The 67703-nt window shown below is 33.1% G+C and overlaps 9 protein-coding genes across 17 annotated transcripts; 5 read left to right on the forward strand and 4 right to left on the reverse strand.

Annotated features, from left to right (window-relative positions):
• Positions 1 to 4745: 4745 nt before the first annotated feature.
• LOC101263656 (fatty acid elongase 3-like) lies at positions 4746 to 6105 on the reverse strand. Its single transcript, XM_004232047.5, has one exon. It carries the CDS (start codon positions 5759 to 5761, stop codon positions 4928 to 4930), a length of 834 nt encoding a protein of 277 aa, XP_004232095.1. The 5' UTR covers positions 5762 to 6105; the 3' UTR covers positions 4746 to 4927.
• A 1667-nt stretch (positions 6106 to 7772) lies between these two features.
• On the forward strand, positions 7773 to 9910 carry LOC101263175 (uncharacterized). Its single transcript, XM_004232046.5, has 2 exons — positions 7773 to 8009; positions 8986 to 9910. The coding sequence occupies exon 2, from the start codon at positions 9040 to 9042 to the stop codon at positions 9700 to 9702; it is 663 nt and encodes a 220-aa protein (XP_004232094.1). The 5' UTR covers positions 7773 to 8009; positions 8986 to 9039; the 3' UTR covers positions 9703 to 9910.
• Positions 9911 to 10434: 524 nt separating this feature from the next.
• On the forward strand, positions 10435 to 15400 carry LOC101262578 (probable galacturonosyltransferase-like 1). The gene is made up of 2 exons (XM_004232043.5): positions 10435 to 15099; positions 15180 to 15400. The coding sequence occupies exon 1, from the start codon at positions 14028 to 14030 to the stop codon at positions 15096 to 15098; it is 1071 nt and encodes a 356-aa protein (XP_004232091.3). The 5' UTR covers positions 10435 to 14027; the 3' UTR covers position 15099; positions 15180 to 15400.
• A 1732-nt stretch (positions 15401 to 17132) lies between these two features.
• On the reverse strand, positions 17133 to 20930 carry LOC101258619 (vacuolar lysine transporter YPQ1). The gene is made up of 12 exons (XM_004233600.5): positions 20319 to 20930; positions 20189 to 20231; positions 20079 to 20105; positions 19893 to 19994; positions 19702 to 19805; positions 19356 to 19527; positions 18527 to 18619; positions 18354 to 18449; positions 18225 to 18245; positions 18069 to 18127; positions 17815 to 17905; positions 17133 to 17683 (listed from the first exon to the last, which is right to left on the reverse strand). The coding sequence occupies exons 1-12, from the start codon at positions 20576 to 20578 to the stop codon at positions 17582 to 17584; spliced, it is 1170 nt and encodes a 389-aa protein (XP_004233648.1). The 5' UTR covers positions 20579 to 20930; the 3' UTR covers positions 17133 to 17581.
• Positions 20931 to 22705: 1775 nt separating this feature from the next.
• On the reverse strand, positions 22706 to 26187 carry LOC101262271 (uncharacterized). Of its 2 annotated transcripts, none has more exons than XM_004232042.5 (8): positions 25794 to 26187; positions 25608 to 25700; positions 24724 to 24802; positions 24169 to 24247; positions 23974 to 24013; positions 23757 to 23891; positions 23478 to 23615; positions 22706 to 23176 (listed from the first exon to the last, which is right to left on the reverse strand). In XM_004232042.5, exons 1-8 carry the CDS (start codon positions 26015 to 26017, stop codon positions 22897 to 22899), a joined length of 1068 nt encoding a protein of 355 aa, XP_004232090.1. In that variant the 5' UTR covers positions 26018 to 26187; the 3' UTR covers positions 22706 to 22896. The 2 variants fall into 2 exon arrangements, with proteins under 2 accessions (XP_004232090.1, XP_010316185.1); XM_010317883.4 differs by having other exon boundaries at positions 25608 to 25695; positions 25794 to 26034.
• Positions 26188 to 26660: 473 nt separating this feature from the next.
• LYK4 (lysM domain receptor-like kinase 4) lies at positions 26661 to 29408 on the forward strand. Its single transcript, XM_004232041.3, has one exon. The coding sequence runs from the start codon at positions 27282 to 27284 to the stop codon at positions 29244 to 29246; it is 1965 nt and encodes a 654-aa protein (XP_004232089.1). The 5' UTR covers positions 26661 to 27281; the 3' UTR covers positions 29247 to 29408.
• A 1319-nt stretch (positions 29409 to 30727) lies between these two features.
• Positions 30728 to 33139, forward strand: LYK7 (LysM domain receptor-like kinase 7). Its single transcript, XM_004233599.5, has one exon. It carries the CDS (start codon positions 30910 to 30912, stop codon positions 32758 to 32760), a length of 1851 nt encoding a protein of 616 aa, XP_004233647.1. The 5' UTR covers positions 30728 to 30909; the 3' UTR covers positions 32761 to 33139.
• A 406-nt stretch (positions 33140 to 33545) lies between these two features.
• LOC138341879 (uncharacterized) lies at positions 33546 to 38171 on the forward strand. The gene is made up of 3 exons (XM_069293930.1): positions 33546 to 33938; positions 36668 to 36744; positions 37347 to 38171. Exon 3 carries the CDS (start codon positions 37350 to 37352, stop codon positions 38007 to 38009), a length of 660 nt encoding a protein of 219 aa, XP_069150031.1. The 5' UTR covers positions 33546 to 33938; positions 36668 to 36744; positions 37347 to 37349; the 3' UTR covers positions 38010 to 38171.
• A 7655-nt stretch (positions 38172 to 45826) lies between these two features.
• LOC101261676 (protein DA1-related 1) lies at positions 45827 to 50425 on the reverse strand. Of its 8 annotated transcripts, none has more exons than XM_069293929.1 (12): positions 50115 to 50425; positions 48924 to 49212; positions 48653 to 48743; positions 48021 to 48171; positions 47773 to 47893; positions 47582 to 47665; positions 47336 to 47455; positions 46954 to 47166; positions 46786 to 46848; positions 46582 to 46697; positions 46411 to 46469; positions 45827 to 46320 (listed from the first exon to the last, which is right to left on the reverse strand). In XM_069293929.1, the coding sequence occupies exons 2-12, from the start codon at positions 49113 to 49115 to the stop codon at positions 45983 to 45985; spliced, it is 1548 nt and encodes a 515-aa protein (XP_069150030.1). In that variant the 5' UTR covers positions 49116 to 49212; positions 50115 to 50425; the 3' UTR covers positions 45827 to 45982. The 8 variants fall into 8 exon arrangements, with proteins under 8 accessions (XP_069150030.1, XP_010316182.1, XP_010316183.1 ...); XM_010317880.4 differs by having other exon boundaries at positions 50063 to 50425; XM_010317881.4 differs by having other exon boundaries at positions 50160 to 50418.
• Between the last annotated feature and the right edge of the window lie 17278 nt (positions 50426 to 67703).

Here is a 67703-nt window from a genome sequence, read left to right on the forward strand (position 1 = left end):
GACTAATTATCATACATCTAGTACTATCCTGATTATGACTTACATTAATTAAAAAAAATTATTTATGCAATTTAATTAATGAAATCTCTAGGCTTAATTAATTGTTAGAGAAAGCTCAATGGAAATTTTTAAGTGAGGAATATTACACGAAGGACTCACGATCAATTTTGTAGTGTATGTGGTAAAAATTGATTCCACTAAAAGACTATTCAATATTAATTTCCTTTTTGTTGATTTACTTAAAATTGAAGACTCTAGTAGGTTATTCTCCTACTGATATACCGAGGGTGAGCAAAGATCTAATACTTTCTTGGGAAATTTCTGTTAAATAGCTATAAAATTAATTTAATTACGTCTCATAGCTATAATTTTGAATCAAATTGAACTAAATTAGTTTGGTTTGAAATATGACGTATACTTTTCTAAAAATGAAAATCGAAGAATTAAAAAGTTTGATAAAATTGAATCAAAGAATCGAGTGACCATCCAAATAAGTGATTTTCGAATAAGAAACCTTATATATAATATATGATACAAATTTAGTATCAATTAATCGAAAATTATCAGCTTTAATAAATGAGGGTGTTATGGGTTGTATTTTTTTTTTTTTTTGAGAGAGAATGATTCTTTCTTGAATTACTTTGAATTGAGATATGAGCATGTAACTATTTTGAGTTTTATGCCCCATTTATGTAGTTTTTTCTAGAATTATGATTTAGGATTCATTTAAGATTGAAAACTTACATAATATACTATATTAAGAAAATATTTACCATTTATATCAATAATATTTTCTTTTCACTTGATCACTTTTAATACATATCACAGAAAATAATTTATAAACACATATAATACAAGTTTTATTGACTGATAATACATTTTTCACATATTTAAAATACTAGTAATACAATGTGTCAATTTCTTACCAAACAAGCATAATATATTTTAAAACAATTATAATACATATATATTGCATACATAATTTGCTTTTTATACATATTACGGATATATCATAATATTATTATATATGATAATAAATTTAAAAATATTGCTACAGTTAATAATTATTTATCAAAATATAGCCATTGAAGTAATTTTTTAAGATTGAAATGGTACTAGTAATGTGAAGAACAGATAGAGCAGAGGCCCAGACAGAAAACTGTGAACTTGAGTACAAAGCCCACTGGACTCGGTGAGACAAATTCTTGATCCATATCTAACAACAAATTTGACACCTAAATATATAGGAAAATTTAGTTAACTAGTCAAAAAAATCAACTTATTTAGTGATAATATCCATACTTTAATAATATTAGTAAACATGTCAAAAATGTCATTATTTTGAAAATAAATAATTATTATGATATTATTAATATTTTTTCTCTCATTATTTACAGTTTTTCTTTCTCTCTCATAGATTACACATTTTCATATGTAATTGGATAAATATTAATGTCATTTTAATTTTTTTTCTTTCTTTTCTTAAGTTTATCAATTTCTCTTTCTTACTTTCTTCCAAATCAAATTTCCAGATTTTTCTATCTTTTCTTATTCTTCTTTTAATTTTTCTCTCTAACATTCTTCCAAATCAATTCCACAGATTTTCTATTCAATATATTAATATTTTAATTTCGTTGCAAGATTTAATTTGAAGATTAACAATGATTTGGGTATTATGTTTTTCAGATTCCTTATTTATTTACTTACTGATTTTAGTTTTTTTTTAATTTTGTTGTTGTCCTTAAAATATTTTTTAGGGTTTGAGACTACATAATTTTCTTTTAAATTGACGTTTTCAAGAGAGTTACTAGAGTTTTTAGACAAAATAATCAAAGTTTTTTCGATTTTCCATCTTTTTTTTTCACTCAAGAATTAAACAACAATGTAAATGCTAAAATATTAACATTTTGAAAAATTATTTCCTAATATATTTTCCTTTTCAATGAAAGGATAGAACTGGGGAATGAATAGTGAAAGAAATATCTTATGTAAAAGAGGAGAGAGACTAGACATATTTCCCATCGACATATTTGGAGAACATTTCTTATAGCAAATTAAGTTTATTAATAATAAGGAAAATAACTATTTAACGTAAGAAAAAAAAGTTACTTTTAAGTGACATTTTATATTGATTTGTATTCTCCACAGTTCTAATGTTCATCTTATATTTACTCCAGAGATTACCCGGACACCAGGGGCGGAGCTGCCTTCATACAAGGGGCTCATCCAAACCCCCTTCGACAAAAAATATATTATTTATAAATTTATATGTATATATAACAGATATCGAATCCTTTCTTGTATCATTTATCAAGATTAAATATAAACTACTTTTAGCATAATAAATTTAACTTTCTTCACGAACGCAAAGAAAAAAAAGTAAAAACTCATTTATTTAATTTCTTTAAAAACTTTTTTCTTTCCCAAAATATCTTAGTAGATCAATCTGATAATTACTTAAAGTTGCAAGGTGCATCTTTACCCTAAAATGTGCCATACTTTTGAGCAATTTAATCACTGATATTATTGTATCTAAATCTCCATAATATTCCTGCTAAGTACTAAGTAGAAACCAAATAATTATAGATTTGACTGCCCTTTTTTTTTTCAACAGCTAATGGCAGCACGCTAAAAACTTACCTAGCACGTTAAAGTACAACTCCAATAATTATGCTGCCAGTGCCATGTCAAACTTTTCCATCTCCACCGAATCTTTTCCACTCTACTTATTACCATTTACAAGTTTAATAACTATATTTACTTTAATTTTAATTACATTAAAACTATATTCTTAACTCGGAGCATACACTTTATAGGAATAAATATTTATCTTACATATGCATGCATATAACACAATATTCTTAGTTTGATGTAAACAAATATTTGTCTTACATTAACTGGAGTGCCATTGATATTATAAGCTCATTGGAAAACTCTCCACAAAAAATGATCACTGCACAGCATCTAGGAACATTGGGGAACTGACAAGAAATAATTCCACTCTTATTGAGAGCTGTGTCGACACATACTTTGCCCCATAAGATTGGGATAAGACTCCAATTCAATGACTTTTACACAATGATTGGTATATGGAAATAATAGCAAGAGATGGACAGAGTTGTTCAAATAATGACATTAAGAAACGTAACCCCTTAATACTTATTGGATGTTTTCGTGTCATATATGATTTGAAGCTCCTTCTAATTTGATTTTAGAGTGGCATAAAATATATTAAAAGATTTTACTAAAATTTTTTTTAATTATAATTAAATTTAAATTTAAGATCTCTAATTAAGTACTAAAGAATTTGACATGAGTCCCACCAAAACTCTGGTGGTCCTCCAATGTCAATACGAATTTTACATAGCACACAAAATTCAAATAAAAGATAAAGATCAGTTGTGTCAAGATAAACTAATAATTTTATTCATGTTTCATCCTTAGCATTAAATACATATTTTTCATTTTTTTAAGATATCTTTTAATAGGGGATAGATTGTTAAATATCTATTCATTAATTATTTTTTCTTAATGATTAAAACTATAGCAAGTGAAAGTGAACGAAGAGAGTAATTATAAATTACTTAAAGTGATAATTATTTGTCTTTTAAAAATTATAACAAGAATTGATTTGAAATTATGAGATACTCCTTTTCTCCCTTTTAATTTGTTTTATTTTGACTTTTTAATTCTGCCTTTTTATTTGTCATTTTCCTAGAAATCAAGCTAAAAATAAACTTTTTACCTATTATTATATTTTCAATTTATTTAGAAAATTAATATCTTAAAAAAAAAACTTCTTTAATGAATAATTAATTTTAACATTTATAAATCAATAAGAATAAAAATAATAAATTCATAGTATTAATTTTTATTATTAGGAGTTAATGTCAAAGTAAAAATGAGCCCGTCAGACGGATGGAGTAATAGGTTATACCATTGGAGAATGCAGTGCACTGAAACTTTCAAATAATTTATTGCTACCTCCGTCCAATATTATAAGTTATCCTTTTTTAAAAATAGATGAATCATAATTATATGTTATTTTATAAAATTTATATTTTATCTATTAGATTCTTATTAATGAATTTTAAAAACATATTTACTTTAATTATTTTTGAAAACTTATAACTAATTAAATAAAAATATAAAAATAAAACCATCTTATTTTTTAATATAAATATAAATAAAAAAATATTTATAATATGAAACAAAGATAGTAACATTTCAAATGAAAAGATAAATGGATAAACTTCGGTACTCGCTACCAACAGAAGCGTAATATTATATTCCAATATTAAATCTTTTTAAAGTATATTGCATTATTGAGGGCCACTTGGCCTTAAAGTAGATATGTAATCTAACTGCTTTCCTCTTTTTTCCAGAATTTTATAATTAGTATTATCTATCTTAATTAACCTGGATGAGAATTTTAACTAGCTCCCTATATAGCGCCACGTTCACGATACTCTCAGTTCTCACATATATATTTATAATTTATTAATAATAATAACCTTATCATCGAAACTCCTAAGTATGTGTGCATGTTCGATGGGCGCACAACTAAGAATCTCGACATTTTAACTTTTACCCATACAAAATAGACCCTCATGAGTTACCCCTTTTAAAATAATAGTACTAATATATATTATCACAACAATTATATAACAAGTTAATGAGTAACACAGCGAGCAAAGTTTTCTTTCTTTTTGTGTCTCCGAAAAACTTAAAGCGAAGCAATTGACCATGCGTGAAATAACTTTGCCATGATTCCGGCTGAATTTCACTACTTCATCATTGGCTATAGATTCTGATAGATGTATCAATTAGTAATACTAAAGATCGAACTCTCCTTTTAAAACAATTTACAAAGCCAACTGACATAACATCAATGCAAAAATTTATATATATAAAAAAAGAAGTAACTTCAAGTTTCTTTTACTCCATTTCTATTCTTCAAGTGCACCTTCACATAAAAATTGAGGAATAAAAATAGGATAGCAGCATTGAGCACTGAATTGAAAAGCCATGCCCCAATTCCGTTACACCCACCTTTCATGAAATGGAGCAAAAGCACCCCAACATGGCACACAACGTGACATCCCAGTAACAGAATCTGACAGCTTACAACAAAGGGGAAACACGCGCTTGGCAATCCAATCGCCGTCCAAAATCTGTAACCGTAAACCGCAGAATATAAAAGCGTTGTAAATAGTATTGCAAGTACTTGAAACGATTGCGAGAATTCTAGCCACAGGAAGGACATAAATATGAGTATGGAGTGGTTGAAGAGTTGAAAGAAGGAGAGTCTTCGACGACGGAGAATGGAGAAGAAAGTACGTAGCGTGTGGAGGAAGCGAGATAGGTAGAAAATGTAGGACCAAAAGAAGACACGTCCGGAAGGGCGCGTGCCGAGAGGGAAACAGAGGAGCCATTGGAAAGCGGTGGTTTTGTTACGGCGCCAGAACCATCGAGTTTCGCGGATTTCAGCGGCGGCGGAGAGGAGTATGCCGGTGAAGATGGTGAGGGAGATTAGGACCATAGAGAGGGAGTGAACGGCAGGGATAGGGCCGAGAGGGAGAGGACGGCGGTTGCGGAAGAGGAGGCAGAGAAAAAGGTGGAGGAAGAGGGAGAAGATAACATAGGCAGCAATGGAGGTGAAGAGGAAGAACCACGTGTTACCCCATGATTGGCTATGACTCCAACGAAAATTTACAACAGAAGGGTGCTGGGAGAGATAATAACGCACGATGTGAATCATCGAACAAATTGCAATGAGATGGAGAAATGATTTGAAATTAAAAAGGCCAGAAAGTTGATAATGAATTAACGTGTTTTGCACAAAAGACTGCGTAGTTCCACTGCTAGACTTTTTGGTACACCAGTAGTAGCTCCGATTCTTTTACGAGGCTTTGAGTGAAATGTTCGGTGGAAAAATGACGGCTTCTTATAAATTTTTCTGCTATTATACTCATATTAATAGGCCTAGGACTCATCTATAAATGTTGAATATCAAAGTCCCTTTTTGCCACTTTTTCTGTTATGACTTATTTTAATTAATTTACTGTAGGAATAAGTATATGAGAATATTTATTAATTTGATGTAAATTATTAGTTTTATTTTAGAATGGTTGATAGTTTTAGTGATTATTTTATTTAATTAATTTAATTTTCAATACACTTTAATCTGTTACATGATATAATAAATAGTTTCAAATTTATGAGAAAAAGTCTAGAAAAGTGTTGAAAACCCTTCTAAACTAGGCGAAATTTCAGAGTTATGTTTTACTCATGCTACAAAATTGAGGTTATATTTAAGTTAAGTTAATCAAGTAAAAGAGTTTTTTAAAAACCATTAATAGCTCAAGATGAAACAAATAATTTATGTTGAATATCATAATCATAAGTACTTTAGTCTTTTCAAAGACTTTATTTTTTCAGCGAATCTATGTTATAGAAAATTTCAGTAATAACAAATATAATATCATCCCAAGTTAGGTTATCATACCATACAGAGTTATTACATACTAGTATATTACCTTATAAGTGACTCCACTATGTAACTATTTTTTCTTCAAACACATTATATTTGAACTTTTTAATGAAGCAGGGGGTCATTAGGTCACGTTTTAAACCTTTGATGCCCCACAATTTCTTTTCCTCAGTGATCCACAACTCAAAAGGTTTACTTTTTACAATTTCTACAAAATTTTCTTGTTCTTATGCTCCATTATACTAGAATTATTTACAATAATATAGGAGAATCAGATTCTAAGCTTACTTTTAGTCTTTAGGTCTATTTATTTGTAAGCGGTTATATCCCATCGAATTTACAATATTAATGGATTTACTTTCTCTCCATTTTTGATTGTTTCCATTTCTCAAGTTATCACTTAGACAAATGACACAAGGATTGGAGTCTTAGATCAATTTTCCATCAAGTTAAGATGTGTGAATGAATTTTTTGTAGAATTTCTATAGCGTTTATTAATAGAAAATATTTTTAGTACTAACATATATATGAAAACTATTTTTGTTCGAGCACATATATATATGGAATCACAAAATAATATGATATATATAAATTGATTTATTTATTTATTTTCTATAACCACATTATATTATATAAATATATATATATGTATAAAATAATGATATACAAATTGAATTACGTAACTTTTTAAAGCAAAATTTATACAAACATATTTTAGTATACGATTTGTGTAGAAAATATGCTAAATACAAATTGATTTACTTAATGGAGTGAATTCAATTATGTAATGGAATTTTAGAAAATAAACTAGAGAATAAAGGTATGTATAATAAGATTTACTATGAATTTTAAAAAGGAGAGATAACGAGGAAGCAAAAATGTAGGAGACATTTATAAAAAAAGAATACTAATTACTAATTAATTAAGAGAAAAACAGGAGATTGATATTCTATCAGTTTTAAAACTCTTTAATTATGAAAAACAATATTGATTTATTATTGAGTTTATAAAATATTAGTTACATATTTTTTTTCTCATTTTATAGTTTAATTTATTAGATTTTGATAGAAATCACTGTTACTTATTAAAACTACTACTAGATAATTTGAATAAGACTAATAAAAACTTTTTAATACATTATTTGGTAATTTTTTTTATTCAAATTACATTAATTTTGGCTAAACATTTAAGATGTACCAAAATGAAATCAACCCAAAATCCACAGAATATGAAGGTTTGGGCTTCGGCCTATTAATCCAACATCCTCTTCATAAAACATAAAAGGGCCCAATAGAAAAGCAACGACGGGTATCCATTTGACCGTCTCCCGGGTATAACTGAAATTAGAGATGAATTTAGGTAAGAACTCTGGGAGATAGACAGGGTGAAAAGCCCTAGATTCTTTCTTCTATGGAGTCAATACTTGTTCAATACTAATAATTGAAGGGCTCAATTACCGCATTTTAGCTTCGATCCATTCATTGCCTTTGAATCCCCTTGCTTTTCTTCTGAATCGGTACGTTCATACATCCTAGAAGGCTTCTTCGTTTTAATTTTTTTTTTCAATTTGCATGTAAAATTTGATTTTTTTCTGATCTATTCTGTTTTTATGTAAATCGAAAATCTTTTCTCGATTGAAATCTTGATTTCTCAGAATCAAGATTACGGAGATTTTAGTTTTTACCTTTTTGTTGTTTGTGTAATAATTGAGGCGTTAAAGGCAAATAATTTTCCATGATTTGGGCCCGAATAATGAAATCTGAAATGAACATAAGATTGATATAGACGGTTTCAAGAAGTTTGGCATTGGAAATTATTTATTGCTTGTGCTGTCGTGACATAGGGTTTGATCAGATTTGAGGTTTCCGTTTAGTGCTGGTTTTTATCGTATATTATAACGTATGCGTAATTTTCCTTTTGGAAAAATGTTCGGCTTATGCAAAATCAGTTAGATCTACCATATGAGCAAGAGGTTATTACATTTAACTTTTTGTCATGTGGTCTTGAGATATCATTTTCTTGTCTTTTGTTTGTATATATCCTTCATATGAGCAAGAGGTTATAGCATCTAACTTTTTGTCCTGTGGTCTTGAGATATCATTTTCTTGTCTTTTGTTTTTATATATCCTTGTGAAATATAGCAATACAAGGCGGAATGTAGCTTATTAGGAGAGTGTCTTGTTGATTTTTTTAATCCAAGGGTTTTAGAATGAAAATTTAGCTTGTTTTAGTTGAAAGAAAAGATACTATGTAAGAATTAAGGGAAAAATATATTCGTAGAGGAAAATGTCGTGATGGAAGTCATTCTGTCCTTGTAGTCGAAATAATGTATACTTGGTATGAACCTTTTCGGTTATTTGACATATTCATGGTGAATCATTTTTCTGCCATACCAAACACACTGTTTGAGGTGTATTTAAATGGAGAGTTGGTATTCCTTTTGCATCTGCTTTCATTCTTTTTGACCAACCCTTAATACTTTTATTTGTCAGGTTTTGGGTGTTTGCAAACTTCTGATATTTCCAATTCAAATAAAACTGAGTGAGATGCAGGACTCAACTACCAGGGCATTTGAAAGCTCTTCTTCTTCCTCTGGAGATGGGAACAATGATGCTGGTGATTTTGAATGCAACATATGTTTTGAATTGGCCCAAGATCCCATTGTGACACTCTGTGGTCACCTTTTCTGTTGGCCATGTCTGTATAGATGGTTACGTCTTCACTCACAGTGCCATGAATGCCCTGTCTGTAAGGCACTTATTCAAGAGGAGAAGTTAGTTCCACTTTATGGAAGAGGAAGAACTTCTACTGATCCCCGATCAAAACCAATTCCTGGCCTTGAAATTCCTAGTAGACCTGCTGGACAACGACCTGAAACTGCTCCTCAACCTGAACCAAATCATTTTCCTAATCATGGATTTGGGCACATGGGAGGATTGTTTCCAACAGCAACTGCAAGATTTGGTAATTTTACTATGTCTGCTGGTTTTGGTGGATTGCTCCCTTCATTGCTCAGCTTCCAGTTTCATGGATTTCCTGGTCCGACAGCATATCCTACCGCATCAAATCACCATTTTGGATATACTCCTGCATATCACGGGCCACATGTTCGTAACGCTCAAGACACTGCTCAAGGACAAGCAGATAGCAATCTCAAGTTAATGTTTTTACTTGTTGGTTTTCTTGTGCTAATTTATTTGTTAGGCTAAAGAATGGATTCAGTCTATCCCTGATGCTAATGTTGGCTATCAGATTTTGTGCATGTGGATATGTCAATTCTGCACTCACCTTGAAGTTACTACTAACTTTGGTGATTTTATAGATGCGAGCACTCTGTTACTTTAATGTAACAAGTTTATATCTGTGTAATGTGTATATTTTGTATACTTAAAGTGGTTCTAGCTCGTTATTTTTGCACCTTCTGTTGGGTAAGGATACCAAAGTAACACATGCTCTTGATGGCTTGTAATGATTTTTGGTCATCTGCTTAGTTGGGTGGTTATAACCTCATTTGTTTGTGATGTTGGACAGTACGGTGAAGGCATATTTGTGATTTTTAGTTCTATTAATCATAGTTCATTCTCTAACCCCTGCTTTACCCTAAAGAAAATAGAGGATTTACGATAGTGGAATAGCAGTGTGGCTACTTGTGTTTTGATTTGAATTTGATTGATAATACTTTGCCCTTGAATAACGAAAAATTTTGCAGGGCTTCACGTTTGGTTGGTGTCTGTACAAAATAGGTTAGGGTGAACGTATGACAAATGTAATGATAAAAGCATTCCATGAGAAGTTTAGAAAATATAGTTGGATTAATGTGATAAGGTGGCAAGTCCTTGTCCAGTTTCCAGATAGTTCAGTTTCATCTTTAATGAGTTCTGTATGACAGTTTGGAGGAACTATTCTATTACCTCTTTGAAATGTTCTTTGCTCGTTTGCAGTGCCTGTTTTTGCCTACCTTGTGAACAGTGTCTACAGTAGATCAGATCAGTGATGAGGAGAATTTCCATTGTTGACAGGTATCGTCTTGACCGTCTCATAGTTGTATTCCTTTTTTATTGAACTGCTTACTGTTAGGTAGTAGTTATAATGGTGAATATTGTTAGGTTATCAGGTTGTGGTTTTGGGATCATAGATTAGTTACTTCTCAAATATTGCACTGATGTCAGAGAAAAAGTAAATAAGACAAGGAAAGATTTTTGAAAGGGAAATGGGATCAGATCACAAGTAGGTCCATCTGCATTAAAGTGAAACAGGGAATTCACATATATATTTGACTAATGCTTTTAATATTTTGTTGACTAATGCTTCACTACGAGGAGGTTTCAAATTAAATGAGTCCTTCTCCGTTTACAAGCTAAAGTTTCAATGATGTTTGGTACGAAGTAATTCTCCACTTTTACTTTACCAACCAACTAAAAAAGCTCTACAACAAAGAAATCATGACATTTTTATCTGCCAAAGATGCTCCCTTCGGACCATAATGGTTTACCTTAGAAAATCAACATATTCTTGAAAGTGATAAACATTACTACCAATTAATTAGCTTACAAAATATACCTATATATATTTCACTATTGTGATTGATTAGATTAACTTAACGCTCTTTTTAGTTACTAAAGAAAAATTTAAGATAAAATGTTAATCGAAGAAAGTTAACATTTAATATGTTTAAGGATAATAGCTACGAGCATGATTTTAAGGAACACTCAAATTAAAAATATGACAAGCAAAGTGATCAGCAGCAGTTTCTAAACAATTTACCCATCATTTACCTCTATGATTTTCTTGCGTTAACATTATTGGATTCATAGCTGAATTAAAGAGCAAGAACAGCTGTGTGCCAAAGTGAAAACACAAAAAGGTTCGAAAATATATCGTAACATTTAGAATCACAGTGCCTATTTCCTACTCACTATATATAGGTAATCAAATTGACCTTCTATTTTGACTAAAATTGATGTCAATTTGTTTCAACATTTTCTAAATTAAATATGTTTCTAATAATTATAAAGCAGAGCAAAGACAGTCGATGTGATATATTAGTTAGTTATATTAAAGAGACAAGATTTTAATTCCTGATAATGAGTAACTACACACTAATCAGTGTCAGTCTCCTTCAGTTCTGTTGGAACATCTTAAAACAATGAACATGTGAAATTAATATATACATTTATTCATCATTAGGGCAATTAAATGACAATTTCTAAACCATACTGGTCACTGCATTATTTATTCCTTCAATTAACCCTATAATATTTGTTCTTGTAAGCTTTCGTTTAATGCTCTCTTGATATTCATATATTGATTTTTTCATATCGACGATACTAATACTCTAATCTAGTCGCCCTTCCAAGACATGTGTGACAGTTGGTATCAACTAAATACTAATGAATGAGGAAGGTGAACATATGCCAAAATGTAATCTAGATATAAAAAAAAATTGCATTGTGTTTAAGCTTAGGTTAGGGCAATTAAGTCGTTTAGGGATAATAATAAATAAAGAGCATAGTATATATCTCAGTAGTGGATCACATGGGGCATGCATGCAGCAAGCTATATAAAGACGATAAGTCCCTATTACTTGTTACTTTGTTGCAACTATTAGATTCCACTTCCATTTCGATTTATGATAGATCTTATCGACCCTCTCTTCAATTCGTCCATGTGTAAATATCCATAAGGCAAATTTCAGTATAGATATAAAGTATAAACTATAAACTACTTCCTTTGTTCGATTTTCGTTGTCCACTTTCTTCTTTACATATTCTTTAAGATATCACAGATAAAAATTATTTTACTTATTCACCCCTTATGATTTCTTTCTTTTGAAATTTTACATACTTGTTTATACTTCAAAAACTTAATTAATTATAAAAATAATTAATATTAGTTTAATTTTATAAATTAACATAATTTGAGATAGTTGTTTGTAATATGATATACAACTATCATGGAGAGAAAGTACTTGACTAATGCTTTAATAGCTAAAGTTAGAAGTAGGTTTACAATTAAATGGGGAATGCCGATATTTATAGAAATTGCAGAATAGTACTAGTCCAATGGAAACTTTTCCAAATTTAATATCTTCTCCCAATTTTAATTGTCATGATCATTTTCCTTTTAGAGTTAAATCATAAAAATATTAATTAATATTTTTGATAAATTTTTTTATTTTTATTAATATACAAAATTACGATCTATAATATTTTCATATAATTTTTAAATATCTAATTTTTAAAAAAACTCATCGAATTTATCTTGGAGTAGAGCCAACGTTGAAATTCATTTCATTGGAGTTATTCTCCTTATGGACTTCAATACTACCGACCCGCTAAAGAGCACTAAAATAATAACTAAGAAATTGGGGACACTTCCATATTCAACTTCCACAGCATATCTTTTACCTCTTAGTTTCTATTTATTTTCCACTAAACATGTATAAAAATTATTCATAACTCAATTATTAAAAAGGGAAAATCCTATTGGCCAGAAAATATGGTAAATTTGGCTTGAATAGTATTTTATCTATGTTATTTTATCTTTTTAAATATTTACACTCTTTTCATTTTTAAAACCTTTTAATTAAAAAAATAAATTTATTTTAAAATAAAAAATTATAAACTTTCAAATTTTATGCCGCATTTTTAATATTGCCGTTCGATAATTAGAATTTATAATGATTTTGTCGCCATCCTAAAAATTTAGAATACATAGACTTTAAATTAAGTGAATTTCTAGTAGTTAATTATTAGTAGGTTCAAAATAAATGATTTTCTCTAAGTCAAAGAGATTATTAATCAACTTTTTCAAAAATTATTCTTCTCTCTAATGAGTTTTTCAAATCTCAAATGTTTACTTTTCACAAAAGTTTGGAAAAAGTAAATGGGCAATAATTTCAAATAACTCTTTACTTAATATATTTAATAAACTTTTATAAATGATGTCTCACACTCCAAATTCACTTATTTTGGTTTGAAGAATATTGCATCGTAACGCTATATTGGCAAAATCATGATTTTTGTTCTAAAAATGTTAAACCTAGTTTTGACATCTATTTTAAACTAACCCAAAAATTAAGGAAGAAAGCCCCCAATAAAATAAAGAGACCCGCATGAACTACGTGCCAACTGGCTTAGACCTTCTTATTGTCACGTGAGTCTATTTAGATTGATTTATTTTAATTATTTTTTCAATTAAAATAATTTAATAATATTTAAATAAATTTCAAAAAATCATTATGAGCATTTAATTTAGATCTAGAATAATAAAAATAAATTATGAATCATGATATTTGACTCATAAATTAAAACAAAAAAGTCAATTTACTTATTCCCAAATGAAAAATAGAATCCAGTAATAAATAAGTTGGTCTAAAACCCATTAGATTACTTTTTTTCTTTGACTAATTGAATTTATACAGTTTAAACACTGTACTTATAACTAAATAAATTCTTACTTATACCATTAATAAAGCGGGGCAAACGGAAGTTATTATAGGAGTAGTATATATATCTAAGGATGTTTGTGTGGCATGTTTTATAATTTGTCTCCCTGCTCCATTATGCCTAAACTTAGGGGCACCCCCCTCTGGTTCTTCATTTTCTCTTTATTATCCACACTAAATGGTACTGATTCTGCAATCACTGACACTGATTCCAATTCCAGTCTCCATTTTAAAGAAGCGCCGCAGTTCTATAATTCCCCGAGTTGTTCTTCAATTAATTCTTCAGTAAATGTAGCTATGACTCTTGATATAGCTTATCTCAGGGGATCTATGGCTGCTATTCTTTCAGTGCTACAACACTCTTCTTGCCCAGAAAACATTGTATTCCATTTTGTCTCTTCTTCATCTGCTGAATCCACACATTTGAACTTGACTATTACGAAATCATTTCCGTATCTTCAATTCACAATTTATCCAATTCAACATGTTGCAGCCGTAGCAGGACTAATTTCAACCTCAATTCGCTCTGCTTTAGATTGTCCTTTAAATTATGCTCGCAATTATCTTGCTGATCTACTTCCTCAACAACTTCAAAAGGTGGTTTATCTTGATTCGGACCTTGTTTTAGTAGACGACATTGCTGAATTAGCAGCAACGCCTCTAACAGGGGACTCTGTTTTAGCAGCACCTGAATACTGCAATGCTAATTTTACTACTTACTTCACGCCGACTTTTTGGTCGAATCCTTCTCTTTCCTTGACTTTTGCGAATCGAAATCGGAGGCCTTGTTATTTTAATACTGGGGTGATGGTTATTGATCTAGAGAGATGGAGAGCAGGGGATTATACTACTAAGATTGTGGAGTGGATGGAGTTGCAAAAGAGAATGAGGATTTATGAATTGGGATCTTTACCCCCTTTTCTGCTTGTTTTTGCTGGAAATATAGCTCCGGTGGATCATAGCTGGAACCAACATGGTCTTGGTGGAGATAATTTTCATGGACTCTGTCGGGATTTGCACCCTGGTCCAGTTAGTCTATTGCATTGGAGTGGAAAGGGAAAACCATGGGCTCGACTTGACGCCAATCGACCTTGTCCGTTAGATGGTCTATGGTCACCTTATGACCTGCTGCAAACACCTTATACAATTGAATCTTAAGGTACTTGAATTACTTTCAAATATTCTTTATTTTTTTCATGTAAGTTCTCAAATTTGCCTAATACTATTGTATGATTTCAGGTGTATTAGAGTTGACATCGAGAGTAGAGATCTGTGTCTTGTGATCCTCTTCGATTGTGTTATGGCGTAGCTAGTCACCCCAGAAGGGCTAGGTGAGGTCTACTATTTTTATAGATAATAGTATACAGTAGCTAGCCATGAATTCTTACATTGATAGAGTATTATTTTCGAACTTATGACATGAAATCATTTATGATATGAAATCTTTTAGTTGCGATCAATTAAGTTTATTAAAGAAAGGAAATAAGACGTAGCCTTGTCTGCTATATATAGTTCATGATATTCTTGAGACATACCATGAAATATAACGCACTTACTATTCTCACTCCCACCATTTTAGGCTTTTCTAAACAACAATTGAAAAAAAAGGACTACTGTTTGTTCATTTCATCTAAATATAGTATCCATTTCTTCACTTGTAAGCTCTTGTTCAATTCACCAAAGCATACTTTCCTTTTTTCTCTTTTTCTTTTTGCAATTAAAGTGAACCTCGTTCTATGATTTCCTTGTCATCATCTTTTATATAACTCACATTGGTGGAACCGTGGAAGTAAAAAAAAAAGAAAAGTGACATACGTGTATGTTTAGTTGGTGGCAGAAAAATAATTAGTATCATACCAAAAAATACTTATGCGTCGACCACACACATAATTTGATGAGGAAAAGAGAGAGGAGAAGAGTGTCGGCAGTGAGAGGGATTTGTGTGTGTTGGCGGGACAAGTCAGGTAGATTTTAAAACAAAACCACATGGATGAAACATGTACAGATTCTACAAAAGTCATTCCGCATTTTAAGCATTTCATATTAAATCTTGTCAGCGGCTGATTAAATAAAAAATAAAGTTAAGGAGCTGAGTGAGCTTAAGCCACTGCACATAAAGAATCATATAAGTGCAAATTCTGTCTTTTTCAACAGTTGGTTTGTAACATGTAAAGACAAGAATGTAGAAAGCAAAGTTTAAGAGGTAGTCAAATGCTCTAATTATGTGCCCTTTTACAAGTCAAATGAATTTATGTTATTTTCAAGAGCATGCTTTTATTGAGAAACTGTAATCAAGATTTTGTCGGTAAACATAACTTGTTAAGCCATAAGTTATGCCTCTGAATACGCAAATGGATTGCTATGAAGCCCAATACAAAGAGTCATGTCTTTATTGATAGTGACTCGTTATTTCAATAACTCATCTTATTCAATCATGAAGATGCTTCTTGAGATTGATGTCATTATATAATTAAATGGATAAAACTTTGCAAGTTAACATCAAGAAGTTTAAATGAAATTCCTTCTCCCTTAATAATTGAATTTGAACCCCCATGCCCTGCTATGGATCACTTCATGATGGTGCGAACGTATAAATAGATGATTAGTGATCAAACAGTCATATCGGATACCAAATGGTTATTGACAAAAAAAAAAAGTGTGCACTTTTAACTTTTTAGATTATAAGATAAAAGAGCATACACATGATATATTATTCAAAGACAAAAATTCAGAAATTGTGAAAATAAATCAAACCCACATGTGAAGTGATGTGCTGAAAATATATCCAAGTTACTAAAAGATTTTGAATGATCAAACAGCCACACATTGTTAATTGAAACGTCAATAATTTGTTCATGGTCACTGCTATCACAGCACCACGGTCCACATTCACACAATCATGTGGCTTTGAGTAAATAGAGTACATTGTTAAATGCAGATACGAACAAGTCATGCTGCTTCCTACGTTGATTTTTAATTGCACTCCCACCTTTAAGCGTGTACATTCTTGATATAACTTTGTCACAAGGAGCTAATTGACAAACATTAATTCATTGTCCTTGTTGTTTGCAAGGAGTCAAGGATAAAGATTAAAGTCTGCGAATTTTCACCTTGTCATTCAAAATTACGTACGCAGCTTTTCTGGACCAACAAAGAGGCCCATAAGCTTCACGTATCATTTGCAGGCCATATTCTTTAGGGAAATTCTTATATATTAAATTGAAAAAGTTGAACATCCATGACGATAAAAAAAAAAGTTACAAAATATAGCCCCTTATAGATTAAGACACAGCTCTATGATGTGAAAATGTAAAAAAACATGTAACCTTTCAAACTAAAGAAGATACGTAACAAGGTATGTGCTGGCTATATTAAACTAGAGGCATACGAGTTAAAAGAACCTTTCCAAAATTCTTCTACAGTTCAGAATAAGATTCTGATCACAAGATAGTAAGTTCATCACTAGTTACGAAACACAGGTTAATAAATTAGATAATTTTAGAAGGGAGGTAAGAGTCGATTACTAGGAGATTAGCTGCAACAGTCTCCCGAATTGGTTGCAGATCAGTGAGATCCCAAGGCTTTACAGGAGTATAGAGTAAAGTAGCCAACATCTAGCCATATGCTGTAACAATTTGTCCTCAATTTTTATTTGCTTTCTTGTAGGCTCCTTCGTCTTCTCTTCCATTGGAACTGGAAGGATTCTTTCGCAAGTATTTGTAGTAGACATATTGTAATATGATCTATACATGTGTTAAGGCCCGACAGTTTGGAAAAATGAATAAACTACTAGTAAGTGGTATAAGAAAAGAACAGATAAATGTGTTGTTTGAGAAATTGCCAAGACAAAACTGAAGGAGAAATGTGAGGATACAAATAAGTCGAGCACAACGCAGACAACAGCATCCAACAACCAAGGCATATTGGCTTTAATCTTACTCCATTCAGTAGATCTAAGTAGTATACTGCATCACGTGAACAGAACAAGCAAATTATTAAAAGGTTATTGAATGTATTTTAATGACAAATTAATTTTCATATATTCAGTACGATTTAACATATATATGTAAACAGAGCAAATATATTTAGAAATGTCAACTATACTGAGTTAAATAAAGGGGAAACTACCTCCCTACGTAAGTGATATTGGCGATGAGTGCAAATACGAACATGAAAGGATTTAAGCCCTGTTAATGGTGTAAAAAGAATGCACATTAGCCTTTTGCTTGATGCCCAAAATGCAAGTTTAAAAAAGTCCAGAGGAGGATTCTGTGCAATATTTACCTCGACACTCCCTCGTTTAATCTGTCAAACAAAGAAATATATTCAATGGCTTTACATTAGACAAAATAGGACTGCAACATTAACTGTTAGCATGTTCTTGGAACTATAAAGTGAAGAATCATGACTTACGTTTAACCATATTTGAGGTATCCGACCGCCCATGTAGACAGCAGCCATCATCCACCCCAAGCATTGGCCAAGTGCACTGTGCTCCGTCCCATGCTCCTGCCAGAAAAGAAATATGTCCGGAATCAGCCCTGAAACTTTCACATTATTAAGATGCAATTACTGAAGAAACATACTTGCAATAGTTTTCTTCCACCAAATCCAACAATTAAAGCCTTCGTCTGGTGAGGCATTCCAGACGCTGTTGCTAAGAACGCTCCATAACCTGCCTGAAAATCGTCTACCATCAAAATTTTTACCATCCCAAACCAAGAAAAATATATAAAATTACTTTTAGGTTTAAAATGAAACTACATCTCCAAAGTGGATTCAATTAAATTTTAAATTTCTTTAATTCATCGAAAAAATTATGGAAAAATGATTCTTTATTATGGAGTATATAAATTGTCAAATCCCTTTGAAATAAGGAAATTCTGATGTAGAGGACAGCGGTAAATTTAACTCAAAATCATTGAGCTCATATATTCGAATTTTAGGTGGGCCATACTTGCATTTTTTTCAGATCCCTTGAGGCTCCGCCGAGGAGAGGAGAAACCCTCTCAACTAGCCTTTGGGCACAATGACTGTGGGAATATATATATGATGCTTTTGGCATATACTCGGACCATCAATATTTCACATTACAATATTACATATATATACAGGAAGTGGACAAAGTAGAGAAACCCTCTCGACTTGGCTTTTGGGCATTATGCCTATGGGAATATTGGTTACTTGTCTCATATATTGGGACCAGCAATACTTCACAGTACATACAGTATGTGCACGATATTATAAGCAAGTAGAGACAGCAGAAATTTTCAACTTGCACTAAACTAAACACCAACACTAACAAATCAATAATATTATAAGCAAGCAGCGACATCAGCAAATTTTCAACTTGCACTAAACTAAACACCAACACTAACAAATCAATATAAGAATTAATAGAACTAATTCACTTACAGATCGCGGGATGGGCTTAGGTTGGCTAACAGAAATACTTAATGGTGCATCAACCGTATCATCATCTGAAGAGTAATTGTGGTTAAGCCCCACTGCAGACGGCTCACTTGCTATAGGCCTCAAATTCGACCTAAATGGCGGGGTTGAGCTGCCAGCCAATGATCTTGCAGACCTGTTCCCAGATATTTAAATACTTAGCAATAAATTAATCTAATTAACCCACCCGAAAAACTGACAACTTCCTCAGTTCATATTAACTTACCATATTTGAGAAATAAATTAACTACTTCTATATAAAAAGACATGTATCATGTGACACGGGAAAAATTGAGAAAAAAACACTCACATGAAATAGAAGTCCATGGGGCGTGATGCAGATCTGCAGGGTATTGGAATCCCAGAATCTGTTGTTTTTTGTGGTCTCAATGGCTTCTTCAGTACTTCTTCCACCTAATTAAAGTTAATCAAATCATCTTTCTTTCGTCGATTATCATGTCATTAAATTAATTAATCAGCTTGAGAATGTTTAATCTGTACCTCTAATTGTCGAGTTTCATTTTCACTGCGTTTCCAGCACTTGTAGAAATAATCATAGTACAAGATTTGCAGCACTAGTATGATAGTAGTCGCTGTGTAAAGCTGTTCCATATTTTACAGATGAGTAAAAATGAAAAACAAAACACCACTCGTATGATTAATTAGTAAATAAAAAGATTGCATTACCACAGCTGTGTACAATTGGGTTGGCAACTGCATGAAGAGAAAAGAACACCAAAAGATGAGAAAAACATTAATTAAACCAAATTAATTTAATGATATTTTAAGCTACTCACCGTTGCAGACTCGAGAAGGCAACCTGTTAGATTGAATACGTCACTGCATCGAACAAAATGGTGAGATTTATGGTTCTTAGATATTGTGAAACTGAAGAAAAATGGAATAATGACAGATAAAATTAATTACCCAACAACCCAACCAAGAAGAAAAAGAAGTGAAACACCACTGCTGGATTTGGTTCGAAAGTTGGTGACAATTTGTGGGATTTCGGCAACAGCCCAACAGATTAGGCTTACAAAACCAAAACCGAAAGAGAATTCATCACGGACATTGCAAAGGCAATCTTTGAAATACAAATTCACCCAACCAACAACGCATGGTTTGTTCTCTTTTACACAATACGCTATTGAATTCTGCTGCTGTCGTAACAACATAAGTACCTTCATTTTTTAATTTCTTTCTACAAATGATGAATCGAACAGTACTAAACTGAGGGACACATACATATATATATATATAGCATTAACCCCTCCGAGGTCGAATAGTAAGTACTCAAAACTAAGAAGACAAATAGGAGTAAAACAAAAACATGCTCGGAGTTTGTAACCTTGCTGCGTTGCTTTTACGTTTCTGCCCCTCAAAACTACGGGGCAAGTTACTACCTATTCTTGTGGCCCGTAACTGCTGGGAGCACTCGGAAAAGAAATCTATAGTACTCGATTGAGTTTTTTTCTTTTTTTTTTTTCATGCGAATGCAATAGATAAATTTATTATTTAGTTGAACAATTCTTTTAACCCTTTATTATGAAATTTTTATCATTTATATAGACACAGTATTTATTTTATCATCAATTATTGTTTTTAAATGATTTTATTCATTGACACGTTTAACAAAAAAGAAAAAGATGCTCATGCTTTGTAATTAAACAATGCTGTATGAATATTTAATACGTAGTTTGTTTAAAAAAAAAAAAAAAGAAAGCGTAATTTGTTTGTATATTATCGAATCAAAACTTTATTTTCAACAAATGTTCGGTATTAATCGTTGACAAATTACCTGTAAGATGACAAACATATTGCTAATTAAACGTTTAATGTATTAATTTCATTAAATTCAATTATTATTAGTATTATATATGCTACTCTTCTTAGTTTTTTATTTTATATATTAGTCTTACCTTTCGATTAATGACATATAATTGAAATATAGAAGTATGTTTTATGTCAATATGATATACGCGGCAGAAACTGTGGCTCTAATGCAGCACGCAGTAAAAGACAAGATAGCTTAAATAGCTTTTGGCATTTTTTTTGTTTTAGCAACATTTGACATTAATGTCAGTAACTCTTCAGTAATGCAAAGGGGACCTGAACTAATATATGGACTGCACCCTTCTGATTATACGAACCATTCTTGTAAAAGGAGGCATCATGTTGAATTAGACACGCTATATTGGCCGGGTTCAACTACTCCTAATTTTCACTATCAATCCTGGAGTTGTACAGTATTTGCTATATCATCAAACATTAAGTACAAATCAAGCCAGGGTATGTACGCCTAGTTAAGTTGTGACCTATTATTTTATTGAAGAAAAAGCCTGATAAGTATACTATCTTCGTTCAAAAAAGAAAATTAATCTTTATCGAATTAAAATAGAAGTGATTTTCAAATTTAATCATTTCTTAGATTATGGTAAATTGTATCGAAATCATTTTAGTGAATGGTTGCCTTGTAAACCTATTTTTTTCATAAATGTATTTTGGACATTTTTTTAATGTATTCAGAATCTAATGAAATACGTAAAATTTCAAAATAAAGTATATTTAAATTATTAGCTTCTGAAATTTATACAAGTTATTCCCGTTTTGATTTACTTAATTTGTTGAATGCACGCAAGCAGACAGAAATAGTACGTCGAATTTTTTGATTTATTACTCTCAACTTGCCATTGCTTTTGAACAGACGACCTGTATTCCACTTGATGAGCAGGGCAGTATGGGACAGAAGAGTCGATGGAATGGGGCAATTCATCATTATCCTTCAAAACATATTAACTCTTCACCTGCTAAATCAAAAGGAACATTTCAGGATTGTATAGTAGCTAACGACAAAAGACGTTTCCACTTTCATATATGCGGCGAACATGCGCTGCGTCAATTAGATAACTTCGACACGTATCCACCCGCATTTTACACTTGTTCCCAATCCCTATATGCATACCTTTTCTAGTAACAATTCAATGATGTTTATCCTCAACTATCTTAAATCTCTGACATGGAAGGGATTGAATACGATTAGGAAAATGGAATGAAATACTTTACATCTAATTTAATTTCAATAACTAGAGAAAAAATTGTTACATTTGCTCAGGAAATATATCTCGTCACTACGTAATGGATTTGGGAATTCTCTTTGTCCTCTTGTTTAATGTTTTAATGTAGCTGTATTCGTTGCATATGGAATACAAGTTCATTTTAAATTTTTCCAACTCCAAAATCAAATCTGTCCAAATTTAGAAAGAAAAGACTATGTCACATGGTCTTACTAAATGCGTACTATTATGCGGATGAGATTCTCCAACAATGCATTATCACTATCTTATTATCTGTGAAAAAAAATAAAAAGGATAACAAGTTGTCATATCAGCCAGCATTCTGAGCTACATCACGTCGATAAAATTACTTCATCCTAATAGCTCAATCTTTTCATCCTAAACACCACATACATTGGAAACCTTCCATTCCCGGTCTGATGATAGAGCAATCAACTTACGCCAAATGGAACTTCTATGCGTTCAATAATGCTCCGCAATCCAGATTCATAGGTAGGGTAAAGCAGATTCACTCCCAGTTCCGTTTTAATGCGTTTATTGGAGACTCGCTTCTCTCCCCTTGAACCTCCCTGCGGGATTAGAGACTTTACCTCTTCAGCAGAGTTGTTGAAGATTAGGTGGCCTGGCCATTTCTCCTCAACCAAGTTCCTAGCAAACTTAAATACCTGCTCTCTAGGAGCAGGATCGTCATCAACTACATTGTATATCTGCCTGAAATGCCAAACCAGACAATTAACTGATTAAGATGAAACTTACAAGATAATTAAATAGAAAGCTGAAAAGTACCCCCCATCAAAATGACCTAAAAGTTATTGCACATAGAAACCCCTGAGCAGAAGCAAATACAAAAGTGTGCTAAAGCTTCTTCTAATCCAGTTTTATGCGGACAAGGTATTACCAACTTCAGAGGCATGGTTTATTATTATCTTGGTAGTAAAGGAAGAAACATAAATCGTACATTTAAGACAATCTAATTGGATGAACAAAGAGTAGTGTTATTGAAAATGGGTACCCAGGAGATGGCCTCTGTATGCTGGCCTTAAGAGCCTGACAGATGTCAGCAACGTGAATACGTGAGGTATAATGCCTGGAGAATCTCATCTTCTGACCTTTAGACAGAGGCTCTTGCTTGAGAATAGTGTCAACAGCACTGCAATAAAACATTAGTAAAAGTAAGCCAGATTGCAACTAAATCAAAGAGTGCTTCATTAGATTAAAACTGCTGGATGCAGCATATCCGGAGAAAAACAATTGCAATGTCCAATTAGAGTAAACATGTCCTCATAGCAACCTTCTACCAGGACCATATATGCCACCCAATCTAAATATTTGGGCAGAGACCCTTCCATCACAAGCCAGATGTAACCATCCTTCCTCTGCAGCTATCCTTGCTTTGGCCAATTCAGTCGTCGAGCTAGGTGGAAACCTGAAATACGGTAACATATAAATCTAGGATGACTACTTCGAATGCACCAAAGAAATTGAGTGCTTGATTAACGTAGACTTACTCTTCATCAACCAATGCACCACCAGAGTCTCCATAAACACCTAATAATCCAAAAGGGAAACAAATTTCTTAGGATCAGTAGTCAATAACAGACTTTGTGAATACAGTCTGTCCAAAGAAGTAGTTTTACCATGTAGCAATGTGATTAACAATACAAACGCAAAATTTCTTCCTGCAATAGTTAAAAAAGACATACCTGTTGATGACAAGTAACCAAGCCACTGGAGGTTACCATCCTTTAGTCTTTCTTTTAGCAATTCTTTATGCCGAAGCATCTGCAGTACACACAACTATTACTAGATATTCAAGCTAGTGGAAAGGTAAACTAAAAACTTCTCCTACAGTTTTTCATGATACCATATAGCTCCATTCCATTCCAGATTCTACAGTTACATAGAAAGTTTTATGGCTTCGGTGCATGAGTTTACCTTATTTTTTAGATTCAAAAGTAAAGAATCTTCAAATAAATGATATTGCTAACTATTGAGCATAATAGCAAAACGTAGCTAAGAAGAAGAATTCCACACCTAAAGAAACACAATAAAATTAAGATAAACGATAAGAAGAAACAAAATTAACTTCTATTCTTTTTTATCATAGTTCATTTGAATATCGTGACCAAGAAAAAGTCGTTAGGAATATCTAGTATGAACATCATCAATAAACACGTCAACATGGAAGGTCTCTACAATTAGCACGACCTATGTCATATTGCTTACTATAACAGCAGCATAATACTGAGTAAATTTACCGGATCACCAACACCCAAAACTGGAGGGATGGAGATAAGAAGATGTGAATGGAATTTCAAGATATCGAGGACTTCCTGTCTGAAAAAGAGCATAAACACTTATCAGAACAGGGGGGAGATAGAAAGAGTGTTTCTTCTATAAAACCGCCTACAAGTATGGAGGTTGAGATATGTGACCCTACATTACACCCTAAATCAGAAATCAATGAACACATTAGTCTGGATATAAGAAACACAACCTAACTTTGATCTTATTTGGATGAAGTAACTATTACAACAACAGTGTGAGAAAAAACTGAATCAAAGAGACTTAATTGCTACTTAACAAAGAAATTTATCATTCACTTCATTCATGAAAGTATTGTGTACTGTATATTTTGTTTGAAAAAGGAGTAAACACAAAAGGGAAAACCAACAACAGCTTAGGAGTTCTTGCCATTAAAGTCTTTGCTTCACATTCTAATTCTCCACCGATTCGAAGTCTACACATTATGCATTTATCATTTGAAGTCACTTCCCTAGTTAAATAAAAACATGGTTTGCCTCTATTCCTTTAGATTTTGAGAATTCAATTATTCTCTAGTTGTTTTCATTATACTATGTCTTTTTATCGTATCATTTTCTGGCCATTTTAGCCATTGATTAATGTCCAGTAGCAGTTACGTCATATACAGCAAAATCCTAGTGTGTTATTTTAAGAGGCGACTAGTTGCATCCGAAAGGATTGATCCATATTCAACTTTAGACAAAATTTGCAGCAACGACGTACTTAATTTGTTATGTTAAAAGAGTTGAGGACGAAGCTTCCAATAACAGTAGAGTTATGTTCTGAGTTCTGACCAAAGAACATTTATATGAATAAGAGAGATGACATGAAAACTCACTGTGGTTCATTGGCGTCAAATATGTGCGCATGCAACCCCATTTCCTCTAATTTCTTCTTCCGTGCAGTACTGGTACAAGTTCCTGTAACTTCCCTACGCAATACACAAATGTTAACAGCTTGCTTCTTTTCACAACTTCAACTACACAAAAAGAGGAAAAGGAGATCAAGGATAAGTCTTATTCACCATCCATTGCTTTTCAAATCTGCAGCCAAGAATTTTCCTACGAAACCCATCCCCAGAATGAACATTCGATTTTTCAAATCCGGATTTTTAGTGCTGGATTCTTCACCTACACTGCATTTAATATTGGATGAAAACTGTGGCGTTTTAATAGAATATATTCCGGCAGTTTGACCCTGCCGGAGATGAATAACAGCCGGTTGATTTGGCAGCCGGCAAATCTCCATTCCAGATAGCTCTATGCTCTGAAACTTGCAGGTATTGGTAAACTTAAACAGAAAGCTCGTAAGCCCGTCCCAAAGCGCTTTGGGCTAATAATATATGGGCCGTATTGGTGACTTGGTGCTAATCGGCCTCAATAAAAAGCCCAAGTATAAAGGCTTCAGTTTTTCTCTTCTTCAAACCACCAACCAAATAGGTTTAATGTAAAAAAATAATTTTCCTCCTTGCTAATTGACGTGACATTATATATTTCTATATTTAATAATAATTTATTTATATATTTTATTTTATTTTAATAAAATAATTTATAATTATACAAATATTTAAAAATTTATATTAGATAACAATTTTTAAACATTTTACTTTCGTTCTTAAAACTCTGAATTTTGAATTAAATATCATCACATAAATTACGACACAAAAAGTATACTTCTCAAAAATTTCCATCCAAAGAACTTCTTCAAAACTTATTTCTAAAAGTTGACCAAAAGATTTGAAGGAGTCAAATTAGTAGGACAATATCTCCACTTGAATAGTTGATGCTCGAGTCAATTTCATTCAGCGGCTTAATACCTCTCCACAATCCACACGCTTTCTTGCCTACAAATAATTTTCAGGTGGGCCAATTGCTCCATTTTTTCCATTGTAGCCTAACTCTAAATGTTCCCTCCTTTTTATTCCTTCTGATATTCATATAGTTTTTATTTTTGAAATCAAATAAAAATAATTTTGATTAACGATTTACGATATATTTTCTTATTATATCGATATGTAAATAATTATTTTTCTATAATTTTTGAATATTCAAAATTTTTTATTTAAAACATAAAATTTAATCAAACCAACTTTTAAAAAATTCAACATCATAATTAAAAAAAGTGAATAGAAAAATACAACTTTTATTTATTTTGAGACGTTGACTTGAACGTCCACCTTTTTGGGATGACTAACAGAGATCACAATGACAAAATGCACAGCCTAGATATATTCGTCTATGGAACAGTACACCTCTAATAGCGATGGGTCTGGTAATAAACACAATATTTAATCTTCAAGGGTCAACCACCAAATTATTTGTGATTAAATATTACTCCTATAATCCTATGTGGTTCATCAATTATTCTCTTCTCACATAATATTCCTACACGCATTTACGTTGACTTTTTCTTTTGAAACATTATTAATGCCGCGTTGGTATTTGATTATTGCCTAAAAAAATAGTAAAATTTGTGCTACGCTTATATAACAAAACAACAGTCTCTTGAACTAATGTTTCTTGATTCTAATGAACTGAAAATGAATTATTCTCATCTCATCTTTGTTTTTACCATCATTCTTGCTTATTCCTCTGTTTCAATTCTTGCACAACAGCCTTATTTTGGAACTGGAACAAATGACTGCAGCAGCCAAGATACCTCCACTTCTGCTTTTGGGTATTTATGCAATGGCGTTAACCGTACTTGCCAATCTTATTTGACCTTCAGATCTCAACCCCCTTTCAATACTGTGTCCTCAATCTCTTCTTTACTCGGTGCTAATCCTTCACAGCTCTCTCAGCTCAATTCTGTTTCTCAAAATGCTACCTTTAACACCAATCAAATGGTTCTTGTTCCTGTCACTTGTTCTTGTTCAGGTCAGTTTTATCAATCAAATGCATCTTATGTTATCAGAAGGGATGATAGTTTCTTGAATATTGCAATGAATACCTTACAAGGATTGTCAACTTGCCAAGCTATCAACGCGGAGAACAGTGAACAAGCTAACAATCTTGTTGTTGGTTCAAGAATTAATGTTCCTCTGCGATGTGCTTGTCCTACACAAAACCAAACTAATAATGGTACAAATTATCTGCTTACTTATTTGATTGCTTCTGGGGAATTTGTTTCCTTTATTAGTGATAAATTTGGGGTGGATTTTAGGGCAACTCTTGCTGCTAATAGTATACCAGAAGATGCTCCTACTGTCTTTCCAAATACTACTCTATTAGTTCCTTTATCGACCCCACCTTTGAGTTCCCAAGTTGCTGGACCATCTCCACCACCGCCTCCTGCGACAACACCAACACCACCTGCTGTCCCTGTATCGGAGAGCAGCTCGAACAAAACTTGGATATATGTTGTCGCTGGTGTTGTTGGAGGACTTGTTGCTTTGTGTATTCTGGGGGTGGTTGTTTTCTTTTTGTTTTTCAGGAAAAAGGAAAAGAAAGCTGATCCACAGTTTGTTTCTGAAAGCTTTGAAGCTGTTGAGAAACCGTCGAATAAGAAAGTTGAAGAAGAATCAGAGGAGTTTTTGGAAAGTTTATCCAGCATAGCTCAATCTGTTAAGGTTTACAAGTTTGAAGAGGTTAAAGCAGCCACAGAAAATTTCAGTCCTACATGTTTGATTAAGGGATCTGTTTATCGGGGCACGATAAATGGGGATTTTGCTGCTATAAAGAAAATGAGTGGTGATGTATCAAAGGAAATTAATTTGTTGAGCAAAATCAATCATTTTAATCTTATTAGTCTATCGGGAATTTGTTTTCATGATGGTCACTGGTATCTTGTATATGAATATGCTGCCAATGGACCATTAAGTGATTGGATATGTCACCATAATGGTGAGCAGAAGTCACTAAGTTGGGCACAAAGAGTACAAATTTCTTTTGATGTGGCTACAGGACTTAACTATCTCCATAGCTACACATCCCCACCTCATGTTCACAAGGATTTAAACGGTGATAATATACTTCTTGATGGTGATTTAAGAGCCAAGATTGCTAACTTTGGTCTAGCAAGGTCAGCAGATGGACAAGAAGGTGAGTTTGCATTGACAAGGCACATAGTTGGGACCCAAGGCTACATGGCACCTGAGTATTTGGAGAATGGGCTAGTCTCACCGAAGCTGGATGTCTATGCATTGGGAGTTCTGTTGCTGGAGATTCTCACCGGGAAAGAAGTTTCCGCTTTATATGAAGGTTCAAACACAAACTTGGCTGAGTTGTTGATCCCGGTGCTTAATGATGATAATGCAAAGGAGAGTTTGAGCAACTTCGTTGACCCTTCTCTGCAAGGGAAGTACCCTGTGGAACTTGCTTTTGCCATGGTCAGATTGATCGATAACTGCCTAATGAAAGATCCCTCACATCGCCCTAATACGGATGAGATTGTGCAATCTGTTTCAAGAATTATGACAGCCACACACTCATGGGAAACGTCATTTAGCACTTCAGTGTCACCACATAGATTGCCCTAGATCAATGATTGTTTTTCTTTGTTGTTTATTTTGTTTTTGTTTTTTCCTCCTTCCACATCTAGCATGATTTGTTATGTGCAATTGTTATTACCTTGTTTATGAATTTGGAAGAGCTATTGCACCATTTATCCTACATAAAAATCAGTTTAACATTTCAGTCAAGCCACCTTGTGCTCTCTTACTTATATTCTTTCTTGCTCTGAGTTATGCATGTCCTCCTCCTCATGTTCCAGATACGTTACAAGCGCTAATAGGTCCTGGCTTTAACCTAGAAAAACAAAGTTACTTCATACATAACAAAGATCCTGATAACTGGTTTTAAACAACAGAACTAAATCTACCTTGAATCATAGATCAAAGAAGCAACTTGCTGGCTTTACCTTATAGTGACAATGGATCACTGGGCCTGTCTTTTGTTTATGCATCTCGTATTGTTGGTAGGTATACAACTTGTGAACACAACAGGTCAAGCTTGTTTATAAAGCTATGTTGTATCTGTAGAATCAGCTGAACGTAAATTGAGTATAAAGAAAAGCTAACTGATTGAAGGAATATACCTTTATGTTCCCACTGATGCCACAATTATGAGCTAGTCTAGCCGTCTGAAAACTAATTATTAATAAAACCGTCTTTGAGTTCTAGAATTTGCTGGTCAAGAACAATAAAGTATTAGAAGGCTTTTGCATATGATGATGATGGCATAGGTATGTGATCAACAAGAAGATGAAAGTGGAAACATTGACTTGTTAGCATTCAAATGCAATGATTGAATACATATCTTGGGCAAAATGAAGGCAGGGCCGGCTGGTTTATTTGCTTAATTTAATGTGACTTGACTTTGTTCAAAAAGGACAACAGGCTAGTGGTTGTTATTATTATTATTATTATTTATTTATTTATTTATGGCCCCTGAATAGAAAGCGAATACCTGTGCAATAACGTGATTAATGTATATTCGAGCTTCTTGTAATCAAATGATTTATGACAGGTATAATACCAGTGGTATATTAAGTTGTGATCATTTTGGACTAAGATCCGGTTGAGTCAGCAGCAATATGGACAATGAGGATTCAAATAGCTGATCCAACTTGCATAGAATTGAGCATAGTAGGAGTTGTTGCTCTTTATATCAAGTTGTGATCAAGTTTAGAGTCTGCTGTCTTAGTTTGCTTTAGCAAAATAATTCTTTTTGGCGCATCTAGTGATCTTACTTTTCTGGGTAAAATATTTATTCCTTGAGTTATTATGATGGACGGCACCTTTATAAGCAGTTGCATCTTAGTTTCTTGCAAGACTGTATAAAACAGAAATTACACGCTAGACCAGCTCAATCAAGCAAGGTCAACAGTTGATGATACAATACATACCGTCTTAGAGAATGATATGAATAGACATTTTGAAACTTCCCGTTTATGCTAATTGTTTAATAGTTAAATGTGGAAAGCCCTAATGGTTGTTAAATGAAAATGTCGTTTAACTAGATTATTGTTTCATTTCGTAAGTGGTCTGCATCAATGTGGTGGCTTCATATTGTCAATGACATATGATGTTTGACTTTACATTGAAGAATATTTTGTGTTTTCACTTGAATTACACTGGCCATAAGGGCATGTACCTCAACTTTCTCAGCTGCCATTGGGTGACTCTGAGACAATAGCATACCATGGGTGATTTTCCACTTATCTTTTTCATAAGTTCCATCATTTTAGCTTCAAAGGTCTATGCCCAACAAAATTATTCAGGCAATACTGTCATGAGTTGTAAAGGAACCAATGAAACAGGAACTACTGCTTCTTTTCTCTATTCTTGCAATGGTGAAAAGTTCTCCTGTCGATCATTCGTGATTTTTAGATCAGATTCTCCTTATAATACTGTTTCTTACATCTCAAAACTCCTATCTTCGAACCCTGATGAGATTGTCCACATCAACAATATTTCAAGGTTTAAAATATTGGATCAGAACCAAGAAGTTATAGTTCCAGTAAATTGTTCATGTTCAGGTCAGTACTATCAGGCTGACACCTCTTATGTTATACCAAGCAAATATGATACCTATTTTCGCATCGCAACCAGCACGTATCAGGGGTTATCTACTTGCAGTGCTGTTATGCATGAAAATGTCTACAATGCACTGGATCTGTTTCCAGGTCTAAATTTGCGGGTACCACTCAGATGTGCCTGTCCTACAAGGGATCAGTCAAGAAATGGTGTGAAATATTTGGTGACTCATTTGGTTACATGGGGAGACAACGTTTCTAGCATTAGCGCGCAGTTCAGTGTCAGTAGTCAAAGTACAGCATATGCAAATGGATTATCTGAAAATTCAGTTCTTTATCCTTTCACAACAGTACTGATTCCTCTGCCAAAAGAACCTTCAAGCTCCGAAACAAGGACAATTAAGAGAGAACACACTGAAACTTCTTACCCTTCTAGGCACAAAATATCATACGGCAGTCTTTTCATTGGAGTCGGAACTGGTGTTTCCCTTGCAGTCCTCTGTTTTATCTTGTTCATTGTCTTAAAACATAAAAAGGAAAATGGAAGAGGTGAAATACTTGGGAACAGAAGACAAGGGAAACAAAAAAGGAACTTGCCAGAACATGTCCTGGAAAGTATAGTTGGTGAAGGTCAAATGATCAAAGTTTATGAATTTGAAGAACTGCTGGCTGCAACTGAAAACTTCAGCTCGCGAAAAAAATTTGGTCATTGTGTTTATAAAGGGGTCCTTCGAGGAAAACTGATGGCCATCAAGGAGATGAGCACAGACATATCAAAGGAGGTTAAATTTCTTGCAAAGATCAACCATTTCAATTTAATTAGCCTCGCTGGTTTCTGTAAGCATCATCAACTATCCTATCTTGTTTTCGAGTTCATGGAAAATGGATCTTTAAAAGAATGGCTTTTCAAGGATGATAACCCCGAGGCTCAGAGCTGGAACTGCAGAATTCGTATTGCCTTAGATATCGCTGATGGTCTAGATTATATTCATAACTTCACAGCTCCAGCTTATGTGCACAATAACATAAGCAGTAACAGTATCTTACTTAACAGACATCTAAGGGCCAAGATTTCAAATTTTAGCCTGGCGCGGTCAGCTAACAATGAGGGAAAGGTAACTTCATCTATGAAATTCATCGAGGGAAACAATGGTTACATGGCACCAGAGTACATTGAAACTGGTCAGGTTACTCCCAAGATAGATATCTATGCATTTGGAATCGTTTTGTTGGAGATAATTACAGGAAAAGGGGCTGTTTTTGAGCAGGATGGAAAAGAAGTACTCCTGTCAGAGACGGTGCTTGAAAGTATGGATGAAGAATCTAAAATTCAAGAACTCACAGATCCAAGGCTACAAGTTAAGCACCCTCTTGGTTACATAATTCAACAGACTGATCTCGTTCTTCGATTGGTGAGATTATGTGCAGCATGCTTGACGATGGAACCTGAAAGAAGACCAAGTGCAAATGAAGTAATATCTACCTTACTCAAAATCCAGTCAGATGTACAAAACTAGAGAACTTGTGTACAAAATGAATAAGTGCTTATATGTTATGTTCAGACAGGTCCCAACAGTGAACTTTTGTTTCTTAAATGTAAAGTTAAAGACTTGGGTGTGGCCTCTATACTGTTCATCTAGTCCCCTTTTCCTTCCTTTTCTCTTTTCTTAGTTTTCACTCAATGGGCTCTGACTCCCAAAATATTAATTCTTCATGGATGCCATCAACTGTTTCAGTTGCAAGAAAAATGCAGAGAATAACCAGACACAAGGACTGCAATATGCATTAAATTGTGGAGAGAGCTCATCGTTCCAATTGCATCTTTTATGTAACTATAGCTTTGCTTGTAAGATTCTCTATTGTCGTATATGGATTCTCTCTATCCTCTTAGCTCAATCTAATGAATTTAGTGATTCATTATAGTTTAACTATTTTTACTATGACCCGCCATCCTAATGCAATCCTCCTCTTTTCTTGTAACTTGGAACAAAGTTTGTAGAACTAGCACAGTTGAAATAAGCTGAAGAAGTAACTCAACCAAAAATGTTTCTGAATAAGATGAAAAATAGGCGAATACCACCATATAATTACAGGGTCTGGCAAACACAATTAACTCCATATAATTGCAGGAGCATGCAAATAAGATATAATTGGATTAGGCCTACATGATCTATCTTCCTCTTCTCCACAATAAAAATGAAGCACCTTTTGGTGGACGATAAGAAAACAAGATACTTGTGCATCAATATGTTTGGATTTCCTTTATATGAATAAGTATATGTAACGATTCAAAAATTTTTTTTTATATAAATAAGAATAAATAAGTATTTAAAGGGCGTAATTGTCCTTTCACGTTTTAAATGAATAAATAAATAAATAAATCAAAAACAGATTTGTATTTATTTATTATTTGACTGATTTTTGAATTAGTCTCCTAATCCAAATAGTCCTCTCTCTCTCACGCTCCTTAACTCTCTTTCTCACGTTCTCCATCTTCATCACATTATTTCTGCCAAAAATATCAACAGTTTTCATGCTTGAAAAACTCACAAAAAATTTTCAAGTAAAAGAAAATAAGTAATCAAAACGTCAAGGCTAAGAGAGGTTCGTCGAGAGAGGTGTGCGTTGAAGTGAATTGGGAGTGGTTTGGAGGAGTTTTCCGGGCAGCAACATTAAAGTTTGAACATCGATTAAGGTATGGGTTTCTTCTCTCTTGGCTCCTTTCCCAAGAGGCCCCTTACGATTCAAGTTATTCATCTCGAAACTAAGGCTGTTTCCCGTTGCATGCCCCTGTCACTAGCTCCCAATGAATTTTAGGTTGGGTATGATTGCTGGTAGATTTAGATGTATATTATGTTTTCGCGATGAATATGATTATGTTTGTGTACTTGGAATCGTATGAAAGGCAACCATGTTTTTCTTGAAATTATGTGTAAGTATGTTACAGTGAATGAGGTTCTTTATGTAATGCTCCAAAAGTTTAATGTAATATGATTGTATATTTTTCGTGAATAAAATGGGGTAAGACGTGAAGTTCATATGAAATGTTAGGTGGCTTGATTGAGGGAGTAATTCTTGGTTAGACGAATCTATAAAAAAAAAAATATAATGTGTAATTAAAACATTATGAATGAACCATGAAATTTCCCTAAGAATTAATGTTAAACTTGATGAAAAAGTGAAGAAAAATCGTAGAATAAATTTCCAGAACTTGAAAACAGACTTTAAAAGAATCTGGAAATTTTTTGAACATCAAAAGAATTAAAAAAAAAAGTTTTGAGGCCTGCAGGGATCGAACCCAGGACCTCCCTGCAGCATGCCTTAATTAAAAAAAAAAATGGGGCTGGCAGGGATCGAACTCGCGACCCCAGCCACGCGCAAAAAAAAAAAAAAAGATTTAAAAGGGAATGCTGGGGGCGGGGATCGAACCCACGACCCCCAGTTCGCGAAAAAAAAAAAAAGGAATAAAAAGGGATGTGAGGCGTGGGGATCGAACCCACGACCTCAGAGTTGAAGGGAGGGGTACAAATATTAAGGAAATAAAGGTGAGGCTGTGGGGGTTCGAACCCACCACCTCACAGCCTCCATTTCCAGCGAAAATAAGAGAAAAATAAAGGGGGCTGTGGGGGTTCGAACCCACAACCTCCCTATTCAAGCGAATGTAATTAAAAATAATAATAATAATAAATTAAAATTCTAATTAAAGTTAAAAAAATTAATTCTCTTATGTAAACATTGAGATTTAATTTAGAATTTTAATTAAAAATAGAATATTAATTCTTTTATGTAAATATTGAGATTTAAATTGGAATTCTAATTAAATTAGAAAATTATTCTTTCATCTAAATGATTGAAATTTAATTTAGAATTCTAATTAAAATAAAACAATTTATTATTTCACGAAAATGTTGAGACTTAACTTAGAGTTCTAAATTTATGAATATTAGAACAAAAATCAATGAAAAATATAAATGATATCCAAATAATTCAAAATTTGGGTTCTCGTGCCCAAACCTCCGTATTGATACATAAGTCATACGTGAGTAAAATATTCAAGAATAATGTAATCTACTTTGATCAAAAATCAAGATCTTGGTATATATACAAGATACATAAGTCTTGTAATACATAATCTTAGGAAAATAAGAATCACTTAACGAACTATAAACGAAGCCCCATGGCTTGTATGTATAGACACATAAGTTTAACATACGTTCAAAAAAATAAGTGAACCTAAGATGTACGTAATGAAATGAAGAATGTGGTGACAATCATGATGTGAGGCTAATGTATATGGAGAGAGCAATCTCAAACGAGCCTAAGTAAATGTTACCAATACGTATTCATCAATGAGGGTGTAAGATAATGAAGAGACCAGTCTCTATAAATACTTTAATGAAAAATATTGAGTTTAAAACACTTAATACTAATAATGAGATGAGAAATCATCTATTGAGCTATGATGCCCTCATACTAGAAGACAACTTCCATGATGTATGAGTTGGATGTAATGGAACTTTATACTGAGCACCGATAGGCTAGCTATGAGCGGTGATGCCTTCTTTCGGGAAGGGCGGAGGTTCACGTAACTCTCATGAGATGAGACTGTCCGGCTTGCCGGGTATGGGTCTCCATACATCTCCTAGTCTTTGAACCTATATTGCCACTATAGGGATCTGGCGGGGTTAAATTCCCATATACGCTAGCATGTTATTGAATCGCTTTGGCCGGTGATTCCACCTCTTTTCGGTGTGGGGAAGACACTGGATTTCATGATGCTCACATGATCTATGTCGGTTAAAGTTAAAGTTCCCAATGAATGAATGAGGCCAGCCTCAAATGAATCATATAAAGAAATGAATGATACCGAAGGTGTTAGGATAGGATAATCAAGAGGTGAGCTAGATTTAGGTAATGACATTAGGTCATTCCTGATCATTGCACAGCAAACCCAATGGAAGTCTTAAACTACATCCTAGGTATAGCTGGTGTTCGCACTGGCCTATGAATGAATTGAAATGAAATACGAACGAATGAATGAAGCAGGCTCTGTGTTTGCTGAAGAAGGCTCCCTAGTTGAGGTCCCATATGTTGAGCCCTCATTTTGGGAAGTCTTAAGGTTAAGTCTATGATAGTAAGGTCTCATGGTATATGAATGAACAATATGAAAGAAACTATGTGCTATATGTTATGTGTTATATGAAGATATTATGTGTTGTGTGCCATACAATAACTATAATGATGCATGTCACTCTCGTGGCATAACCTTCCTAATCTCATTTTAGCAAGTCCACCGACTTGACTTCCAAAAATCATGTTGTTAGGAAAGAGCTATTCTTTCTCATGCATGTCCCTGGTGTGTGCTTGCATATACCCATACTTAGTACAAGTGTGTACTAATTCCATACAAACATCTACTTTTAGGTGCAGGCACAGGTGTACGGTAGAGCTACAAGTTCTTTGTTGCAGCTATCTGGACGTCAGCATTCATCCGGAGTTTGGTAGGTCCTTATGCCTTCGAGGATGCTACTGTTTTACATTCTAGCGTAGTTTTAGAGTTGAGCTAGTGGGGCATGTTCCACTAGCGTTTCTTTCCTGTTTTGGTTCAGACTTTGTATTGGTGCTATTTTGGCCGATATACAATTAATATTTAATGAATTATTTCTTTCAGTTGCTTATCTCTTAAAGGTTAGATGGTTGATGATGAACGATTACGAAATGTTAAGAATGTTCAGCAAGTATGATTAAAGAATCAAAAATTCCAAATTTTCCGCTAAAATTAATCTATGTAAAGTAAGAATGACGTAAGTAGGCTTGTCTGCGACCTCTGAGAGGTCAACGACGCCGGTCTCGTCTGGGGTCTAGATTCCGGTCGTGACAAAGTTGGTATCAGAGCGCTAGGTTAAATTCCTAGAATAATGAGTTCACATCAACCACATTGAGTAGTTTCTAAGTCATGGTAGTGAAGTGCACCACTATCCTGGATTAGAGACTGCATGATGCGTAGGAAAAACTTCCCTTTTTCTGATCTTATCGTGCTTATCCTAATGTTTGAATTCTTGGTGTTATGAACGTGTCTAACATCAATCTTGTTGTTTTTCAGAGAATGAATACTTGGAGGACTAAGGGTCGGAGGACGGGAGCAGCTGCAGCTAGGGGTAATCAGAATCCACCCCAGGCTCCAGCTGAAGGAGTGGCTATGCCTGTTAACCCAGCTGGGTTGACTGATGCGGAGGTGAGGGCATCTCTAGCCCAGATGGCACAGGCCATCACAATGCAAGCCCAAGCTATGACTGCCCAAGTCAACCGGCAGGATGTTCTAAGGGAAAACCCACCGGTTCGCAGCATAGCTGACAGACTGCGAGACTTCACGAGGATGAATCCTCCAATTTTCACAGGGGCTAAGACTTCAGAAGATCCTCAGGAATTTATAGACGAGTTGCATAAGATACTGGTGGCCATGGGGGCCACTGATATTGAGAAGGCTGAGTTGGCTTCCTACCAGCTCAAAGATGTTGCACAGACTTGGTGCAAAATGTGGCGAGATAACCGTGTCCTAGGAGAGGTGCCAGTCACCTGGGAGCTGTTCAAGACAGCATTTTTGGAAAGGTTCTTCCCTAGAGAGATGAAAGAGGCCAAGGTTGAGGAGTTCATCAACCTCAAGCAAGGATCCATGACTGTCAGGGAGTATTCCCTGAAGTTTGTGAAGTTATCAAGGTATGTACTTCCCTTAGTATTTGATAACAAGAATGATGAGAGTACTTAACTTTGTTGAAATTATCCAGGTATGCTACTCCCTTGGTTTCTACCAGCAGGGAGGAGATGAGCAGATTCCTCACAGGAATCAATGGAGACCTGGAGGAGGATTGTCGGGCTGCGATGCTCCATGATAATATGGACCTTTCTAGATTAATGATGCATGTCCAGCAGGTAGAGGACAGCCGAAAGAGGAGAGGTGTACGTGATGTTAGGAGGCCTAGGCCTCAAGATCAGGCAGGTCCCAGCCATGGAGGCCATAGAAATAATTTTGGCGTCCGCGAGCAGCCCAAATTTAAGAAGGGGCAACAGAGTGCTGGTAATTCTGACCCTCAGAGAAATACAACACCTAGAGGAGGCAGACCCGAACCCAAGAGGGGCAATGGAGGTGAGATGCAGCGCCCAAGGAAGGCTTGTACTAAGTGCGGCCGAACTCACCTTGGGGAATGCAGGCAGGGCACTAATGCCTGCTTTGGTTGTGGTAAGAGTGGACACATGGTCAGAGATTGTCCCCAGAACAGAGGTCAGGCTGGGGGTAATGCTCAGCCTAGGCCTACCCCACAGGGTGCAGCAGCAGCCGAGCCTCCCAAGAGGAACAGATTTTATGCCTTGAAAGGTAGGGAGGAGCAGGAGAAGTCCGCTGATGTGGTCACAGGTATGCTGCAAATATTCTCAACTTCTGTTTATGCCTTACTTGATCCAGGGTCTACGCTTTCCTTTGTGACTCCTCTACTTGCCCTTACTTTTAAAGTACTACCTGAAGTCCTGCATGATCCTATAGTGGTTAGTACGCCTTTAGGAGAAAATGTGAAAGCTGATAGGGTATACCAGAATTGCCCAATAGTTGTGAGTGGCAGGGCTATGTGTGCAAACTTGATTGAGTTACCCATGCATGATTTTGATATTATTCTTGGCATGGATTGGCTTCACAGCCATTATGCTTGCTTGGACTGTCGTAGTAGAGTGGTGAGGTTTCGTTTCCCTAATGAAGAAGAGTTAGTCTGGGAGGGGTACAATCCGACTCGCCCTAACCCCTTGATTTCAAATCTTAAGGCCAATAAAATGATGGCCAAAGGGTTACTATGTCATCTTGTGAGTGTTAATGACTTAGATCATGACGTTCCTTCCATAGACTCAGTGCCTGTGGTAAATGAATTCCTAGATGTGTTTCCTGAAGATTTGCCTGGAGTCCCTCCCCTTCGAGAGATTGACTTTGGTATCGATTTAGAACCCGATACTAAACCAATCTCGATTCCTCCTTATAGAATGGCTCCAGCAGAACTCAAGGAGTTGAAGCTGCAGTTAAAAGATCTCACTGATAAGGGTTTCATTCAACCGAGCATATCCCCTTGGGGCGCTCCAGTGTTGTTTGTAAAGAAGAAGGATGGGACCCTTAGAATGTGTATCGATTATCGGCAGCTCAACAAAGTCACTATAAAGAATAAGTATCCACTCCCCAGAATTGATGATTTGTTCGATCAGCTCCAAGGGTCTAGTTTCTTCTCTAAAATTGATCTTCGTTCAGGGTATCACCAGCTTAGGGTTAGGGATGGGGATGTCCCAAAGACAGCTTTTCGTACCCGATATGGTCATTATGAATTCTTGGTTATGTCATTCGGTCTCACGAATGCACCTGCTGCATTTATGGACCTCATGAACAGAGTCTTCCGTGAATACCTTGACTCTTTCGTCATAGTATTCATTGATGACATTCTCATCTACTCTAAGACCAAGGAAGAGCATGCACAGCATTTGAGACTAACCTTGCAGGTACTTAGACATCATCAGTTGTATGCCAAATTCAGCAAGTGTGAATTCTGGCTGAGGTCAGTGACCTTCCTGGGCCATGTTGTGTCCGATCAAGGTGTAGAAGTGGACCCCAGAGAGACTGAAGCCGTTAAGAAGTGGCCAAAGCCTCTTACACCCACCGATATCCGTAGCTTTCTGGGATTGGCTGGTTACTACCGCAGGTTCGTGGAGGGATTTTCTTCCATTGCTGCCCCACTTACAGCCTTGACAAAGAAGAAATCCAAGTATGAATGGACGGAGACTTGTGAGAAGAGTTTCCAGGAGCTCAAGGACAGACTCACTTCAGCCCCAGTGCTTACTCTGCCTAAGAGTGGCGAGAATTACACTGTCTATTGTGATGCATCTAGGGTTGGTTTGGGATGTGTTCTTATGCAGGCTGGTAAGGTGATAGCCTATGCTTCCAGACAGCTCAAGGTTCATGAAAAGAATTATCCCACTCATGACTTGGAGTTGGCAGCTGTGGTGTTTGCATTGAAGCTGTGGAGGCATTATCTTTATGGAGTACATGTGGATGTGTTCACAGATCATAAGAGTCTCCAGTACGTGTTCACGCAGAGGGAGCTGAATCTACGACAACGCAGATGGTTGGAACTGCTGAAGGATTATGACATGAATGTGCACTATCATCCAGGTAAGGCTAATGTTGTGGCTGATGCTTTGAGCAGGATGAGCATGGGGAGTACAGCCCACGTTGAGGATGAGAAGAAGGAGCTAGTGAAAGAGGTACACAGACTGGCCAGACTGGGTGTGCGGTTGGTTGACTCTACTAGTGGAGGTGTTTCAGTTCACCCTAGTTCTGAATCATCCCTGATAGTGGAAGTCAAGAAGGGTCAGCATCTTGATCCGGTGTTGATGGAGATGAAGGACTCAGTGTTGTTAAAAATGAATGAGTCTTTTGCTTTGGGAGATGATGGCATACTTAGATACCAGAACCGGTTGTGCGTACCAGATGTAGATGATTTACGGACCAAGATTGTTACAGAGGCCCATGGGTCCAGATATTCCATACATCCAGGTTCCACAAAAATGTATCATGATCTTAAGCAGATTTATTGGTGGGATGGCATGAAGAGGGATATTGCAGACTGTGTGGCTAAGTGTCCTAATTGTCAGCAGGTTAAGGCAGAGCATCTTAAGCCTGGTGGTCTGACTCAGATCATTGAGGTTCCGACTTGGAAATGGGAGGCCATTAATATGGACTTCGTAGTTGGTCTTTCGAGGACTAGGAGGCAGCATGACTCTATATGGGTTGTTGTGGACAGATTGACTAAGTCTGCCCACTTTATCCCAGTGAAGTCTACTTACAGGGCCGAGGATTACGCGAGACTTTACATTGATGAGATTGTGAGATGGCATGGGATCCCTTTGTCTATTATTTCAGATAGAGGAGCTCAGTTTACTTCACATTTTTGGAGATCTTTCCAGAAAAGCTTAGGCACGCAGGTGAAACTTAGCACTGCCTTTCATCCTCAGACAGATGGGCAGGCAGAGCGCACTATTCAGACATTGGAGGACATGTTAAGGGCGTGTGTGATCGACTTTAGAGGTAATTGGGATGACCATCTACCTTTGATAGAGTTCTCGTATAATAATAGCTATCACTCCAGCATTGGGATGGCACCGTTTGAGGCATTGTATGGTAGGAGGTGTAGATCTCCAGTTGGGTGGTTCGAGGTTGGAGAGTCATCTATTTTGGGTCCAGAGATCATTCATGAGGCCTTGGAGAAAGTTAGACTGATTAGGGACAGGTTGTCTACTGCTTACAGCCGACAAAAATCATATGCAGACAACAGAAAACGACCCTTAGAATTTAACGTTGGTGACCAGGTCTACTTGAAGATATCTCCTATGAAAGGGGTGATGAGATTTGGTAGAAAAGGGAAGCTTAGTCCGAGATATGTGGGGCCATATGAGATCCTACAACGCGTGGGTGAGGTGGCCTATGAGTTAGCATTGCCTGCGGAGCTAGCTTCTGTTCATCCAGTCTTTCATGTCTCTATGTTGAAGAAGTGCCTAGGTGATCCAGCATCAATCCTACCTGTAGAAGGTTTGGGGGTTGGTGAAGACTTGTCCTATGAGGAAATACCTGTTGAAATCTTAGACAGACAGGTCAAGCGGCTAAGGAACAAGGAGATTGCCACAGTGAAGGTATTATGGAGAAACCATCTTGTTGAGGGTGCTACGTGGGAGGCCGAGGCCGACATGAGATCCCGATATCCACATCTTTTCAACTCTTGAGGTTAGGCTTCCTACTCATAAGACTATAGTTCCTTATCTCTTCGTATTTGTTGCTATTGGCTGATTGTACATAGCAATTAAGTTATGATCTGATTGGCATTATGAGGTGTAATGGTAGTGTCATTCGGGGACGAATGTTCCTAAGGGGGGGATAATGTAACGATTCAAAAAAATTTTTTTATATAAATAAGAATAAATAAGTATTTAAAGGGCGTAATTGTCCTTTCACGTTTTAAATGAATAAATAAATAAATAAATCAAAAACAGATTTGTATTTATTTATTATTTGACTGATTTTTGAATTAGTCTCCTAATCCAAATAGTCCTCTCTCTCTCACGCTCCTTAACTCTCTTTCTCACGTTCTCCATCTTCATCACATTATTTCTGCCAAAAATATCAACAGTTTTCATGCTTGAAAAACTCACAAAAAATTTTCAAGTAAAAGAAAATAAGTAATCAAAACGTCAAGGCTAAGAGAGGTTCGTCGAGAGAGGTGTGCGTTGAAGTGAATTGGGAGTGGTTTGGAGGAGTTTTCCGGGCAGCAACATTAAAGTTTGAACATCGATTAAGGTATGGGTTTCTTCTCTCTTGGCTCCTTTCCCAAGAGGCCCCTTACGATTCAAGTTATTCATCTCGAAACTAAGGCTGTTTCCCGTTGCATGCCCCTGTCACTAGCTCCCAATGAATTTTAGGTTGGGTATGATTGCTGGTAGATTTAGGTGTATATTATGTTTTCGCGATGAATATGATTATGTTTGTGTACTTGGAATCGTATGAAAGACAACCATGTTTTTCTTGAAATTATGTGTAAGTATGTTACAGTGAATGAGGTTCTTTATGTAATGCTCCAAAAGTTTAATGTAATATGATTGTATATTTTTCGTGAATAAAATGGGGTAAGACGTGAAGTTCATATGAAATGTTAGGTGGCTTGATTGAGGGAGTAATTCTTGGTTAGACGAATCTATAAAAAAAAAAATATAATGTGTAATTAAAACATTATGAATGAACCATGAAATTTCCCTAAGAATTAATGTTAAACTTGATGAAAAAGTGAAGAAAAATCGTAGAATAAATTTCCAGAACTTGAAAACAGACTTTAAAAGAATCTGGAAATTTTTTGAACATCAAAAGAATTAAAAAAAAAAGTTTTGAGGCCTGCAGGGATCGAACCCAGGACCTCCCTGCAGCATGCCTTAATTAAAAAAAAATGGGGCTGGCAGGGATCGAACTCGCGACCCCAGCCACGCGCAAAAAAAAAAAAAAGATTTAAAAGGGAATGCTGGGGGCGGGGATCGAACCCACGACCCCCAGTTCGCGAAAAAAAAAAAAAGGAATAAAAAGGGATGTGAGGCGTGGGGATCGAACCCACGACCTCAGAGTTGAAGGGAGGGGTACAAATATTAAGGAAATAAAGGTGAGGCTGTGGGGGTTCGAACCCACCACCTCACAGCCTCCATTTCCAGCGAAAATAAGAGAAAAATAAAGGGGGCTGTGGGGGTTCGAACCCACAACCTCCCTATTCAAGCGAATGTAATTAAAAATAATAATAATAATAAATTAAAATTCTAATTAAAGTTAAAAAAATTAATTCTCTTATGTAAACATTGAGATTTAATTTAGAATTTTAATTAAAAATAGAATATTAATTCTTTTATGTAAATATTGAGATTTAAATTGGAATTCTAATTAAATTAGAAAATTATTCTTTCATCTAAATGATTGAAATTTAATTTAGAATTCTAATTAAAATAAAACAATTTATTATTTCACGAAAATGTTGAGACTTAACTTAGAGTTCTAAATTTATGAATATTAGAACAAAAATCAATGAAAAATATAAATGATATCCAAATAATTCAAAATTTGGGTTCTCGTGCCCAAACCTCCGTATTGATACATAAGTCATACGTGAGTAAAATATTCAAGAATAATGTAATCTACTTTGATCAAAAATCAAGATCTTGGTATATATACAAGATACATAAGTCTTGTAATACATAATCTTAGGAAAATAAGAATCACTTAACGAACTATAAACGAAGCCCCATGGCTTGTATGTATAGACACATAAGTTTAACATACGTTCAAAAAAATAAGTGAACCTAAGATGTACGTAATGAAATGAAGAATGTGGTGACAATCATGATGTGAGGCTAATGTATATGGAGAGAGCAATCTCAAACGAGCCTAAGTAAATGTTACCAATACGTATTCATCAATGAGGGTGTAAGATAATGAAGAGACCAGTCTCTATAAATACTTTAATGAAAAATATTGAGTTTAAAACACTTAATACTAATAATGAGATGAGAAATCATCTATTGAGCTATGATGCCCTCATACTAGAAGACAACTTCCATGATGTATGAGTTGGATGTAATGGAACTTTATACTGAGCACCGATAGGCTAGCTATGAGCGGTGATGCCTTCTTTCGGGAAGGGCGGAGGTTCACGTAACTCTCATGAGATGAGACTGTCCGGCTTGCCGGGTATGGGTCTCCATACATCTCCTAGTCTTTGAACCTATATTGCCACTATAGGGATCTGGCGGGGTTAAATTCCCATATACGCTAGCATGTTATTGAATCGCTTTGGCCGGTGATTCCACCTCTTTTCGGTGTGGGGAAGACACTGGATTTCATGATGCTCACATGATCTATGTCGGTTAAAGTTAAAGTTCCCAATGAATGAATGAGGCCAGCCTCAAATGAATCATATAAAGAAATGAATGATACCGAAGGTGTTAGGATAGGATAATCAAGAGGTGAGCTAGATTTAGGTAATGACATTAGGTCATTCCTGATCATTGCACAGCAAACCCAATGGAAGTCTTAAACTACATCCTAGGTATAGCTGGTGTTCGCACTGGCCTATGAATGAATTGAAATGAAATACGAACGAATGAATGAAGCAGGCTCTGTGTTTGCTGAAGAAGGCTCCCTAGTTGAGGTCCCATATGTTGAGCCCTCATTTTGGGAAGTCTTAAGGTTAAGTCTATGATAGTAAGGTCTCATGGTATATGAATGAACAATATGAAAGAAACTATGTGCTATATGTTATGTGTTATATGAAGATATTATGTGTTGTGTGCCATACAATAACTATAATGATGCATGTCACTCTCGTGGCATAACCTTCCTAATCTCATTTTAGCAAGTCCACCGACTTGACTTCCAAAAATCATGTTGTTAGGAAAGAGCTATTCTTTCTCATGCATGTCCCTGGTGTGTGCTTGCATATACCCATACTTAGTACAAGTGTGTACTAATTCCATACAAACATCTACTTTTAGGTGCAGGCACAGGTGTACGGTAGAGCTACAAGTTCTTTGTTGCAGCTATCTGGACGTCAGCATTCATCCGGAGTTTGGTAGGTCCTTATGCCTTCGAGGATGCTACTGTTTTACATTCTAGCGTAGTTTTAGAGTTGAGCTAGTGGGGCATGTTCCACTAGCGTTTCTTTCCTGTTTTGGTTCAGACTTTGTATTGGTGCTATTTTGGCCGATATACAATTAATATTTAATGAATTATTTCTTTCAGTTGCTTATCTCTTAAAGGTTAGATGGTTGATGATGAACGATTACGAAATGTTAAGAATGTTCAGCAAGTATGATTAAAGAATCAAAAATTCCAAATTTTCCGCTAAAATTAATCTATGTAAAGTAAGAATGACGTAAGTAGGCTTGTCTGCGACCTCTGAGAGGTCAACGACGCCGGTCTCGTCTGGGGTCTAGATTCCGGTCGTGACAGTATACAAGTTGAAGCAGACACAAGGGTATTAAACGCAGATCTTATTGCTGCATTTACTCTTTATCTTTTAATTATTGTGTAATGATTATAATTGTATGTGCTATGTGGTCCTACAAAACTAGTATAGAAGGTTTGTTACAACATCCGCGTGGAAGTGGAAACACTCGGAATGACTGAAAATTTTAACACGGGTAGGTTCCTGTAAGCCGGATGTGATCAAGTGTCGTCTTAAGGCCATACTTGAGCACTGCCTTGTTACCTTCTCTGAATCCATCCCCATAAGCTGCTGATGTATCTGATTCAATTTGGTGCTTAAAAAAATCACCCAGTTTCTTCTCAAAGTCGGAGCGCTTCCCTTTCTTTGATGAAGTAGATGGTGATGAAGATGATGATGAGGATGCAGAGGTAGATGCAGAAGTTGAAGTACTGCCAGAACCAGCTATAATTTCCGAGTCCAACCACATGTGAGCTAAAACTTGGCAGATACCTTCTTCCACTTCTGGACTTAAACTCGGATAACCTAATAAACATTTAAATGGAGAACTTATCTTTAGAATCTTAACATATAAAAGGATATCACATTCAAGTGTCATCAAAATAAAACATCCACCTTTAAGCCGCAACCATGCATGCATCATTTCATGAGCCAGAATTGAACCAGTCAATAACCTGAAAAAGTCATGAGTAAATTTGTCTTCAGATAGAGTGAAGTAAGAATATCTTATGAGGTATGATTTTTAGACCATTCTATTAAGCATGAAAGAAGTGTGACATTTATTACCTAGGAAGACCATACAAAATTAGAATAGCTGTCACTTCACAGTGTCGAATTAACCTGTAAGGCTCTGTAAACATATCTAAAATCCGATAACCACCAATCCGTGGTCTCCTTGAAATCTGAATTATTTGTATGAATCAAGACATATTTCATTTTGAACAGTATATGGACATTTAAGAAAAGTGCAGAAAAAGGGAAGACTCATACACTGCTAATGGTCTGTTCCTCGGACAGGCAGAGTCCTCGAGTCTCAGGCATGTGATGATGACCCTATCAAGACGAAAAAAAATGGAAGTTGGATGTTAGGTAACAGCTTTCTCAGACTGTGATTGTATAGCGTCTTTAGAAATGGATAATTCTGAACAGAACTCTTACGTTCTTTTCTCCTTCCATTGCTTCATTTAATGCTTGTCTTTCAACTAGAAGCAAAGGAATTTGCTGCTCTACTTTCATATTTAAACCTTCATAAAATTCTTGTATCTCAAGATAAAGGGGTTGACATTCATGAGTGTCCATTATTGAAGAGTCCAAGCACTCTAGACACAGCTTCCTACCATCTTCAAGTATCAGATATCTGGCATCTACGGGCTACAAAAACAAGAAATCTTAACATTACTCAACAAGAACAAGAGAAAAAAGAATGTCTCAGGTTTAAACATATATTCAGGTTTTATAGTATTCCTATTTGTTCTGCTAATCTTTAAAGACATATATGCACTTTAAAGAAATGTTACAATAGTTAGTGGCAGCAGCTAACCTCCATTCTCTCACAACTGCAACAACGAGGCGTCCCATCAGTTTCATGTGATGGGCAATACTTCTGAAGCCAGAAAGGATGAGCCCTATATTCAATTAGACCAGCCGGATTTGTTGGAATCTAAGCACATAGAAGTCGAGGAGAAATACAAAAAATATGGTTAGTCATATTTTACCAGAATGAAGCTGTTGGATGCAGTAAAGCTCATGGTGCAATACCACAAACAAGAATGAATGCAACACTTACAAAGCTCTTGCATACATCACATTTTGGGTGATGCTGTTCCTTGTAGCATGATTTATGGTATGGACGGTTATCTGACATTGAAAACTGTAAAAGACAAGAAATTAATTGCTTTAATATTCAACAAGTCAAGATAGTAACTGAAAGAACCATGGATAAAAACTTATTCGAGTAAAATTTGACTACATTTAGACCTCATAGTCGGAAATTGGTTGATTGCAACCATGGCAACGGAAACATTCTGGATGCCAAACAGCTCCCATGCAACTTAAATATCTTCCATGTCCAATTTCAGCATTGCAACCGGCACAGACCCTACAATCAGACACATCAGTACAAGGATATGTTAACAAGGACATGATGAGAGAATAAAATTACAACTCAATTAAGAGATAAAATAGTTAAAAGTACTTTTATTCCAAAAGAATAGAAGAGGTGTTACCTATACCCATACGGAAACGAGTATGAGAGTGAGGGAAAGGGACTTCCATAATCATATCGAGGTGGTGGTGGTGGTGGAGACGACTCCACATTCAAACTTTCCTGAAGGGCCTTGGCGAGAGCCTCGTCTTCCTCCAAATGGGGTTCACTCTCTATTAGGTAGCAGCAGAAGATTAAGATACACATTGATTTGCAATTAAGCACCAATATACTAGAGCTGCATAAAACATTACAAACTAACCTAGATACTATAACCCCTAAATCCACAATTATCCTGACAAAAGAAGCAACAGTAAATAGGTCCTATTCCATCAGACCATGCTTGACAAAAACATCATTTTTCTGATTGATTCTGCATTTATAACCACACAATTTCTCAAAAAGAAAGAAAAAACTTAGGACAAGAGTTGCAGATTTATGCAAACACAACAATATCAATAAGGTGAGTGTTTGCCAAATACTTCAGATATACCATACAATTCTATAATGAAGTCACTGAAAAACTTGTCGAGTGGAGAGAGACAGAAAGTTGTCATTGTTTACCTTATTATTTATTCATCAGATGATCTAGACAAGAAATCAATCTTTACAAAATGGATGACATTCATATTAAATCCTAATAATGTTACTTACCAATTACTTTTTTCCCCTTCTGATCCTCTTCTGCTAGAGAAAGTGCAATGGCACGATCAATTTCTTCTTTATCAAAATCTGACGATTCATCCTACACTCGGTCCGTATTATCATATTCAGTTAGCAAGGGAAAGACTTAACTAAAAGCTAGAACTCTGTGACCATTTTCTCAGCAACATAGCCTGGGAAAATGCTCAATTTATAATGCACTAATCAAATGTTAGAAAACACAGAACAACTTAAAGCAATTAGCAATAGAATCACTGATTACCACTGATGTAGTTGGTCCGTCCCAAGTAGTACTGTCCTGATACCCTCCATGATATTGTTCTCCTTCATGCCCCGAATGATATTGCCCTCCATCGTAGCCCCCATGATATTGCGCACCCTCATACCCACTATGGTATTGTCCACCGGAGATCCTGTGTGTGGAACCTCCAAATATCTTTTCTAACCAACCCATAACACAATTTCCTGTCCCTGGTGTACAACAACTACGCCTCAATCCCAAACAAGTTGAAGTTGGCTATATGAATCCAAAACTGGTAAGCAATAAACACCTGCAAAGCCAAAAAAGGATATTTATTAGGAACTGCTTGTGAACTGGATCATCTGTATCTGCTAGCAATCTCGAATTGATCCTATAAGTAACAAAACTAACATGAACTATCGGCAGAGTTGAAACTGCTCATCTATAAATTAATGATCAAGAAAATCACAAAAAAGATAAGGTAGCATCTGAATACTAAAGTAAATTCAACATGACTACTAACAGAACCGATAATCAGCTGAGGGAAAACGACAATCTTCTCGAAAATTGTAATATCAGCATAATATATTGGTCATCATAAACAAGTTGCCCTCATCAGTACAAAATAATGACCACCCACCAACCGTCAGAAAGACAACCGACTATTGATTTGAGGTCTACATAAAAGACCAGAGAAAAACATTTGAATTACTATGATCCAAGTTAAAAGAAACAGGGAAAAAGTGGTTATATGTTTGGAGTCTCACTTCCAAATGAATCAGTACAAAGCATCAAATTTCAGTTTGAAGGTAGGTCATGTACCAAGAACCGGAGATGACACTAAAGATACCCATATCCCCACCATTCTAAACAAGAATAAAAACTTGTCAAAATTACAAAACAGAGGTTCAGAGGAACATTCCAGTGGAAGTGTGAATAAGATTTTAAAAAAGTAAGCCAGAAAAAGGAGAAACCAAATGAAAGGAATTGAATTCCACCGAAAATATAAGCCCAATTTTTTTTAAAAAAAAAAACAACTTTGTCAAAGAAGAGTAATTAGATCGGCGAAAATTGAATAAAAGGATGATTATGAGAAAAGCTTAATTATTTCAAAATTGGAAAAAGTTTTGTGCTTTTGTTGAAAGGTGGGACCTTTGTACCATTGATTTGGTATCATCAGTCCACAATATGTCAAAACCCCATTAACTTAACTGCTAAACTTTTTCAAGAAAATGCGTCAGCAGAGAAAGAGAAGACCATTTATGTTGTCACTATTGAATCTTTTGGCCTTTTTCTCCAAGTGGGAACTCTACATTTGAACTTGATTAATAAGCCTTGCAATTTAATTACTCAGCTGTATTTTTCTGGTAAAAAAATGAAGAAGAAATGAAATTACTTGATCGAGAGTGAAGTATTTTGAGTGGGAGTTTAAGGATGTGTAGCAGGTAGGAAGTACAAATCAGAGCTGAGAAAATTGACAAGTGGCCAAATAATAATCCTATCAATCTTTGCTTAAACTTCTGACACCAAGTGACTGTCTACTTTGTATTCTCCTATAAAAATCAATTTGTCTTTCCCAAACTTTTACTTTACAAAAATACATTTCACCTGATCTGTTTTCGCTTTAAAAATATCTAGGCGTTTGACTGAAAACAAGTTATTTCAAGATAAATTATCATAAAGTTAGTTATCCTCATATAACTTTATCTTCTCATATAATAATATAAATTGTGAGATAAGTTATTTTAAATAAAATAATCAAATAAAATTAAAAAAAAAAAATTTATCACTATTATTTTTAATCTTACGCACCAAACAACCCTGACAGTTACTTGCTGACACTTGATTACTTCTCCATGTTGCACGTAATAATAACCGAACCAAGTTTACCTACAGTTAATTATTTTGGTAAATTTTATAAGCTTTCAATGTATACCAATTTTTTTTGAATTATACCTCTATAGTGAGATATCTTAAACCTTTTGTTTTTATCGTATTTATAATTTTCGAGGGAAGGAAATTCAATTAAGCCACTTATTTATGGTTTAGATAAAAATCCATTCAACTTTTTAAAAAAAGGAACCAAATTGATCAAATAATTTATTTTTAGTTGGGTTTGATTTAATTTAATTTTATATATATAAAAAAATTAATATTATTTGATTTGATTATGATTTTGTTCGAAAAATCGAATTGAACTGATAAATTACATCCATATATGCATATATAATATGTTATTTTATAGACAATTTTAAAGTTCTCATAGACATTTGTTTATAAATTACTAGTTTCCGAAAACGTGCGTTGCACGTTTATCCTAAAATACTTCATACAATGTTTGTAGCGCAAATAATAAATTTAAACAATATATATATATCAAGAATTAACTATTATGCATGAAAAAAATACTACTTTCAATCACATTTGTTACCGACCCAAAGGTATATATGTACATTTCACAAATTTCGTAAATAATTCATTTCCTCGTAAATTCAAAAAATAATGAAGTTACAGTGGTTCATCAACTTATAAGACACCATTGATTCTCTTTATCTTCATTTTTATTCTCTTCATGTTCATTTTTTTCTTTCTTTAATTTTTTTGTTAGTGAGTTGGATTCACTTGTACAGAATCACATCAATTTTTTGTCTTGTAGGATATTCCACTGATTGTCATGAATGTAGTGATAAAGCTAGAAGTCTTTCTTCTTGTCCTTGTGTAAAAGATTCTTTTTTTGGATAATCCAATTAAGTGTACCGTCTCAACTTCTATAAAATAATTTTTATTTAAAAATCAAACCAAAATTTTATTAAGAACATATCAACTTACACAAAAATAATTAATTGCATATAAGGAACAATGATTTATTACCTGAAAATTGATACCACTTGAAACAGTTCAATCTGTGTTGCTTCACTTACTGCATCATCACTATGAAATATTAGCGTCATTTCTTAATTGTATCTTCATAAAAAAAAGTCAAATTTAAAAAATTTATTAGTAGTTGAAATATTCAACAATTTAGATGAGTTCAAATAAAGATAAATAAAACATTATAACAAACTCATATAAAAAAAATAAAGATAACATGATTACATGAGAAAGTATAATATATAATATAGGAAAATAGAGAATCTGCTAATAGAAGATAAAAACATTACAAATTAAGTGATCCAAGAAGTGTCATTATCTTCTTGAGAGTGTGGAAAGATTATGAAGGTGTGAATATTAATGATGAGATAGTGGAGGTGTGGTATTAATACACATTATGACAAAATTACACCTAAAACTGATCAGATAGAGAAATGAAAAGTTTCTCTAATACGTTTTTGTAATAACTTTATAATTAATTATTTTTACAACTATTCATTCTCCTACATTATTTTAACAATAAGTGAATCAACTTAATTAACAATTTAAGCACATTTAATATTTAATTAATTAATTATTTTATAATATTTTAATTTAGTATAAGGCTAAAATGGTAATTCAACTTTTAAGTTTTGGCCTTCATGCTTATAATAATATATGATTACTGAAAGAAAAAAGTCATCACGAGAACATTTATCTTATTATTTTCATATATAAAGATATCTATGACAATTCTTTGTAGGATTGAACAAGTCAATGTCGAAAATTCTCTAGTGTGAATAATTTAAACTATTTTTAGTTTTCAATGGACCGTTGTCACTTCTTTCACGTTTTGATGAATTGTTATTTTAGTCTAATAACCGAACCAAATCAAATCGATAAATGTATATTATATATGATTTGCTTTTGATAATTTTAAAACCAATTAAATTGATTTGATTTTAACCAATAACTGATCTAAATCGATGCATAACCCTTTTTTTTCTACTATTCCTGTTTAGTAACTTAATTGGTAAAACGGAGTTTTTTTAATAAAAAAATCACTTTTTTGATTGAAATTTGAATTTCGCTCCCTAGTAATTTTGACCTATTCTGTCGATCAGAAGGTTCTAATATAATTAAAAATATTAAGGTTCAGGTTCGACTTGTATTTCTTTTATGGATTATATTAATAATGTTAAAAGTTTTTGGAAAATTATGGGTGTGTTTATGCTATTAGATAAACAATTTCTCTTCGGTGATCCCAAGTAACATCTAATAATTGAGTGGATAAATATGATACAAAAAGTTTTGAAGTCCAAAAGCTAAAAATAATCGATGTTATTCTTGAAAATAAAAAAACTCCAAGTTTCTCTTTCCCTTTTCCTAACTTTTAGTTAAATATGAACACTGTAATTACTATTTAAAATATGATTTTGAGTTAGTTAAATATGGACATCATAGTTCTAATTAAATATGAAAACTTTGAATTAATTAGTTAGGTTTTTTATTATGATAGAAATAATTTCAAATAATCAGTTTGAATTAGTCATACCCTAACAAATTAAAAATCATTCCATAATTCATAATTGCACTAGTCCAATTATATTTCAAAATTCCTCATTAGACAATAATATTCCGTGTTAAAATTACATATGCTAATCAATAAATAAAAACTTATTCACTTTAAAATGCTTCCCCGTGGTTCTCTTTGATTTTGTTTTAACATTTGATTCATAAAATAAGACATTTCGAGATCAAATTTGAAATTTAATTCAAATTTATAGTGCTTTATTGAGTTAAGGAAAAATTGAATATAATGATAAATTAATAAATCAAATTAAATATCCTAATTACACTTTGATTTAATTGTGCACTGTAACAAATTGTTTGTCAGTCATCTCTCTTCCTCAAACTCTCGCTCGCCACTCTCCCTCTCTTGCTCTCTCTCTATCTCTCTCACTTTTATACATACACAAGTGTATAGCATTCTTGTTTGTATAAAGCGAGAAAAAATTGTATATATACATATTTTTTTGTTCCCCTCTCTCCTCTCCCAGATCTCGCTCGCCACTCTCACAGATCTCGATCGCCACCCTCGTCTCTATCGCTTATACAAACAGAAACAAAGTGTATAAACTGTGTTTTTGATTGTATAAAGCGAGAAACAATTGTATATACACATGCAAATACATATATTTTCGTTCTATACACTTATAATTATCCAATACAAATATTTTTCTGCCCGATTTTTTTTATTTTTCTCTCTTTCTCTTTTTATACATACACAAATTATACAATTGATTTATATATAATTGCTTTCTTTTGTACATGTATAACGAATTATACAATTGATTTCCTTGTATACATATAGCAAATTATACATATTTATTTTGTTATGGAACACAATTATACAAACTTTGTTATGGCATGCAAATATAAATTTTGTGTTTGCTATATGTGAAAGTTATTTTTTAGTTAAAGGTATTCGAAATTAATTATAAATATTTCACCTTATTCTATCACCTTAAAAAATTAGTTTAACAATTATCATTTTATTTATCGATAGCCATGTAGGGAACTGAGTTATGTTTGTGTGATGTCAAAACATTTGTTGGGTCTGTTACTCTACCTTACAATACTCCTATTTACTATTTTCGGAAAAGAGTACTCTGTATTCCTCTTACTTTCATTTATGGATTTTTTGAGTTATCGGAAAATGAAATTTAATTTAAGGAAATCTTTTGCTAATTGTATTACATTTCATTTATTTGTTATGTTGGGAGTTGGGGATAAAAGAAAAAAATAATAACCCATAAATAACGTCAAGTAGTACTCAGTCGCATTTTAATAGATTTGCTTTTAACTTTTTGCTTCTTCTAATTTGCCAACAACAATATCAAGCATATAAATTTAGCAATATGGTACACTATTTCAATCATCAGCTGACACTTTTTTAATTTATTCATTGTACTTTCTCAATATTTTACAAAGTGATATAATGCATATGTACTAGATGATAAAATTTGGATCGAGAAAATATTATAATAATCATAATATCTTATTTTAAGTATAATGAGTGTTGCATTCTCTATAAAAATCATTTGGTTCTTATTTCTAATAACAAACTTTTGCGACTAATTTTGAATTTGTTGAACTTCATCTTGACTTATACTTGAATTCAATGGCTTGAAGTTTGATATTGAATTTTCTTTTTAATTTCTAGAACTTGTAGATAAATATTTTGCTTGTTTGAATTTTCTAGCTTATAAAGAAATTTTTGCAGATATTTGATCTATGAGCCCTCACTAATTTCTTGTTTGAATATTCTGATATTTTGTCTAAATTATAAGGCCTCGTGGAAACTATAATTAAAAAAATTTATTTTTTTTGAAATACTTAGATCGAAGTGACATATTTATATTAGATTGAACAAAATATGTCATTTGTACACGCGACACATTTACAGGAACCTTTGATTTGACTAGTTTTACTATGTCAATTGTCATTTTGAAAATTGACGTATTTCATTAACTTCTTTATTTGACTAATTAGAGTGCCACGTCATTTGATACATGATATCAAACTAGACGTATTGAATAACAACATATGATCACGGACTTTACATAGTGAATTTGGCTTTTATAACCTAACAAATTGTACCAAAAATTAAATTCATATTTATTGAATTGAAATAACTAATTCAATTACATCAAGCTCATAATATTTATTTGAACTAATATTTTTTAAATTTAATATTATCTAAATCATTTTACTGATTTAAATCCAATAATTAATTTTAAGTTTTCGCAAACATATATATTGAGTGAAGTTGCAGATAAATAATTTTGGATCTCGCGAAATCAATGATGCATGTCTTATTGGCAATGTCTCCTCTTTGTATAAAGTGGAAGAGTAAATCCAACTCAATTTCCGCTTTTTCAAAAATTAATTATTAATTACAGGTAAAAATGAATATCTCTATACATTGAAATTTCTAGGAGTTTACGAAATATATGTATTTAATTCGAATTGAGATTTATAAAAAAAAAAGAAATTCAATTACAATTAAGAATGTTGCACTCAACTTTAAATTCTAATTCATGTTCGAATGAATATACTATGACATCTCAAATATCCCATAAAGAGATAATCTCAAATATTTCGCTCCATAGAGATAATCTTAAATATTCTATAAATTCATAAAATATTCACAAAGAAATCAAATTTAAATTATTCCGAGAACTCGCAATGTTTTTCAATTAAACTATGTTTCTTGTGATTGCATTTTATTTTTACATTAGAATTTGTTGCAAATATTATCTATTCTTTTTTTTTTCCTTCTAATTTATTTTGATATTTATATTAAAGCATAATTAAATTAAATTTATATTATGAAATTCAACATTAAGGATAAAGCCTCCCTGTGAGTAGATAAATGTGAATTTTCACTTTAACTGCAACTTAATTTAGACAATAATAAGATGCTAAGTTAATAGACATATCAGTAGCAACATAGATAATTTTTTGTAACAACTAATTTATAATATGTTTTGAGTCAACCTTATACGTCTAGCATTCATTTAATTTTCTGGATTCATTCACCGACAACGTATTAGAATTATCAACCTAAAACATCATTATCATCCACCAAATCCTTTCATTTTTTCAAAGATAATCATGTTGTACACCATAAAATATATACTCTCATTTTCTTTTATTTTTGTCTCCATCTTAAATATAAAAAATAATTTTAAATAAATCAATTTTAACCGTTTGATCAAACAGATTCTTAGCCGCCCCTCAATTCGAGGCTAGTGGCCATGGCGCCATTACTTTTTGTCAATTATCTCAAATTTATTGAGCTAAAACATAGTGACTTTGAAATTTCAAACCTATACAAAACGGTTGGCATCTCAAAATTAAATTAGTTTTCTTAATTTTATTTATTTGTAGGGTTTATTTTATATGAAACAAATAAGAATAATAATAAATTTTGTTTAATGATTTTACTAACACAAAGTTCTAAGTTGAGTGATTTTATTGATATAAAAATTTAAGTTGAGTGATTTTTTTGATACCCAACAAACTTTAATGACTTTGTTAGATCAATTCCTAAAGTTGAGTGATCTTATTTATAAAAAAATCTAAGTTGAGTAATTTTTTTGATACAAAATAAATTTCAATGACTTTGCTAGATCAATTTCTAATATTGAGTGATCTTTTAAAATATAACTCCTCCATTATTAGTCAAAATTTAGGTATCTATTATCGATCATAGCAAGAAAATGAATTTTAGCCCCCAATTTTTTATTGTTTTTAAAACTGTGACATTCGATATTTACATGCTAGCCTAATGCCCATTCACACTTTAATAATTCATCAAAAAGAGAATACATCATTAGAAATTTCTTCATTTCCAAAACTCAAATTTAAAATTTCTAATTAAGAGTAAAGAAATATATCTTATTCATCATATTCGGTCGTAACTATATATAGTGGTTTATCATATTAGAGTTTATGTGCATTTTAAGATTAAAATTCAATATATCTTTTCATGCTATAAGTGGACATAAATTGACAAGAAAAGTAGTGGTGTATTATCTCATGTCATTATCTACCGCTAATTAACACATTAAGACTTGAATATGTCGTAATCAGTATCACATGTTTTATCTTACTCTACTCTCTAATTCACTCTATGAAAGGATTCCTATACCTATATATACATAGAGAAATTTCTTTTATGAAAAATATTTTATATTATACATTGGGAAAAAATTATAGAATGCAATGTATAATAAAAGTGAGCATAGTATAGTGAACAAAGAGTTGAGAGAGAAAAAGATATCCTAAATTTCGAACTTATTCACTAATATAAAATTATTTAATTATACAACGTTACCAGGTTATTATATCCTAAAAAAAAAGAGTCAAAAGACATGCATATGATTGTATAGGTGGAAATGCCCGAATTGTAAAGAGGAAGTAGTTGGCCAAAAGTAAAAAGAAAGTAATAGGAAAGCAGACCAAGTTTCCTCAATTATCAAAATCCAAATAAAATAAGCACAACCATATGGGTTGGTATACTATTGATATAAATAACTTAATTAATTGTTCCTTAATATGTACGTACGTAACTCATTATGTTACAAGAAAAGAAAAAAAAAAAGTCCTTTTCGTTACCTACACATCGATACCTAACGATAAATAATATACTTCCTTTAGAACCATTAGTTTTGGTGAGCCTAACTACCACACATATTTTTCAAACTTTAGTGTTTACTATAATACATGATTAATCATATTATGTTAGCATTAGATAAGGGGCTTTTGCTGATAGTGACTCCATGCTGATGAGTTTTTATACAATTTGAAAAAGAAAATAACAAAAAAAAGTTTAGCTTGAATAATATGAAATGGATGATTAAGACACATGAATTCGACATCTCTAAAGATATGATTTCCACTAATTTAGTAATGGTAAGTGTAAAAGAAAAATTATAGTATAATAAGGAAAATTAGTTTAAATAACCATCCTCTTAAATTAAAACACTAAGTTTATCATATTCAAACGTTCATCCAACTTGGAAATTGGAGTAAATCTGGGCTTTAATCAATTAAAAATAGTAAAATAATCATATTACTTATTTTTATGCAAATAGTCATGCAAGTTATTTGTAGCTTCCTTCTCTCTAGAAACATAATATACATTTTTAGGTATACATAATAGAAGGAACATTTAGGCGAATTAGCAAACATATAAACCCAACTGGTACTATTTTTTTTAAAAAAATGAAATATACAAACGAAAAATTAGCATAGCACCTGTGGATCTATAACTATGAAATGTAATTATGGAAGTTGTAGCTAAGAAGGGTTATTGAGTTTCTTCTCTTGGCTATTTATGAAATTTTCTTTATTAAACAAGAGATAAACACAATTTTATGCAATAAACATTACAAAAACATTTTTAGCATCCAAGAAAAGGTTTCATATGCAACAATGTAATAATTATAGCTACACTATGTTAGAAATTCTGTTATTTCATAAATGAAAGTTGAAAGTTATACAACATTGAAATTTTGTGAAACACATGTGTTTATTGGGCCGATTGATGAAGCCCGCATAGTTGATTCAGGCCATGTTCGAAATTTAAGCTTAATAATGTTCTTGTGGATTTTCATGGCCCAGTCATGCAGGGTCCTGTAGAATTCACTCACTTTGTTTTAATTCATTTGAGTTCATGTTAGCTCTTTCCTAGGCCACACGCAAGTGTTTTTCTTTCCATTTAGGAGCATACCTTAAAGAACTGTTTTTTTAATAAGTAAGATTTGCGTACGTCTTATTTGCTTTATACTTTACCTATAGGATTATAAGGATTATGTTATTGTTATTGTTGAATATTGTGTTTGATTGTTATCGATGCTTATCAGTTATTATATAATAGCAAACTAATAACCTAAAATAAATGGAGTAGCTAGGGTTTGATTTAATTGTGCTTCATAGCAAACGTTTGCAAAAAATTGTCAGGCGCCTCTCTCCAAAATATCTCGCTCGCCACTCTCCTCCAATCTCTCGCTCGCTTCCTCACTTTTTGTACAAACACAAGTGTATAAAAATCGTTTCTAATTGTATAAAGCAGAGAAAATCGTATAAATACATATATTTTTGTTCCCCTCTCTCCCCTGTTCCAAATCTCGCTCGCCACTCTCCCAAATCTCGCTCGCCACCCTCGCCTTTCTCACTTATACAAACAGAAGAGAAATGTATAAATTGCGTTTCTGTTTGTATAAAACGTGAGAAAATTGTATATACACATACAAGTACATATATTTTCGTCCTATACACTTAATAATTATACAATAAAAGTACTCCCCTGCCCAGTTTCTTTTGCCTTTCTCTCTTTCTCGTTTTATACAATTTTCAAATTGTTTCTAATTTCTCTCTTTCTCGTTTTATACAATTCGATTCAATTTTATATTCCTTGACAAATCTCTTTTGTCTTTCTCTCTTTCTCATTTTATACAAATTTAAATTGTATATAATCGTTCTATATACTTATAATAATACAATTCGTTTTATACACTTTGTTTTTATACAGTTCTCTGCCCAAGTGTCTTTCTCTTTCTTGTTTTATACACTTTGTTTTATATAATTTGCTTCAAATGTATATGTATAGCGAATTATACAGTTTCTATGTTTGCTGTGAAGCGTAATTATGCAAACTTTACTATAGCATATAAATATGAATTTTTTATTTGCTATATGTGAAAGTTGATATTTTTTCTACCCCTGTGTCAAGTAAATTTTTCCCATGAAAAATCTTGAGTTGTTTACTGTTAGTGTAGCTCATAGCTCCTCTTCTGAGGCTGCCATATCTCATTGCAAAAGAACACGATTGTTAAGTGTTGTTTCATACTTTTCACCTTTTTGATGATGCAATCGAAGATGATAATTTACGATAATAATAATAATATTTGATAGATGTTGATTTTTTAAAATTATAAATTTGAATAAAAATGGGTGTTAGGTGTTGTTTGAGTGTGTGCCCGCTAATATATGGCAACCCCCATACTCAACGCAAACAGTCTGTCACGTTTTCTACAGTATACGTGTCAAATATCGGACAACTCATGTCCCACTTGGACCACATCTCCCACGTGGCTGGGCCCACCACTCTGCCTGTCTGGCCACGTGGACCCCCTTCAGGACCACCATTTACATGTTGCCTGTATTATAGGCCCCCAATATCTCAAATCTTTTCTCCTAATACTCCCCCCTATCTCTTCCGTCCAATTTTTCCTTTTTTACAATTTAAAAATGAACGATTAATTAAAGATAAAAAAGTCAATATTTAAAATTTACTGATTTAATTAGTTTTGAACATGACCTTTATTATCACGGAGATACGCATTACACTTTTATTTATAAAATTAAGAGCGATGAAATGTTTGATTAAGACTTAAGAGGGATGGAATTTTAGTTGTTTTTTTGCGTTCATTAATGGTGTGAAATGGTAATTGAAAAGGAAAAGTTAAAAAAGCAATGGAAAAAAAGAAGTGAATCTGTCACTCCCACTCTTTCTTTTATTTTTTTTTTGGCTTTTTCCAACTTTCAATAATTTCATGTCGTTTTCCATAATGGGGTCCATAACTCCTATTTTTACTTCATTGTTTTCCTGTGTTTATCGATCATTTTATATCTATGTCATTAATTTTTCTGAGGTGAATATATATATACTAGTAACTAATAGGTGAAAAAGTAAGACTAGGGTGGTAGCAAAGAAATTAAAAAGGTGAAAAATTAATTTAATGGAGAAGACAGGGGGAGGCATACCATGAGAATGTTTGTCCTTTATTAAATGTAATCTTCAGATGAGAAAGTGACTCAGATTGAGAAAGACCCTAGCTAGCTGCTCTCTGTTTTCTCTTCTCTTACCGTTCGATCCGTAATCTCAAAATTAATTATTTTAAAATTATAACAATACTGAGATAACTAATTTTTTTCATAAATTATTTCAAGACTAATTATTCATGACACAAAACGTGTCCTTACAGTATTATCCCCTTTCTTATTCCTAGTTTTAACTGTCCAATAATTACTGATATCATTCTTTCCTGTTTTTCTATCCCTTTTTAATTTTCAATATCATCCCCTCTCTCACCAACCTCCAAAAAGAAAAACTAAAAAAAGAAACTACAGTTGTAAGGACAAATCTACTTCTTAAGATTTGATCATAGAATGCTACAAAAAAAAAATATACCACTAATTAAACATTTTTTTTTTTTGCATTGACCGGCTAATTAATGAAGCTTAGGAAGACATAGTGGTACTCAATTTGCAATTTTTTAATTGGCAATTGTTAAGACGTTTTACTTGGTCCAACATTATTAGCAACATATGAAAATGTAAAATTATTTTTTTGGGCTACGTACGAAAGGTGATTGGTTATGTATATACGACATGAATGGCACCTATGAAATAAACAAGATATATTTTTGTGTGACGTAATTGTAATGATTTTCCTCATATTACAAAAGTTGTTAAAAGAGAGATAGATTTCAACTTTTTGGGCCAATGGAAGAAGAAGCTGAATAAATAAAAACACCTATCTTAATATATGTTTGGTGGGGGCTGTTGTCATAATAACCTTTGAGTTTAAGTAAAATAGTATTACTGATCCTATGCAATTTATAGATTTTTTAATTGGTTTCTCTCTCTAGGTTGCTTAGAAGAGCATGCCATATTATAGTATCAACAGAGATCCCTATTATTGGAAATTTTGTTTGTTAGGTTGTTTTACATCATTAGGTAAAAGGTTATGTTCTTTAATTAATATATTTGTGTACTCTACTTTTCTCTCTCTCTCTTAATAAGAAGATTAAAAAAATTAGAATTTCGTTTTTCATGTGTTCTTATTTTTATATTGACTTACTTGTTTTTGTACTATTCACATTCAGGGCTACGAATAAATAGAGTATATATCTAGGTAGAGTGAGGTATTAAAAATATTTTTAATTAATGTGAATCATTAGTTTTGTTTCGAATAATTAACAGCCATAAAAAAAAATTTAAAAATATTTGATTAATTAAATTTAAATACACCTCCAACTTTACTATAATAAAAATAATTTTTAACGGCATTAAATATTGACACTAATAAAAAGTGCTAAAGTCTTTACCGGCATTAGTTAAGTGTCATTAGAACCAATGTCGCTAAAGATTTTAGAGACATATACAAAGAGTGACAATTGTCGCTAAAAATACATATTTAGCGACAATTAAGAATTAAATGTCGTTAATGATCATTTTTGTTGTAGTGACCCCTAAACTTTCTATAACCTCAAAGATATTTTCAATAATTATCTTAATTTTTTATGTCACGTGACAAATGAAAAGTACATATAAGTTGAAGTTTAATCCTCAAAAAATATATACAAATTGGGCTTTTCCGATTTGTAGCTATAATTACTGGAAAAATATATATCAGAAACTCCAATTACTCCTACTAGCTAGTTTATGGGTTATATTCTTCTTTATGACCTAGGTGGTTATGGATTAATCGTTGGGAGATTTAGCTTCTAGGAAATTAAGGGCACGTTTGGCTATCCAAATTTTTGACCTTTTTATCGAAATATTTTTGGACTTTATTATTTCGAAATATATTGCTTGTTTATGACCTAGGTGGTTATAAATTAATCCTCGGGAGATTTAGCTTCTAGGAAATTAAGGGCCCGTTTGGCTATCCAAATTTTCGTCATTTATCAAATATATTTTTTTGACTTATTATTTCGAAATATATTTCTTCTTTATGACCTAGGTGGTTATGGATTAAACCTTTGGAGATTTCGCTTCTAGGAAATTAAGGGCACGTTTGGCTATCCAAATTATCGACCTTTTTGTCAAATTATTTTTTGACTTTAGTATTTAAAAATCAGCACTTGATTATAAAATTTTCGAATTCCACTTTGACGGATAACATTTTTGAAAATGGATGCTATTACTATTTGGTAGCTGTCATATACTATAATTGTATGGTTCTTGAATTTTTAAAGGTCTAAATTACCTTTGGGGAAAGTGAGGTGACTTCTTAGAGTACCATTCACACTCGAGATAAAATTCAGAGCTACGACAAAAACATTTTTAAAGCTAGTGACATGACAATATTGATCTTATATATCATCCTAGGTATATGCTACTCACAATCACTTTCACTCAAGAATCTCCTATTTGATGAAACCTTCTTAAGTTTCATTAGATATTTCTAAAAAAAAAGAGTCTGGTTTAATTTTTCAATATGATGTCTGATATATATCTGCTTTAATTTGAAGAGGTCGCTTACATGAATTTCACATCTAAGCACTTAAACAAAGTTACGTAAACAAAAGTGCCGATCCACAAACGATTTCAATTTTCAGGTCCAAAATTCGTCTTTCGATTACAACGTCTCCTACTCAAAAGAAAAAGGAGTAAACTAAAGTCATAAAATTATGGACCGCAATGTATATTTAATGAGACATGTTACCTCAACAAAAGTTGGTCAAGTTTTGATCCATAAAAAATAAAGGGTTCCGATCAGTCAATGGAAGCAAAATACTCTATACCACAAAAAAAAAAAAATAGAAGAAAAATATATAGTGTGACATAAATTCAAAGATTTACAAAATTTTGTTGCTTTTAATATTGTTTAGGTTTTGAAGATAGAAAGGGGAAGTTGAACCCACAATGTCAATATCATGAAGGTGGCTTTTAATAATAAGTCCACTTAAAATTATCAAGGAAGCTTTCCTCCAGTGGAATTGTGGTCACTGCTACTAATAATAAAGTTTTCGTATAATTATATTCTCAAAAGGGGGAATGAAAAGAAAGAGCATCACTAAAAGGTAAAGGAGGATTTCAGTGATGCCAAAAGAAAAAAAAATTCCCATTTTCAACCCTTTGTCTACATGTTTATAATTTAGGTAATATAAGTGATCGGATTGTGTAAATATTTGTTAAGAATTATAACGAAGTGTTGCAACGTGGGGTGGGTGAGTGGGGGTGGGGGGTGTAATTGAGTGGGAGTGTTCTGATGAATTATGGTCCTCTTTTGATTCTGTTGCTTTGCATCATTCTCTTTTATCATTTCTCCATTAGGCAAAGAGACAGTTATAGGAAATGGAGTTGACGCTTCCTCGTACGAAAAACTCACTTTCATCTTCTCTCTTCTCCTTCCTTACCCATTGCTTAGCTTTATATCAGTTAATTTATTTGCGCATCGCATGATCATAAATGATATTTTTCAATTTTGTAAATATAATGGGGAAAGAAAATATAAAGTTATAAGCACAAAGATATCTTCACATTGAAAATTAAGTTACTACACACTAAATTAAAACATCATATATTATGATAATAGAAAAGGAAGTTGCAAAGCGCTTGTCAACGATAATTATAGCTTCCAAACTCCACTATCGCCCAATTATTGTAAAGAAAAACATCATTGTTTTAGCTTCCTAAATCAGATTAAACCATCACGTTATTTTTACCTATTCTATGTACGTAATCTTTCTTATCTAAAAATCAACAGTGCATCTATTAAAGTGTATCTACGTATACCTTGAACTCTATTTAAATTTGTTACTCGTATCAATGGATTTCAATGTTAAAGAAATCAAAATGGATTTCGAATGATTTAACACTCATTTTTTTAATAAATATTGAGATTGTCGGTTGAAGTTATCTAGTAAAAAAAAAACTGATTATATATAACCAAGTAAATGACAACTAATTGATAATATATGTTAGTGCAAATAATTTAGGTAGTACTAAATTGAATTTAAGAGAGTGTTAGAACTACTATTTTCATAAATAAGCAAATTAAATAAAACCAACCGACATATAAACCCTTTATAGCTTTTTGCATGCCCACATAAAATAACAAAAATGTGATCGATGCTTCTTAAATCCATAAAGTCCTCTACTTTAACACGTGAATTCCGGTAGACTCATTTACAAATATGTAAACAAGACTAATTAAGGCAATCCAAATTAACAGTCTAAAAATATACTCCCTCAGTTGATAATGTTTGAAATTTGGTACAACATTTTCATTACTTTTCCTTCAAAATTTAAAATAACTATCTTCATGATTCATTTAAATAATTAGCCTTTTGGGTTTCCATTCAAATAAGTCTCTTTTTATTAATTGGAAGGTGGCACGTGTAAATGAGATGAGTGAGAATTATTGGACTTTGAATGGTGAAGTGGTCCTGTCAATTAAGTTGAAGCGTGTGAAGTGTGAGATTCACGTGACCTCACCCTAAAGTTCACCAAAGACAGCTGAAAGTTAGTCTGTCTACCATCAATCCTCTTATTCATCTTCCTAAGTTTCACCTTTTTGATGTTCGATATTTATAATGAAACGTGATTATCACTGCATTTATATATTGTTAGATTCATATATGAATAATCGTTCTCCACATTATTAATTATGTTACATTAGCCATATTTGAATTTTTTAATTTTTATGCCATCAACATGATTGCTTTCCTACAAGATAACATTATTCAAGTAAATACATTTTTGCTTGCATCATCTACTATACAAAGTGAACTGTTGAAATGTCTCACGTTAATTAGATGACAAAATAAAATACTTACTACTAACTTATATGATTTTGATAAGTAAAATGTATGCATTAATTAGTCTGATAAGTTAAGTTTAATTTTACCACATTATATATATATATATATATATGCGCATATTATTAAGGAGGTACAACGTGTAGATTGTTGTGTAGGTGCGTACCCTTGAAAGGGAAATGATGTACTATATGTGTAGGTTACAATCAGAGATTAAAATACAATATCCATAGAAGAGTAAGCCAATAATATTTAAAATAAAATTTTGGGAGAAATGAAGAAAGTGACTAAAGCAGGTAAAATCATAGATAGACATGTATGTATATAGCATATAGTGATAGTTGTACAAGTCTTCTTCAGTGCCAAACATGAGTCAGTTATGAGTGCCTTTCACCTCTCCACACCATTTATACACAAAAAACCCTCCAACACGTGTCACCTTTAATTCTTTGAACATTTCTCTAATTTTCTTCCTATTTAACTATTTTATTATCTATTCATTAGTATTATGGATACTAGTCCAATCCATAATATCAACTTCATTGGGGTACTACTTTTATCGTATTAACAACTATTTTTAATTGTAACATTATTTAAAATATTTATTGTTTAATGGAATAATGCACAAGTACCTCTTCAATCTATGTTCGAAATTTCAAAGACACACTTATACTATATTAAGGTTCTATTACCCCTGAACTTATTTTATTAATAACTTTCTATTCCTTTTCGGCTTACGTAGCACTATCTTGTGGGGTCAACGCTAGTTGACCTTTTTTTTTCAACCTAGTGCTACGTAAGCTGAGGTTAAGAAATTACTTATAAAATAAGTTCGAGGGGGAGGGGGGGGTAATAGGACCTTAATATAGTGTAAGTGTGTCTCTGAGATTTCGGGCATAGATTGAGGGAGTACTTATATATTTTCCTTTGTTTAATTTATAAAAATATGATCGATAGAATTAGTTATCTTTCAATATTTCTACTAAAATAATATTGATTACGTTGAAAGAGTAAAAAATAATATAGTAAAGAAATCTTCTTATTTATTGATTTTTGTTAGAGAGAAAAATGATTTTTTATATAGGATGGACAACTAATATCATAAAATTTTATAACAAGTAGCAATAAGTTAACTCAATTAAGTCATCTTTTTTTGTTTGTGTCACCATATTAGTAAATACTAATTAATTTACATTAAATTATTATTTTTCTCCTCCTTTTGAATTTGAGGTGTTCAATAGTATATAGTTTAATGGAGAGGAGATGAATTATAAAAGGGAGGGAAAAAGAAAAGAAAGCAATTAAATAGCTAGTAGTCTAGAAAGTGACTGGCATGACCCTATCAACAATACCAGTATACCACTACTGTCATGCAGGCAATGTTATAAGGGCATAATTGTCATCTAAATAGAAATAAATATTTTTTTTAAAATTTCTTTTACTGGGATGACTCATTGCTCACCTTATCCTTTTTATTATAAATTCAAAATATAGCAGCATTTGGTTACCATGACAATTACACCGTAGGTTCCCTGAAAATTGAGAAATGTTATGATAATGATCGATTAACGTTTAATAAAATGACGTTGAAATGTCCATTTAGCCAACCTTAATTTCAAACTTTTAAGAAATAATTGTACCTTCGGCAAATTAAAGTTCACTTACTTAAATTGTAAGAGTTTAATTCTTGATGAATCATTAATCTCCTCACGAACGTTATGTTGCAATCATTACGAAACAAAATGAAAGAAAGATTAAATATAGAAAAATTCCTTCTTAGTAAGCGTTTTTTTAAATGAGAAAATCCCGCTCTATCTATCAAATA

The sequence above is a fragment of the Solanum lycopersicum genome, chromosome 2, assembly GCF_036512215.1.
Source record: "Solanum lycopersicum chromosome 2, SLM_r2.1".
Classification (NCBI taxonomy): Eukaryota; Viridiplantae; Streptophyta; class Magnoliopsida; order Solanales; family Solanaceae; genus Solanum; species Solanum lycopersicum.

Coding starts and splice junctions, on each gene's coding strand:
- LOC101263656 (XM_004232047.5), bottom strand. CDS start 5,761: ATGATTCACATCGTGCGTTATTATCTCTCCCAGCACCCTTCTGTTGTA.
- LOC101263175 (XM_004232046.5), top strand. CDS start 9,040: ATGCAGGACTCAACTACCAGGGCATTTGAAAGCTCTTCTTCTTCCTCT.
- LOC101262578 (XM_004232043.5), top strand. CDS start 14,028: ATGTTTTATAATTTGTCTCCCTGCTCCATTATGCCTAAACTTAGGGGC.
- LOC101258619 (XM_004233600.5), bottom strand. CDS start 20,578: ATGAAGGTACTTATGTTGTTACGACAGCAGCAGAATTCAATAGCGTAT. Junction 19,806..19,892: donor ATGAAACTCGACAATTAGAG/GTACAGATTAAA, acceptor AACTTTAATTAG/GTGGAAGAAGTACTGAAGAA. Junction 18,128..18,224: donor TTAAACGAGGGAGTGTCGAG/GTAAATATTGCA, acceptor CACCATTAACAG/GGCTTAAATCCTTTCATGTT.
- LOC101262271 (XM_004232042.5), bottom strand. CDS start 26,017: ATGGAGATTTGCCGGCTGCCAAATCAACCGGCTGTTATTCATCTCCGG. Junction 24,248..24,723: donor TTTTGGGTGTTGGTGATCCG/GTAAATTTACTC, acceptor TGTGTACTGCAG/ATGCTTCGGCATAAAGAATT. Junction 24,014..24,168: donor TGGTTACTTGTCATCAACAG/GTATGTCTTTTT, acceptor TTGGATTATTAG/GTGTTTATGGAGACTCTGGT.
- LYK4 (XM_004232041.3), top strand. CDS start 27,282: ATGTTTCTTGATTCTAATGAACTGAAAATGAATTATTCTCATCTCATC.
- LYK7 (XM_004233599.5), top strand. CDS start 30,910: ATGGGTGATTTTCCACTTATCTTTTTCATAAGTTCCATCATTTTAGCT.
- LOC138341879 (XM_069293930.1), top strand. CDS start 37,350: ATGAATACTTGGAGGACTAAGGGTCGGAGGACGGGAGCAGCTGCAGCT.
- LOC101261676 (XM_069293929.1), bottom strand. CDS start 49,115: ATGGGTTGGTTAGAAAAGATATTTGGAGGTTCCACACACAGGATCTCC. Junction 48,744..48,923: donor ACGGACCAACTACATCAGTG/GTAATCAGTGAT, acceptor GACCGAGTGTAG/GATGAATCGTCAGATTTTGA. Junction 48,172..48,652: donor GAAGGGGAAAAAAGTAATTG/GTAAGTAACATT, acceptor GCTACCTAATAG/AGAGTGAACCCCATTTGGAG.